Source organism: Cornus florida, unplaced genomic scaffold, assembly GCF_030987335.1.
Source record: "Cornus florida cultivar Cherokee Brave unplaced genomic scaffold, ASM3098733v1 CherokeeBrave_3.0.0_Hap2_Chr04, whole genome shotgun sequence".
NCBI lineage: Eukaryota > Viridiplantae > Streptophyta > Magnoliopsida > Cornales > Cornaceae > Cornus > Cornus florida.
In genome coordinates this window covers 4,064,730-4,136,818 of record NW_026775574.1, presented here as the reverse complement: position 1 = coordinate 4,136,818, position 72,089 = coordinate 4,064,730, and the positions used below count along the sequence as shown (strand labels likewise).

The 72,089-nt window shown below is 36.3% G+C and overlaps 2 protein-coding genes, 1 non-coding gene and 1 pseudogene across 3 annotated transcripts; 2 read left to right on the top strand and 2 right to left on the bottom strand.

Annotated features, from left to right (window-relative positions):
- Positions 1-9,666: 9,666 nt before the first annotated feature.
- On the top strand, positions 9,667-14,232 carry LOC132302544 (phytosulfokine receptor 1-like). The gene has a single exon (XM_059799434.1). It carries the CDS (start codon positions 10,827-10,829, stop codon positions 12,930-12,932), a length of 2,106 nt encoding a protein of 701 aa, XP_059655417.1. The 5' UTR covers positions 9,667-10,826; the 3' UTR covers positions 12,933-14,232.
- A 14,740-nt stretch (positions 14,233-28,972) lies between these two features.
- On the bottom strand, positions 28,973-39,512 carry LOC132302543 (vacuolar-sorting protein BRO1-like; annotated as a pseudogene).
- A 15,735-nt stretch (positions 39,513-55,247) lies between these two features.
- On the top strand, positions 55,248-55,803 carry LOC132304629 (uncharacterized). The gene is made up of 2 exons (XM_059802373.1): positions 55,248-55,640; positions 55,759-55,803. The coding sequence occupies exons 1-2, from the start codon at positions 55,248-55,250 to the stop codon at positions 55,801-55,803; spliced, it is 438 nt and encodes a 145-aa protein (XP_059658356.1).
- Positions 55,804-61,192: 5,389 nt separating this feature from the next.
- LOC132305868 (small nucleolar RNA R71) lies at positions 61,193-61,299 on the bottom strand. Its single transcript, XR_009481725.1, has one exon. It is a non-coding gene; the product is annotated as a small nucleolar RNA R71 (small nucleolar RNA).
- Between the last annotated feature and the right edge of the window lie 10,790 nt (positions 61,300-72,089).

The window sequence follows — 72,089 nt, the reverse complement described above, 5'->3', positions numbered from 1 at the left end:
TGATAATACCTTGTTAATTCTTGCATATTTGAATGATATTCTCAAGAATATCAATTCTATAATCTTTGCATATGAAATGAAAATTTAAGCTATGAATTACAAGGTTACAGACTCAACTAAAGCCGAATCTTGAGGACTTGATCATATTAATCAAACTTTTGTGCGAAGATTGTATTAGGAATGTAATTATGTATTTAGTATAATTCGTATTCAAAATCAATACATAAAGTTATAATATTGTTTCAGTTAGCTCTTTTACCGATTCTACTTTGCATTACACTTACAAAAATAATAGAACTGATCTCTATTGTGTGCCTCTGTCGTCTACTTTTGATATGCATAAATCAATGTTGTTGGTTATTATAAAAAACATAGTAAAATAACATTTTTGCTAATTTTGTCAAGAAAAATCTTCAATTTTTGTTCCGTTTTCTATTTGAGTGAATATAACATAAACCAATTTGAAAGTAGTTTTCTAACAACTAATTTAAATGAAAATTTGTAGTTTCATATTACAATCCCTTTTAAAATTATCTAATAATTTATCTTTTTTTATTTTATTTAAAAAAATTACTATAACGACCCAAATCCACTGAATCTAGATCATTAATCGGGTCCTTACCCGACCCAAAATCATCCAAGGGTAACACGGTCCTTTCACGTTAAATTAATAAATTAAAGTCCAAAAAGGACAAGATGGTAATTTGCCACAATTCAAATGATTTGAGACTCAAAGGGGCATAATAGTCATTTACTCGTATCACATAATAAATAAGATAAAGTCTTTAGTAATATAGTCTTTTCTATGGTTAAATATAATTATTGTATTTTACTGGCCTTATAATGTGTGACAATACATTTGAGTGAGTGGTCAAGGGCAAAATGGAAAAAAATAAGTCACAGACATTTACTACATAGGAATTGGTCGATGTATAGGGAGTTACATGTCAACTGGTTTGAGGCGTGTACAGTGGAAAACTTTCTGCCAAGATATCGGTGGACGTGTGGGAAACTCACGTCGACTGGTTCAGGTCATCCGGTCGACATGTGGAAATTTTACGTCGACCGGTTCTGGGTTATCCAAACTCGTTCACTGTCCAAGATACACCAACATTGATAACCAATCACCCAACACCACCATACCAACTTACATATTTTTATACATCTCAACACCAAATACAAAAGTAACAATAACAATGTTAACATAATTTACAACACGTTATATAAAATACACTAAAGGATTTAGTGTAAATAAACTTAATTACATTACCCCAATGGCCATACACAAAATGAATCTAAATACTTCACATGATGCAAAATGATACACTTTAGGTCAACACTTTACAAAATGAGGCCTAAATACAAAAAATAGCAAAAAGAGACATTCTTCTAATCCAAGCTAAAGTTATAGTGGATTGTCGTCCGCCACTTCTTTTCCCGAACCTGAAAATATTAAAATAATGTGTTGAGCTAGACGCTCAGTAGGAAGTGTCTAAGACACACTTCTTATAATCTCGTGAATCCACGTAAAGAATAGGTAAAAGAAAACGGGATCATAGTATAGGGGTACATGGCAACAACTACAGCGACAAGTATATAACAATTGTCACCCAAACACATACACACCATATATTCTAATGAAGTGCAATGTCGCTTCCCATATCCGAAAAATTTCCGTTTCAACTTCCAAATCGTTAATGTAATTCGACCCAAGGCACCTCCAAGGCGTCACGAAAGGAGGATTGGCTAACTATCCACGACCACAAGGCACCTCCAAGGCGTTGCATCCGGCCTAGTTAGCTTAACCATACTCCCCTCTAGACTACACTAACACGACGGACCACTAGGCGCCTCCTAGGCGTTTGGGTTTTTTTCGAAAACACTTTTAGAAGACTTTTCCCAAAACAGTTTTACTTGTTTTAAAAAAAAAACACTTTTCCCCTTTTTCTTTCCCAATGAATACATGAAATGTTTTATACTTCAATTCATCAATTTCACCATAAAACTTTCACACATGCTATATAAAGTAAATTTCTAAACTACATAACTAAAGTTCTCAATTAACATTAACTTTGCATAATAAGCATATAAGACATGGATTCAACTTCATATAAGCATGTTTAAACATTATAAAACAACTAACAATTAGTCACATATATTCCATACCTATCATTTAAGCAATTTTTACAAAAATTTATACCAATTGAACATACTAGACATCAATTCAAGTTATAAAACTCACAAAAGTATAAGAAACCATGCATTAGAACAACCCTACCTCAATGGAGATGAAAATCCCCAATTCATCCCTATAATTTTCGAAATTGCAAGCTTAGCCAAACAAGAAATTGTTTACATCAACGTAAAGGTCTCGTCGAGCTCTTCGAATTGCCGCAAACGGCTTCCAAAAATTCCAAGTAGTGAAGGAGGAATCAAGATTTGAAGTTTGAAACCCCAAAGAAAAAAAAAAAACTCCAGAAGAATGAGGAGGGGGAGAGAGCTACAGGAGAGTGAGAGAAAATAAGAGGCCTAAATGGCCTTCCAAATAATAAAAGAGGTGGTGGTGGGTCCCACCACCAAAACAATTTCTTTTCTCTTTATTTTTATTTTCTTTTTACACCACACACTTACATATACACATTTAATTCACAATTACTTGAAACACAGTAAATAAAATAGATATGATGCATATTGACCCAATTAAAATCCCCGTGCACGACAATTCTGGTAACGGGTCCCATACGGGACCATTCGGCCCGAAAAATGAAAAAATGCTAAAATGATCACCCTTACGTTTCAAAAAGTCCTAGACTCAATGAAATGCTCAAAACAACTATCAGACACAACCGGAACACTCCACAGTGTCCGGTACGAAAAAGGGCAAAAAATGAAAATGCCCTTGCTGCGACAAAATTTCCGGAAAGATGAAAAATGGCGAAAATTTGGAAACATCACAATATATCCTCCTTAAAGAGATTTCGTTCTCGAAATCTACCCTCCTTATGAAGAAGGCTAACAACCACACACTCTCCTCCAAGAACACCTCACAAAATATCAAGACTATGAACCCATCGACATTATTGCCTTTGACACCGGCGCCAACAGGCAATCACACTCTGCTGCTCGAAAACCCAATGATTACCACCCAATGAGGGTACTCATCACTCACAACATCATACACAAAACCCGCTGAATTCTACACTCGACTTAAAACCAGCACTGGTCCCCGCTACACTACTTCACAAGGCTCGAAAGAAGAATGGTCACAAGACCTCTAAACATGACAACATCCTATCACAATTTATCCCTTTAAAGGACAAACCAGACCCCAAACAAGGAACCCCATCTATCATACAATCAAGCTCAAACATCAAATATACGCGTCCCTGCTAGACCAAGCACTTGTCATCCAACACGCGGTTATACTACTATATAATCATACAACGACCACCAACCACACCAATCGGTAATTATTATACTGATCAACCTCAAGAAAACTAAATAATGAATCTCCCAACCACTATACAATCATGAGTCACCAGACCAATAAAACGTACTATCCTATGCCCAGGACTCAAATCCCCAAAACAAGATCTTTAATAAACGAACGAATTAGACATTTGGTCCCACCTAACATACCTCTTCACCCGAGATAACTTCCTGAATCCACACCATCACACTGACACAACACCCAATACCATACTCTCACTATTTATGACAACTTGAAACAATTATTGACCTTTGACCCGACATCATGCTAAAGAGGGATTGATTTAGGAGAAATGGTTGGCCAGGCCATTCTCATCCTCAATCCGACCTTGACACAGACATTGTTCCTGTCCTCAGGTTCAAATCTCAAGCACAGTCTCACACAGTCCACAAAACAACCATGAGATCCACTCACTATCCATCCATCGCTATACGTAACCTCAACGACTATACAATCGTACACCTTTTTTTTTTATTTTTTATTTTTTTATTTTTTATTTTTTATAAAAAAAATCCGCTCATACAATAATCACACAACCCATAACACGCTGGAAACAACATGGCACCAAACGTCACAATCATCAACCAGCACATAAGATCTCTGACTTCATCATAACACCCATACCACACAAACAACTCCCTAAGATCATTCAATTCAATTCTTACCTCTTCAAAACACATAATATGACCGTCTCATACCTGAAACCTCAAAACCAAAGTCATTCATTTCTATTATTCCTCAATCAAATCACATATTCACTAATTACGAAATTCTAAGGCAACATCGACACTTTTCCTCAAAGCGCCGCTCAAATCAGATATCTATAAAAACACCCTAGCACATAACTCACATCAGATCACTTAATCATCCTCGATCTGTCATTCACGACACATTCTCTAGCCATCACCACCAGTGTCAAACACCGGAAACACAATTCCTATTCGGCAACTCGTGCCTTAACACACCACCTGTCAAGAACGCTCTCAGAACAAGCACCACAAAAACCAAAAACTTCACCTTCCTCCGTAGAAGTGAGCCAACCTATTCAACCAACCTTACCGGTGAACTCTAATAGCGGAACAAACCACACCCAGGTCTGTCCATCTGCGGACGCACATAACACCTAGATGGAGGAGAAGACATACGACAAACGATATCCTTGTCAGGACTAGATCAAATGGAAAGGGCAACGATCCCACTCTCACAAGGGATTGACAATTCGTACCCGAATGCACCCAATACCCTATCACACGCTACTCATCAATCGTCCAACCTTGGACACCCAATCTTACCTGAGATGAAATGAACTCCCAACACACAAAGAGAATAAACAATTGAAAACACATAAAGGACTATAATCTCGATTACAGGCGACCTCACCGCTAACGGACCGTCATACTCTATCAACACAGAAGCCTCGTATATGGTATACCGCGATACCCCTACGAACCAAAACCAACCAGGTAAGAGCACCGACACTCACAGCATACTGACACTAGAAACAATCATAGGCCTTCGGGCATCACGCCCTATTATACCTAGAATCAGTCATTTCCAACTAACCACCTCTACGTCATAAAACGACACTTTACCATCCACTTCATCTATGTCTACCCAAATGACACTGCCTCGATCATCATGCGCATAAGACTCGTGACCTCAGTCACGACAACCTACTGATTCTTCGAAAGAAAAAGATGTATACTTAGCAATACTACTCTCACTGGCTCTAAGGGCTAAATTGTCCACAATCACCTTAACTGGAACACAATCCCAACATATACCTGTCACCACACAACAAACAACTCATAATCTCTAAACCACATCAGGATCATACCTTAAACCGTTCTACTCGTCAGCATTAAACACCACACTATTATACCTTCATTGTCACTCATTCCAACAACGGTTCACACCTATCATTTTACTGGACCATCAAGCCACTACCAAATGATTCTCCCTCCAACATCCTTAAGATAACACCATCATAACAAGAAAATAACCATTACCCTCGATACTCCCCATAGCGACCACTACATACCACTAGAAAAGAACCTCCATATGGCAATGCCATGCCGATAAATCCTCAAAATAAAATGGGCTCAAAACCCATAATGCTCAACACTTAATTGTCTCCTTAAAACCATCAATGATGCAATCAATCCTGAATGCTTATCCAGCTACTTGAATCATTATTCCTAAGGCAATCTACATGCCTAAATAACGAAACTTCACGTACTAGGTTCAATATCATTGCTTCTCATCATTCCCGTTCCTCAGAACACCCTTAGCCTTGACAAAAGTCAAATGGGTTAATCAACTAAGCCTACAGAATCACCCTCGTCCTAAATCATTCTTGTCATCAGTTTTTTTTTTTTTTTTTTTTTTTTTTTTTTTTTTTTTTTTTGGGATCTTCAAACAATAACCACTACCTCCTCATACTCTAGAAGCAACATAAAATCCAACTCCAATCCATAGCTTTCAAATCCTAGAACACAGTCCATTTGATAACACAGTACCTATCATCAATCACCTCATTCACAAACAACCAAACACTTCAATGACCTCATACAACCTACCCTATCGTGCAACCCTGCACTACACAGCTAAAACTAACTAATATACCCCACTTCAAGGTTCTCTCGACAACCGATACAACCTACAACCCTACTCATCCACTAAGCTATGAAATCAACTCATCGAGAGTCAATTACCCATGACGCACTCCTGCAGTTTCCCGGAATAGGAATCACCTCCCAACAGACCATAATTAACACACCTCCCTAGACCGTACCAGAACACCCGCAATACACATCTACAACCCATAGACCACACTCGTGACTCAAACAACCTCTGTCATGCCTACAACGATCAGTTCGAAAAGAACCTCCACACTAAATCGTGACCCAAGTCACAAACACTAACCCCCTAAGGTCATACCCTTCTCCCACATAACTCCCACTCACACACCTGACCCATACGGTCACAAAAACCCATTCGCCGATGCATGAAACTCACACCTAACAAGGCACCATGCCATGAGATACAAACCCATTCTGACGTCGTGCTCTAAGCACCGCACAAATGCAACAAGAAAATCAAAATGATTGTACACCAAATAGTTCAATCCACGAGCTAAAAGACCAAACCATTTATTCGATAAGAACTGGCACCCATTAATTCTGGAGCAATCGAGCTCCTCGTCTACTCAGGTCAAAACTCACACAAACATCCCATACTCAACCGTATATACACATAAGAATATAAGTATATACACAAGGCATACTTATATATATATATACACACACAATAACTGAAGCATAACCCTTGACACAACCTTGTCTTATCACAAAAGTTTAAACAATAAGTCCATTAGATTATTATGTAAAATTAATTATCCCTTCCATCCTCATCATCATTTCATATACTACACACTTGCACAATCCGTGCTCATAACTTGCCATCTTATCACGTATAACATGCTTTCAAATGCATTCCCAATTCATCTTAATAGTTAGATTATATAATTACTTCACATGCATGGCCATGTAACACAAATTTTAACATTTAAGCACATAAGCACTTAGCAAATAGGCATGCCTTCAAATTTGTAAACACGTAAACAAGTAACAAGAAAACATGCTTTTCAAAACATTAAACACTTTAACAGTCAATACTTCCAACTCAACTCAAGTCCCACTTAGGTCAACCATACCCGTCGTCCTTAGGTTTTCGAACCTAAAGCTCTGATACCAAATTTGTAACGACCCAAATCCACTGAATCTAGATCATTAATCGGGTCTTTACCCGATCCAAAATCATCCAAGGGTAACACAGTCTTTTCACGTTAAATTAATAAATTAAAGTCCAAAAAGGACAAGATGGTAATTTGCCACAATTCAAATGATTTGAGACTCAAAGGGGCACAATATTCATTTACTCGTATCACATAATAAATAAGATAAAGTCCGGGGCAATATAGTCTTTTCTATGGTTAAAATATAATTATTGTATTTTACTGGGCCTTATAATGTGTGACAATACATTTGAGTGAGTGGTCAAGGGCAAAATGGAAAAAAATAAGTCACATACATTTACTACACAGGAATCGGTCAATGTATGGGGAGTTACACGTCAACTAGTTTAAGGCGTGTACAGCGGAAAACTCTTTGCCAAGATACTGGTGGACGTGTGGGAAACTCACGTCGACTGGTTCAGGTCATTCGGTCGACGTGTGGAAATTTTACGTCGATCGGTTATAGGTTATCCAAACTAAAAATGGTCATTGTCCGAGATACACCAACATTGATAACCAATCACCCAACACCACCATAACAACATACACATTTTTATACATTTCAACACCTAATACAAAAGTAACAATAACAGTGTGAACATAATTTACAACACGTTACATAAAATACACTAAAGGATTTAGTGTAAATAAACTTAATTACACTACCCCAATGGCCATATACAAAATGAATCTAAATACTTCACATGTTGCAAAATGATACACTTTAGGTCAACACTTTACAAAATGAGGCCTAAATATAAAAAATAGAAAAAAAAGAGACATTCTTCTAATTCAAGCTAAAACTATGGTGGATTGTCGTCTGCGCACTTCTTTTCTTGAACCTGAAAATATTAAAATAATGGGGTGAGCTAAACGCTTAGTAGGAAGTGTCTAAGATACACTTCTTATAACCCCGTGAATCCACGTAAGGAATATGTAAAAGAAAACGAGATCATAGTATAGGGGTACATGGCAACAACTACAGTGACAATTATATAACAATTATCACCCAAACACATACACACCATATATTCTAATGAAGTGCAATGTCGTTCTCCATATCCAAAACATTTCCGTTTCAACTTCTAAACCATTAGTGTAATCCGACCCAAGGCACCTCCAAGACGTCACGAAAGGAGGATTGACTAACTATCCACGACCACAAGGCACCTCCAAGGAATCGCATTCGGCCTAGTTAGCTAACCATACTCCCTCTAGACTACACTAACACCACTGACCACTAGGCGCCAACTAGGCGTTCGAGTTTTTTTCGAAAACACTTTTAGAAGACTTTTCCCAAAATAGTTTCACTTGTTTTAAAAAAAAACACTTTTCCCCTTTTTCTTTCCCAATGGATGCATGAAATGTTTCATACTTCAATTCATCAATTCCACTATAAAACTCTCACACATATAAAGCAAATTTCTAAACTACATAACTAAAGTTCTTAATTAACATTAGTTTTGCATAACAAGCATATAAGACATGGATTCAACTTCATATAAGCATGTTTAAACACTATAAAATAATTAACAATTAGTCACATATATTCCATACCTATTATTTAAGCAATTTTTACAAAAATTTATACTAATTGAACATGTTAGACATCAATTCAAGTTATAAAACTCACAAAAGTATAAGAAATCATGCATTAGAGCACCCTTACCTCAATGGAGATGAAAATCCCCAATTCATACCCTAGAATTTTCGAAATTGCAAGCTTAGCCAAATAAGAAATTATTTACATCAACGTGAAGGTCTCGTTGAGCTCTTCGAATTGCCGCAAACGGCTTCCAAAAATTTCAAGTAGTGAAGGAGGAATCAAGATTTGAAGTTTGAAACCCCAAAGAAAAAAAAAAAAGAAAACTCTAGAAGAATGAGGAGGGGGAGAGAGCTACGGGAGAGTGAGAGAAAATGAGAGGCCTAAATGGCCTTCCAAATAATAAAAGAGGTGGTGGTGGGTCCCACCACCAAAACAATTTCTTTTCCCTTTATTTTTATTTTCTTTTTACACCAAATAATTCACAATCACTTGAAACATAATAAATAAAATAGATATGATGCAAATAGACCCAATTAAAATCCTCGTGCACGACAATTCCAGTAACGGGTCCTACACGGGACCGTCCGGCCCGAAAAATGAAAAAATACGAAAATGGCCACCCTTACATTTCAAAAAGTCCTGAACTCAATGAAATGCCCAAACAACTCTCAGACTCAACACACTCTACACTGTCCGGTACGGCCCTTGCTGCGACAAAATTTCCGAAAAGATGAAAAATGGCAAAATTTTGGAAACGTCACAATTACACTAAATAATACTATACTAAATAAAACCTAAATACAAACATCTATTTTCCAAATAGGAAGTGAGCGTTCAACACAGGCAGAGAACAAACACTTGGGGGAGCATGTGTAAGAATTTATCTAAATGTAAGTATTTATCCTCGTGAATCGAATGACGACATCATTATCTTCAGTAAGTTGACGAGAATTAGTGGTTGGATGTGTTTACCTTTATTTGAAGAATTATGACCACTACGAGTTTTTCTCAACATTGGAGAGGCGAATAGGAAAAAGAGCAACACAGCTTCTCGACGGTGAAGAGAAAGGATCAAACCCTAGAATTTTCAATTTGAAACAGTAGAAGAATTTTTGGGGGAAGTTGAACAGTATTTGGCAAAGGGCTTTTTTAAAATTATCGGGTTTGATCGACCATGCAACGAAACGAGATGAAAGGTTAAGGAATTTTGGGGAAGATAAACAGTGACCAAGGAAACGAAACGACTGTCTCAGTCAATCTGAGGCGATAACGGGAAATTAAACAGTATTTGGCAAAGAGTTTTTTTAAAATTCTCGGATTTGATCGACCATGCAAGGAAACAAGGCGAACGGCAAAGGAATTTTGGTGAAGATGAGCAGTGACCATGCAAGGAAATGAGGCGAAAGGTTAAGGAATTTTGGGGAAGGCGAAAGGTTAAGGACAGTGGCTGAATTATGGGTTACAGGGATTTTGAATTAGGGCTGAAGGTTTGAATTTGGGTTACAGGGATTTTGAGTTAGGGCAGAAGGTTTGACCAGGTTTGAAATTGGTATCAAAATAATTTGGGTCAAAGTTTTTAATATTTGAGTTTAACCATGGATGGGTGAAACAAAACCAAGCTTAAACTTGGGTTAAGTAAGAGGTGACGTGACAAAAATTGGATGAAGAAAAAAATCTACTGCGTTGAATACACCTACGGTGATTGAATCTGTCTCCCTTTCAAATTTTCAACTTGAAGAAAAAGGGGAGCAACCCCATTTAGACGACATTTTGATGCCAGCCCAATGTCTCGCTCTGTGCATCTCTCTCTACATTTTCACGTCTGTCTTTCACTATCCCTTTTCCTTCTATTATTTTATCTTTGTTTCCCTCATTTCTTTTTTTCTATTTCCTTTCCTCAGGGTTTCCTTGTACCCTACCCTGACTTTATCAACACCCCCCTTCTTCTCTCTGTCTAGGGTGTATGGTACTGTTGTTTTTGTTGTGTTGCTGAAATGGTTGTTTTAGAGTACTACTGGGTTATCTTTATTGTTTTAGGGTTTTCTTTACCAGCTGAGGTTATGAATTCTCAGAACCTGACATGCAATTCAAATGATCTCAAGGCATTACAGGGTTTCTTGAAAGGTCTGGAGTCAGAAATTGTTGGGTGGGACATCAATTCATCAGCCCCCAATTGCTGTAATTGGGTAGGCATCACTTGCAATTCCTCGTCATCTCTCCGATTGAATGATGATCCTGTGGACTCCGGTAGGGTAGTGAAGTTGGATCTTGGAAAGCAGAGATTAGCGGGTGAGCTCTCCGAATCATTAGGCCATTTAGACCAGCTCAAAACCCTCAATCTCTCTCACAATTTCCTCCGAGGCTCGCTTCCCGTGTTGCTCTTACATTTGCCAAACTTAGAGGTGCTAGACTTGAACAACAATGAATTTTCCAGCCAGATTCCGACGAATATAAGCCTGCCTTCAATCCAACATCTTGACATGTCGGATAATTCTTTCAGTGGTTCGGTTCCTGTGGGTATCTGTGACAACTCACCCCGAATTCGGGGTATCTATGTTGCTATGAATTATTTCCAAGGTCATTTTCCAGCAGGATTTGGCAATTGTAGTTCATTAGAGCATCTCTTCGTCGGTTCAAATTATCTCACTGGTGGTATACCAGAAGATGTATTTCGGCTACCAAATTTGGCGCGATTGAGTATTCAGGATAACATGCTTTCCGGGGAGCTGAGCACGGGTATTGGTAACCTTTCTCACCTTATAGGCTTGGATATATCATCAAATGGGTTTTCAGGACTTATACCAGATTTTTTTCATAGATTTCTGAAGTTACAGTTTTTCTCAGCTCAATCAAATAATTTCTCTGGTCACATACCCTTTTCATTGGCAAATTCACAGACCCTGGAGTCTCTTAGTTTGAGAAACAATTCTTTGGAGGGTTCATTTGATCTCAACTGTTCGGCTATGACTAATCTGGTGTCTCTTAATATAGCTAATAATCAGTTCTCGGGGCCTATTCCTGGTAATCTTTCGTTGTGTCCACAATTGCAAACTTTAAATCTTGCACAAAATTACTTCACTGGCCAAATACCAGAAAGCTTCAAGAATTTCCCGAGTCTCACATACCTTTCCATCTCTAATTCCACTTCCGAAATTCATAACCTATCAGCTGCCCTTCAAATTCTACAGCATTGTTCGAACCTAACTACTTTGATTCTAACCATGAATTTCCATGGTGAAGAATTGCCCGCTGATCCTGGTCTGCAGTTTATAAAACTGAAAGCTCTCATTATTGCCAACTGTGGACTCACGGGTTTAGTTCCAAAGTGGTTGAGTGGTAGCAAAAACTTGCAATTGTTGGATTTGTCATGGAACCACTTGAGAGCAACTATTCCAGTTTGGTTAGGTGATTTTCAGTTCCTCTTTTACTTGGACTTATCAAACAACTCTTTTACTGGGGAAATTCCAAAAAGCCTAACTGGATTACAGAGCCTCATCTTCCGGAATATCTCGTTGGAAGAGCCTTCACAAGATTTCCCCTTTTTCATGAGACGGAATCTAAGTGCTAGAAGTTTGCAATACAATCAGGTCGACCGCTTTCCACCCACATTGGACCTCAGTAACAACTTTCTTACCGGACCAATCTGGCCGGAGTTCGGGAATCTAAAAAAGGTGCATGTCTTGGATCTGAAATGCAATAATTTATCAGGAACCATCCCTAGTAATTTGTCAGGTATGACAAGCCTAGAGTCACTGGACTTGTCCCATAATAATCTCTCTGGAACTATTCCTCCTTCCTTGGAAAGTCTCAGCTTTCTGTCCAAGTTCAGCATTGCATACAATCAACTCCACGGGGTAATCCCAACGGGAGGTCAGTTTTCAACTTTTCCAAACTCGAGCTACGAGGGGAACTTGGGTCTATGTGGTGAATATGCTTCTCCGTGTCCAACTAGGGATCCACTTCCTGATGAACCACGAAATAACTCCAACAGAGAGAATGACACTATCATTGGTGTGGCTGTTGGGATTGGATTTGGGACAGTTATTCTTCTTGCTAACATCTTGGTTATTGTTTTTCGGGCAAGATGTCGATCGCTGTGAGTTTAATATTCTCTATGTACCAAAATAATTGGGTACTTTGCCAAGGTACCCAATTATTTTGGGATGGAGAGAATAGTTAATCAATTGGTAATTTAATCGGTAACAAAAGTTGAGGAAGAAAACTTATTCACCCACCCGTCTAGGTCCTTAAGAATATGCTTTCATGATATACAGTGTATCAATTTATCTATCGAGTCCCAAAATAGTTTCTTTCCAGTGTTAGCATAACGACAATTATTGTATAAAAGATATGTTCATGTAGGACTATTTTATTAGCTATTAGTTTGTTTCACTCTTCTTATTTCTGTTACTTTTGTCTTTCATATTGTGATCTACTACTATGCGTCTATGCCTACTTTGGTTTTTTTTATTATTTATTTATTTATTTATTTTGGTTAACTTTCACTCCTGCCTATCATTTCTCCATCTTTCTTGCTTTTTCACCTTTTCATTTTGGAAGCAAATTTTTTTTTTTTTTTTTGAATTTTTAATATAAATATTAAAAATTAGTTTTTGTATCCCTTGCACTTGGTTTTTTAAATATTGGATTGCAATGTGATTATCGAAATTTCATAGATTGGGATTGGACTTGTCAATTTTGTTGTTCAATTAGCAAAATAATTTTTTTTATTATATGGGTTTTCACTATGTTTATGAAATTTAATCATATTTATTAGCATCTATGTTTTCTTGATAGAAAAAGAGATTTAAATATGTTTGTTTATAGTGCTCTTTAAGAATCTTCTACAGAAATCTCAACGTATTGTAATGTTTGATTACTAAAATTCCGTCTTTAGTTGAGCCCATTATTTAAAAAAAAAAAAAAAAAAAAAACTATACAGTAAAATCCGATATAAAATTTAGGAAATTAACAAAAGTCAAAAACAAATCTGCAATGATAGTAGAAAAGGATAATTGGTGGGAAATAATGTCGAAATGAATCAGAAGCACTAGGAATCAAATTTTAAGATCCTGTATGCTAATTCAAAACATCTAACAACCCCATTTTTCAATGCTTTCCCGAGTGCTGATTGAAAAGTCTCCCCCATGGGCAAATCCCACTGCAGAGTCATTATCCAAAGGAAAACACTGAATCCCAACTAAAAGCGATAATCTTACTTTTAAATACGAAGGGAGTCTGCTTTCAAATTTAAACTCAAAAGTAAAGTTTTACACAATTTTTGTATGAAATCCAAAGTACTCGGAAAATATTGAAAGACCGTGATGATTTTTTTTTCCCTAACCCTAACTCTTAAACGAATTAAAGAGAATCAACAATTTCAGGTTTTGCTTTTCGGAAAAAAAAAAAAAACAATTTCAGGTTTTGGATATTTTTTTATTTTAATCTTTTATATCATGTTCTTGCCATTAATAGACAACATTATTAGGCTACCTAAAACAAAGCTATAAAAACTTGTGTGGGTAGGCTTCACATGGGGGAATAATTATTAGCGCGACATAAATCTATGAAAAGTATGCATTTAATTTTCTATTTACTTTTCAATTATTGTCTTTAGTAGTTTAAAATTCAATTAGTTTGTTCTTCCAGAAAGGAATTTTTTTTTTTTTTTTTTGGGCGAATTGCAAAAATGCTCCTCGACTATTAGTCCGTTGCGAAAACCCCCTTATGAATATTTTTGACAAAAATCCCCCTCAACTACCCCTTAAAAACAAAGACATATAGTTCTCTCGCCACGTCATCCACGTTAACATAATATTCTTAGATAATTTATTATTATTATTTTTTTCTCTCTCCATCAAGCAAGCCTTCTCATTCAAGATATTAACCCACTTACTATGAACTCATTTATCATTTATCATTACTTAAATTTAAAACCAAACTCCTTCAATCCAACCACCAAGTTATTAATTCATTTTTCTCCGGCAAGCGTGCAACTCTTGAATCACCAAATACTACTCTATTTTTACATTTTCTTGACGTTTAATCCAACAGACATCTAAAATTAATCAATGTTTTTGAAAGTTTAGTACCATCTTAAAGAACTTAGAGAAATGGAATTGTCCAAAATTATACAAAATTCATAGAATGCACATACATATTGAATATGATGGGGCCTTGCCACCATGGCTGCAACTTGAAGCACCAAGAATTTTCAGGAAAACAAGAACATGCACTTCAACGCATAGTTACAGTAGTACTAAAAATAATATATATAAAAACAAGGCATGTAATTATATTATTGTTTCTGTCCAAAAAAAACAAAGGGAGAGTGAGAATTGTAGTGATCAAAGGTCAGGTTAGCTGCAATTGCCGTTAAACCAATCTAACCTTAGGTTTGTGCTTGGTGAAGTCGAACCGTCACAAGGCGGTCGCCGCCGGAGCCTTGGAGGCTCTCATCAACAGATTGGCAGATTTCGAGAAATGCAATGGGGAAAAGACGTTGGTGAAAGAAGTAAATGACAAAACAAAGGTCTTTACTGTTAAGGGGTAATTTCGTTCAAAAAATTGCCTCAAAAGATCACTTAAACGAATATCAGTTAAAAACACTCCATTGGAATAGTTTAGATTTTTTTTGTCAAAAATATTCATAAGAGAAATTTTTCGCAACTGATTAAAAGTCGTGGGGAGTTTTTTGCAATTCTCCCTAAATATAAAAAGTCTGCTGATTCAAGAAATTTGAAAAGATACTACTGTTGAACTGCAATTTGTAGCCAACGGTTGAGAATAACAATTTATGTTAGCAAATAGGAGATTAATTATGGATTAAACTACATCACATCTGATAATAAGAAGATTTACCCCTGCTTTTTTAGAAATTACTTTTCATGCCATTTTAGAATTTTGAGGCATTTTCTTGGAATTTTTTACTTTATGATGACCTCACACTGCTGAAGTGGCATATCTTATCCATTTGTAATTGCGGAAAGTCCCTGCGTAGTGCAGTTTTACCGGTTTTGCCCCTGACAGTGGAGACTAGGTCAAATTGGTCTGGGATTGGAATATGGTCAATATTATAATAGTTTCTAGGGTTTTTGGACCCTCTGAATCCAATGGTGATGTTCATTTGTCCATTTGACATTTTCTTCAAAAAGTAAAACCTTGGGATTGATTGGTTGGTCCCTACCATAGAGACTTGGTCAAAGGTGGGGGCCGGGCTGGAAGGTAGGCAATATTACAGTGTTCTTCTAGGTTTTTGGACCTTATGAGTACAATGGTGAAGTCCGTGGGTGAGTTTGACCATTGACGTGAAAAGTTAAACTCGGGGTTGACCACTCGGGCCCTGCCGAGAGTTTTGGTCAAAGTGTGTGAGGGCGAATCGTAAGGACTTTAAGGAGAAGTGTACCTTAGGGTTTTTGGGTCCTTTGAACTTAATGGTGAAGTCCGTTTGTCGATTTGACAATTAGATCATGGGGCTGTAGTGCAAAATGTCAGTTTTGCCTTTTTCTAGGAAATGGTGATCGGGCGTCAAGAAGTATGTGATGTGGCCGATTGAAGTGTTTCGTGACATTACGTGATGTCATGAGTGCAATGGCGAAGTCCAATGTCCAATCGGACAGGCTGATTGTCTGTTCTTAGTTTTCTACCGTAGTTAGGTCCTATCAGGGAAATGGTCTTGGGAGATGGAAATGTAGTTTCTTCTCGAGATTTGGGAGGTTGATAGGTTGAAAGGGGGTAAAAAATGTAGTGTCTACATTTGAATTAAGCAAAATAATTACACATCCAACGAAAATCATTATTGATATCCAAATTACCCATCAAACTCTTATTTTTAAGTACCAAATTATCCTTCAAAAATCCAAGAGCATTAACGTATTTCTCAACCCAAGAGCATTGTCATATCTTCTCATTCACACACAAGTAGTTACACTACCAAGCACAACAATTTCTCAAATTATTTATGGCGGCAACATAAATCAATCACCCAATTTTTTTTAATTTTGCCAAGGTCTAACACTCGTCTTGATCTCGCCATGGCCTCTTCTTCCAAGTCCCCTACTTAGCAGGCCTGTATCTAATATATTACTCTAGGGTTAACAACTTCTTAAAAGAATATCTTTTAAATGATGAATGATTTTTGTTTAGCCTAAACGAATGACTAGATCATGTTTATTGCTCGTAATTAATATATGAATTTCTCTTGAATTTCTTTTTGTCAACCAGACACTCTTCTGGAGATAACGGTCCAAACCAATGAACGTCACATCAAATATGATGCACTTGCTGCTGCATGCTAAAATGGCTTGATCATATATATATATATATATATATATATATATATATATATATATATTCTAGCTGTTTCTTTTGTTGCTAGCTATGTGCTCACTGTTATGGAGAATTCAATATATATGGATGATGTACGTCAGTTCATGAATAAAAACTAAACGTCTTCTTTTGGTTGCCTTCTCTTGTCTCGAATATTATAATTATGGTATTACAGAATTATTACAATCAAGTGACTACACTAATAAGTACTTGGGGCTTAATCCAAGCCATTTTCATTTTGAAAATATCTTGATGTAAAGCAATTAATTCAAGTACATGATTTGGCTATAAACTTTAGTTTATTTACTTATTTTTTATTATCAAATTTTGAAAAATGAAGCAAGGTAAGAACAAAATAAACTCCATTCTTTTGATAGAGGAGGAAAAAAGAGAAGAAAACAGGATGAATGAGTCATCATTCATCCTTTACAAATTTTTATCCCTTTAAATATAAAAGTTTTATCCCTTCAAGACTCCAAGGCTATTATAAAAGAATTAAAATTACAAAACTTTCTTTATAATTAACACTCTTTCATCCCTTCTCCCTTCACATACAAAATAAGTATTTACCTCATCATTTTCTCTTCAATCCAACCAAACAAAAGGAGGGAAGGACACAATTGGATGTCATATTCATCTCTTCTTCTCCTTTCCATTCAATAATTTCTGCCTTCCTACCAAACAGAGCATTAAATGTTAAACTTTTTTGAATTTCATTTTGTAGCCTCTTCCAGAATTATCTTTGTTGTTATTATTCATTCCAATTTTGCCTTGATTAACAACATTTTGTTTCAAATGATAGTTTTTGACCTGTTATATATTTATAAACATGACAGATGCCTCAATAGCCCAGTGAATCTTGGAGTGCCAGCCTTAGACTCTGTGCATCTATTAATCTAACTTCTAACACTTCTTGCCTTGAATATATATATATATATATATATATATATATATATATATATATGTGTGTGTGTGTGGGGGGGGGGGGGGGGAGGGGGGGTTCTTTTTTTTATTTCAAATATGAAGGAAATTAGAGAAAATACTCGGTAAAGGAAAAGAAAAAGACCAATCTTCAAGATTAAGATGGTGGTAGGGCAGTTAATACAGTATTTATGACAGCTCCTTGTGGTATGTTATTCTTTCATGGGATAGTGCTATTTATAGGTCAGGACAGTTTCTCCCATGTCTGCCTCCTAAGCATGATCACATGGGTAATCTTAATAGGCCTAGGAGTTTGAGAGGTCCAATCCTTTCATCAAGCCATGCACTATGTTGCTTCTCCCTTATTTGGGGCATTACATGCTTTCTGTGCTTGCTTGGCCGCCGGTTGGTTAAGCCTGACACAACATTAAATGTGATTTTAAGGTTTGCTGTCATAATGTATATAATCCCATCATCTTGTTGATCGGGCCTTGCTGGGAGCGAAGGCTTCTCTTTACTTCTCATCCATTAGTCCAAGATCCTTTTAAGTTTCCCAAGTTTAGGTCCCTCACAGCTGTGAATACCCTACCTTCGTTTCGTACTATGACTGGACTTTTGGAGTCCTGCAGGCGAGCTCTCTGGTGCAATGTCAATGGTTCGAGTTGCTTGAAAGTTAATTCTCGAGGCTCGATGGCCTGGGGTGGTGCCCGGGCTAAGGATGTTCGAGGGTTGAGCCCTCGAAGCTTGGTGGGCCTGGCTTGAGGTGCTCAAGGGTTAGGCCTTCGAGGCTTGATGAGCCTAGTGAGATACCAGGGCTTGTGTTACCCGAGGGTTGGACTCTCGAGATTTGATGGGCCTAGGGCGATGCCGGGGCTTAAGGTGCTCGAGGGTCAGGCCTTCGAGGCTTGGTGACCTGGCGCGATGCCAGGGCTTAAGGGGCTCGAATGTTAAGCCCTCGAGGCTTGATGGGCCTGGGGTGATGTCAAGGCTTAAGGTGCTTAAAGGTCAGGCCTTCGAGGTCTGGTGGGCCTAGCGCGGTGCTAGGGCTTGAGGTGTTCGAGGGTTAAGCCCTTGAGGCTTGATGGACCTGGTGTGATGTCATGGCTTGGGGTGCTCGAGGGTTAAACTCTTGAGGTTTGATGGGCCTGGTGAGATGTCAGAACTTTGGGTGCTTGAGGATTAAGCCCTCGAAGGTTGATGGTTCTTTGACTTTTCAACTTGCCACGAGGTTCCAGTTGAGGTTTATGTTGACTTGTTAACATGCCATGTCATCATTTGATAAGTGGCACCCACAATATATGTATATATATATAAACATGTCAATTAAGAGCTTATGGTTCCTAAAATGATCTTACTCCTGTGTAAAAGCTCAAAATGATGAATTTGCTGCTGCATCCAAGCTTTATTGGTATATTATAGCTACAATACAATGACATATTGGTTTTAGGGCTTTGGCTTTTTTGTGTGTATTTTGAATGTATTGTGTTCTCTTCCTTCTAGTAATTGTTAATTTTGCTCCTTTGTTATGCCTTAAATATTTTAAGAATGTGGTGGACGGGGACCTCATTTCCAAGGTTTTTGATTTTGTATTGTGATGAATACTATTCTGACACCCCAATATAAAAATTCACAAACATAGTCCACTTCAATTCAAGATGTAATAGACTTTAAAATATATATATGTATTCTAGTTGTAATAAGTCCAGCACTCAATTGGAATAAAAGAAGAACAATGCACAAGAAGAGTGAGGATTTGATTAAGTACTTTTTTTAAAAATTCTTTTTTTAATCATTGAATGACTTAATGTCTTATGTTATTGCAAATGCGTTCTTTCAAATTAGCTGTTTTAAAATTAATGTGCTGGTAAATTTTTTAAATTATCATTATCAACTATCTAATTCGTATTTGTAAGTTTAAACTGTAAATTTACAACTGTATCTATTTTAATTATTTGAAATTATAAATTTTAAGAAGGATATTTTGATAGTTTGAAATAAGAGTTTGGAGTTCATTTTGAAAATATCTTAAAGTTTTATTAAGAATTAATGCACTATTCTAAAAAAAATTGGAATTAGTATAATTTGTCATACTACATAAAACTAGTAAAATTTAGATCTTTCTAAATACAATATAAAGTAAAATTTAGATAGATCTCTTTAGAAAAATGTGTACCTAGAAAGGAGAAAATCAGTGTGTAAATAGGGGTGGGAGTGGACTATAAATACTCCAAGTTGCTCAGGGAAGTCAAGCATGAAAAAGTGTCTTCCAACAATAAAACAAACTACATTCATGCAAAATAAAAATGTAAAAATATAGAAATAAGTAGTATCTTTTAGAATTAAGGTAGTGTTTTATTTTAAGGTGTCATATCTAGAAATAACGGGATCCATGTCAGCTTGCGATAATTGAACTCAGCGACATTCTGCCTTATTGTTTTCCATCTAACAAATTTTTCGGATCCATTGTCTTCCATTAAAAGAAAAGTAAAAAAGAATATAAATAAATCAAAGAGTAATATGTCCCCACACCCTAAATCTCAAACAACTATATTCTGGCACAGACCCCATCTCATATGAACAATTTATATTATAATAATAAAATGTAATAACGATCTTATTGGAAGTTTCTAGGAACTTAATTAGGCACCCCACTTTGCATAAATTGCACGTTCTCCCAACCCATCTCTCTCTAAATTCTTTGACCATCCATAATATTTGAACTGAACCCTATTCTTTTCTACCCATTTTGTATTTGAAAATGGACACTTTTATATATAAAAATACAAATATGTCAAACAACTTACCATTGTAAATAGATCCCGAACAAAACCGTAATTTCCAGCTCTCCCTTTCAATAGTGTTACCATAGAATGCGACGAAAATAGCCAAATATAGATATTGTGTGTATATATAATTATATATATAGAAAATGTAGTATCTATTAATAAAACAACCCCTACTTAGTTTCTACCCAAACACGTCGGTGTTTAATTGTAGGAAACCCTAACAAGATTTTAGGGTGCGAAGTTTTTGTGAGAGACTTCAATTATGTGAGAGTGAGAAAACAAATATACGTATATATAATTAAAATCAATTCACAAAAAAGTACTGAATAAGTACTGAATAGAACGCTATGACACAGAGTTGCCTTCAAAGGTGTTTGAGAGATTGCAGATGACTTAAGAGTGTTTTGCAAGTCGCCAAAATTGTACGGACGATCATGAATGGAAGCCATTTTGAGCGCTGGCAGATTAAGCCCACTCAAAAAAAAAAAAAAAAAAATTTACTATACCTAAATTTAGTCCAACCCAAAAAATAAAAAAATTATTACTAACATTAGTCCACCTAAATAAATATTAGCCCACATTATTGTATTTCAGTAAGAAATAGTTCTAAAAACATGTTACATATTTAGAAACATGTCAATTAAGAGCTTATGGTTCCTAAAATGATCTTACTCCTTTTTTAAGGCTCAAAATGATGAATTTGCTGATGTGTTATTGTTTGATTATAGCTACAATACATTGACAAATTGGTTTTAGGGCTTCAGCATTTTTTTTTTTTTTTGATATATTGTGTCCTCTTCCTTCTAGTAATTGTTAATTTTGCCCTTTGTTATTGCTTAAATATTTTAGAAATGAATGGTAATTAAGAGTTACAGAATAGCATCTATGGCATTACTGAATCATTACCTCTCGCTCTCCTTCCACACACACAGACACACATACATATGTATATATTTGTTTTCATGCCCCTATTGGTCTACATTGAAATAAAACATACTAGGAGTTAAGCTAGACTTGGTATCTGTTTTCATTACATGGAACTTAAATTTAAAAGATAGTTAATCCAAAGTGTTCGGCTCGCGGAAAAGCGCTAGTTCCACTTTCCAGCTGAGTGGAAAGTAGGAGTGGATGTCGGGCGTACCAGGAACTGCTATCGTTTCAAAGTAAGTATCCGAACAACTATCCAGTAGGAAATTGCAGGGATCAGGCGATTGAATGAAGGACTGGAATTACCACCTTCAGGGGTTCTTTTTGCCTTGAAAAAGGATTTTCGGACTGAACTATGGCTAGTGGAAAGGAAAACGGTATTGAAAGTGCAGGACTTCAAAATAAAGTGCTGGAAAGTAGGAATAATAAGTGGAAGACTTGAATTAAATATATTGAAATTGCATTACATGAATGTAAAGATACATGAATGTAAGGAATTGAAGTGCTGTTTTGCTGTGTGATTTGAACAGGGTTTGCAAACTAGCTCTAAGTGCTCTATTTATAGAGTTTTCCATGCATGCAGCAGCTTGATATGGTAACTTCAGCAGCTTCCACGTGGACTGACTTCGGACTGCCATGTGTCCCATGATCTTCTAACCTTCTCTAAATGTTGCCAAGTGTAAAACCATATTCCCTCATGATTTATAACTGAAAATAGTGGTCTTGGTGGTTGAATGCATGATTGCAAACCTTCTCCCACGTTCTGGAACTGCCAAGATGGAAAGTCGACAGTTCCAGCAGTAGTTGTAGCAGCAGTTGAGAACTTCCACCTGGAAGGTCCGGATCTTGCCACGTGTCCCATGTCTTCCTTATTCTTCTCATAATGTTGACACGTGTAAGAACATGATGTCCCATGAATTTCAGTTTTGAAGGAGTGGTTTTGGTGGTTCAGTTCCAATTAAAATCTTTTAGTCACGTTCTGGAACTGCCAAATGGAATGGGCCACGATCTTCTAACCGCCCCTAATTTGTAAGTAAGCTTGCCACGTGTTCACTTGGAAAGTCATGTCTTTCCAACTGCATGTAACTGCCTCCTTCTCTGCCTGCCACGTGTCCACTTGGAAATTCATGTTTTTCCAATTGCATGTAATTGCTTACTTCTTTGGCTGACACGTGTCCTACGTTTTCCTCATTTTTCTCTGGCAAATGCATCATGTTTTCAACCCACTTTGCTGATTTTTAGCAACCTCCTTACTTAAATAAGGCAAATGGTTGCCTTATTCTTGGAGTGACTCCTACAAACTAGGAGATATTATAGGAGTGGGGAAGTTGTCATTCTTGATGACTAGGTTAAAGGTACACATGGCTTTTTATAAGTTTGCCACATGTCCACTTGGAAAGTCTACGTCTTTCCAACTGCATATCTTGTACCAAATGGCTTCATTTGATGAAGCATCGTGTTACTTCATGATTACGCTTTTGCATACCACCTTTCCAATTGGAATTGGCTACGACAACCTTTCCAACTGAAAAATATTTATGGTGTAATCATATGCCCCCCAAATTCCATGCCTTGTGGAATAATTTGATGATAAGGCATATGATTTGAATTCCGCCATCATGAAGAAGAAGAAAAAGAAATTGAAAAGGAAGTACTGGACCATGTAATATAGTCTCTTCTCAATGAAATGTTCTATACTTAGGAAATCAGCTGATCTTGGAAATTCAGCTAAGTCTGCTTCATAACTTTAGCCAATGTACTTTTCCAAGTACTTAGCTTTTCCTTCTTGGAATGGCCGAAGTATGGACATTACGCTTCCTTTCCAGCTTTCCGGTTTACTTGTAAAGGAAGATACCAGCCATTCTATATGGCTGGTTGAACGATTGTGGATTTTTAATTTTCATAGATGGAAGGGTGATACTCTTTCGAGTATACCCCATTCACAGTATGCTTGTGAGATCCTCCATCAATCAAAATGTAATGTAGCGCCAAAAGCTGAACCCTCTTGTCCACATTGGTACTAAGCTCTTGCAAGAATTGGATAATTGGTGTTCTCCAATCTTCCAAGTCTAATCCATCTATATCAACATTGAAAATCCCCCATGTCTTCTTGGCAGGTTTGATTATTTCTGGCTCGTCAGCTTGGAAATGGCGTGCCATCTCATGCCATGACTCTATAAAAGGAAGAGTCCTTCTTTTGATTGTGATCATGGTCTCTTCTACTCCCGGTGGGACTTTCACTCGAGAGGCTAATTGTGTTAGATCATCAGCCTCTGTATTTAAATGTCTTGGCCAATATTTGAGTTGAAAATCATCAAACTGGCCAAGTAATTCCAAGGCCAAAGAATGGAAAGGCCTTAAATGCCAGTTGCAAGTAAATTCACCCGGAAGGCTCCCAAAATAGATCTTCTTGCTGCTGCTGGAACTATTGGAAGTTTCCATGTTTGTTTCATCTTTTATAGGAAGGACGTCTGCTAGCAAGGAGTTTCCAACTTCTAAATCAGGATCTAGCAAGTCATCTAAATCTCTAACTCCTCCTTTAGCTGGAAGTTTCGAGAAGTCTGATGGTTTGGCTATCTTCTTTGGAGAGTTAGACCAACTGTAGTCTTTCTCCCATGATTTCTTTTTATCTGCCCTCTTCCTTTGCTGCCTTTGCTTTTGTGTGCGAGTCATATAGGAATCATCATGGATAAGGAACTTGAGATGATCAAGCCTCTTCCACCTATTATTTTGCAAAGTAGGTGGCTTAACCGTTCTTGGACGAATATGTTCACTACCCTTTTTGACCCATACTTCCGAGGCCAATTTTGGTCTGAAACCTTTGTCACCTTCAAAGGTTCTACCATGCCAATTGTTGCTTTCATAACTCCTGCTAGGACGAAGCCTTGTCTCATAAGAGACCCTATTTCTTTTCACACCCCTTGGAAGGAATTCTGGTTTCCTCACCGTTGACCTTCTTTCTGTATGAACACGACTTTCCTTCTTTGGAATGGTCACATTGACTGAGCTTTCCACATTTTGGAGAGTTCGCCGGTAGTGAACCTTCCGTTTCTGTCCTCTGTCACTGTTAGAAAACCTTTCTTTCTGCTCCTCTTTTGGAAAGTCCCTATGACGTCCTTCTTTCTGAACTTTACACTTAGGACAACAACCTTGCTGGATTAAGGCTATCTGAACCTCACGGAGTTGCCTTTCCAACTCGGCCACTGTTTTCTCCATGGATGTTGCAGCTTCAGGAACTTCCAGATTTTCACTGGCTCTCAGCGCTGCCAAGTCCATCTTTTTCCTTGGATGCTCTGAGGCAAGAGAAGTAACATTTGTTGAACAACATTGGGGAATGGATCTCCATCCACACCCATGACTTCCGTTTTTTTTTGGAAACATCAACCTGCCATCTTCGATTGTTTTTTGCACAATATTGCGGAAGATTACACAATTGTTAGTGGAATGCTTCCACGAATTGTGAAATTTGCAATACTGCTTTCTGGCCATTTCGGAGGCCGTTGGCATCTTGTGGCCTGCTGTGAAAATCGGTTGCTTGTCAGCCATGAGCAAATCAAAGATTTGCTCGGCCTTAGAAATGTCAAAAGAGTAACTTCTGGAAGGGTCTGCCCCCTTCCACTTGGAACCAAAGGCGGCTTGTAAGTTGGCCGTGGCTGATTTCGGTTTTGTCAAGGCCTCACAAGTGTAAGCCTTCTTTATGTTGAGCTCGGCTACGTTGATTTCAAACTCCTCTTCAGTTCAGTGGTATACACCTCATAGTTAGGATCACGATAGTAGATGCCCTTGGAAGAATTCTTCCTATCTTGTTCCTTCGTTTTCGATTGCTTTTTGCACAATATTGCGGAAGATTACACAATTGTTGATTGAATGCTTCCACGAATTATGAAATTTGTAATACTCCTTTCCGGCCATTTCGGAGGCCGTTGGCATCTTGTGGCCTGTTGTGAAAATCAGTTGCTTGTCAGCCATGAGCAAATTAAAGATTTGTTCGGCCTTATAAATGTCAAAAGAGTAACCTCTGGAAGGGTTTGCCCCCTTCCACTTGGAACCAGAGGCGGCTTACAAGTTGGCTGTGGCTGATTTCAGTTTTGTCAAGGCCTCACAAGTGTAAGCCTTCTTTATGTTAAGCTCGGCTACGTTGACTTCAAACTCCCCTTCAGTTTCAGTGGTATACACCTCATAGTTAGGATCACGATAATAGGTGCCCTTGAAAGAATTCTTCCTATCTTACTCCTCACGAAAGAGCTCTTCATACTTAGCCACTTTGCCTGCCAAGTCAAACAAGTCATGAAATTGTACGCCTTCAAACTTCTTGCGAAGTTCAAATTCTAGGCCGTTCACAGCCATCTTTACATATTCTTCCGGCGGCAAAGACAAATTACATTTGAACTTGGCTCGCCTGAATCTGGAAAGGAAGCTCATCACAGACTCTCCAAGTAGTTGATGAAGTCTGGAAAGGTCTGCCATGGACACTTCAAGCTCAGCTCTATAGAACTGAGTATGGAATAAATCCTCAAATTGCTGCCAACTTTGAATGGAGTTGGCTGGCAAGTTGGAATACCACCTGAAAGCATACCCAGTCAGTGTATTTGGAAACAAGTGTACCTTCAGCCATGGATTGGCTGCTGCTTCTCCATACTGAACAGTGAACCGAATGATATGTTCCAAGGTAGACTGTTCGCCCTCTCCATTGAACATTGCAAACTCTGGAATTCTGAAATTCCTTGGAAATTCAACTTCATCAATAAACTCTGGATAGGGCTTTCTATAAGTTGGCCTTCCACCCCTTCGAGTTAGGCCAAATTCTTGTTGAAGGAATTCTACAAATTGGCCTCTATCAAGTGCCATAGGTTGTGGAGGCTTGTTATCTGGCCAACCTTGAGGTTGATTAGCCACTTGATGCCCCCCGCCCGCCATAAGCAAGGGGTTGGCATCTGTATAGTTGTTCCTGCCACGGTTCCTTCCTCCTTGGTCAAGAAGTGACTCCCTTAGAAAAGGTTGCCCCCCAACCGCCATTGGAATGGCCATAGGTGGCCTTGCTGGAACAGGTGCGGCTGGCTGAATGTTCACAAGTGGAACATTCTGTTGTGCTTGAGGATTGTGGTATGGGCGCAGCTTGTGGAACAGTCATCTGTGCCACTGGAGTCGTCACTGGCGCAATTGGAATATAAGTTTGTGCTATTGGAAGGGACTGCACCTGTTGCTGAGTTAGAGGAAGTGGCCCTGCATGTTGCTGAGAGGAACTTCCTTCAACAAACATGGCCGGCCTACTAACTTGGAAGGCCAACTATTGGGACCCTTCAAAGTTGTATGGCCGAAGGGCCAACCCTTAGTTTGAGCTTCAAAGGGTCCGTTCCAACATAGACTCGAACCTTTGAAAGACTCGGTCTACTATCTCTTCTAACTTCCGCTCATTAGCAAGAGCGGCTTTTGCATGGTCTTGACTAGCTTTGGATTGATCTTGCGCAACTCTGGCTAAGTCTTGGGCGACTCTAGCTTGGTCTTGCACAAACCTATCTTGTTGCATTGCCATCATGCGGATGTTGTCCATGATGGGTCCATTTGCCATTGTTTGAGCAAATTTTTCCACCGTATCATTTTCATCAGGTGCGAATCGTGAACTTTCCACTGGAAGTTCACTGACTTACATCTCTTTTAGTTCGGCAGGGTATTGGACAGACTTGCCTTGCCTTCTTCCACCGGCCATTGAACAATCTGTCTAGATGTCCCGCCGGGCGTGCCAAGAATGTTCGGCTCGCGAAAAAGCGCTAGTTCCACTTTCCAGGAGAGTGGAAAGTAGGAGTGGATATCCGGCGTGCCAGGAACTGCTGTCGTTCCAAAGTGAGTATCCGAACAACTATCTAGTAGGAAATTGCAGGGATCAGGCGATTGAATGAAGGACTGGAATTACCACCTTCAGGGGTTCTTTTTGCCTTGAAAAAGGGCTTTCGGACTGAACTATGGCTAGTGGAAAGGAAAACGGTATTGAAAGTGCAGGACTTCAAAATAAAGTGCTGGAAAGTAGGAATAATAAGTGAAAGACTTGAATTAAACATATTGAAATTGAATTACATGAATGTAAAGATACATGAATGTAAGGAATTGAAGTGCTGTTTTGTTGTGTGATTTGAACAGGGTTTGCAAACTAGCTCTAAGTGCTCTATTTATAGAGTTTTCCATGCATGCAGTAGCTTGATATGGCAACTTCAGCAGCTTCCACGTGGACTGACTTCGGACTGCCACGTGTCCCATGATCTTCTAACCTTCTCTAAATGTTGCCAAGTGTAAAACTATATTCCCTCATGATTATAACTGATAAATAGTGATCTTGGTGGTTGAATGCATGATTGCAAACCTTCTCCCACGTTCTGGAATTGCCAAGATGATGAAAAGTCGACAATTCCAGCAGCAGTTGTAGCAGCAGTTGAGAACTTCCACTTGGAAGGTCCGGATCTTGCCACGTGTCCCATGTCTTCCTTATTCTTCTCATAATATTGACACGTGTAAGAACATGATGTCCCATGAATTTCAATTTTGAAGGAGTGGTTTTGGTGGTTCAGTTCCAATTAAAATCTTCTAGCCACGTTCTAGAACTGCCAAATGGAATGGGCCACGATCTCCTAACTGCCCCTAATTTGTAGGTAAGCTTGCCACGTGTCCACTTGGAAAGTCATGTCTTTCCAACTGCATGTAACTGCCTCCTTCTCTGCCTGCCACGTGTCCACTTGGAAATTTATTTCTTTCCAATTGCATGTAATTGCTTACCTCTTTGGTTGACACGTGTCCCACATTTTCCTCATTTTTCTCTGGCAAATGCATCATGTTTTCAACCCACTTTGCTGATTTTTAGCAACCTCCTCACTTAAATAAGGCAAATGGTTGCCTTATTCTTGGAGTGACTCCTACAAACTATGAGATATTATAGGAGTGGAGAAATTGTCATTCTTGATGACTAAGTCAAAAGTACACATGGCTTTCTATATGTTTGCCACGTGTCCACTTGGAAAGTCTACGTCTTTCCAACTGCATATCTTGTACCAAATGGCTTCATCAAATGAAGCCACATGTTACTTCATGATTACGCTTTTGCATACCACCTTTCTAATTGGAATTGGCTACGACAACCTTTTCCAACTGAAAAATATTTATGGTGTAATCACAAAGTACTGAGACACTCCTGAGAATGAAGCAATCAAGCAAGATTTTATATAGAATTTGAGCAGGCAATCTAAAATGGTGGCCTTGCTCCTTTAATTTACCTTGTATAAGTAATGTTTTACTATCTACAAACTGCTTTTGTTTGTTGGATATTTTACATCAACCCATTTTTACATCACCGCACAAGCATTGGGATTCTTGTCACTGAGCAACTGCGGAGGATGGATAGGAATGGGATTCTCGTCGTTGAACAAGTGCCGAGTATGGATTGGATAGTTTCTGATTGGGTAATGTGGTGCACTATCTGATTTTGTAGTGCGTTGGGCGGGGGAACTCAATTTCTTCCTCTCGACCACCTTCCACTGCTGACGCCGCTGGTTGTGGCGTCATTTCCCGGCCGTCCTTCTCTTTGCTCTCCTCCTCTTGTCTGGGCTTCTTGTTTCTCTGAACCATAAAATCAAGAATATATATATATACCCATTAAACAAGAAATGAATAACTGAACAAATATGAAAAGGTAACAGCACTCAATCTACAATTAATAAGACCTATTTTTATAATCTTCAAGATTGAACATAGCAGCAAAGTCATCATTTTGAGCCTGTAAACAGGAATTAAGATCATTTTAGGAACATAAAGTTCTTAACAGGCATTTTTTTAAATATATAACAGATCAAAAACTACCATTTGAAACCAAATTCTGTTGATCAAGGCAGAAAATGAATGAATAACGGCAACAAAGACAATTCTTGAAGAGTCAATAGAATCAAATTGGGAAAAATAGCTCTTCCTTTCAACACTAAGGATCAATTCGTACAAGAGATAGGTGAGCTGTTTATCCAACCAAGTTCTCAGAAGATGGAACCCCATACTCTGTAAAAGAGGCAAAAAAACATAGTGCAACTCTTCTTATGCCAAGCACAATAGAAGAAAAGGCGAAATTTAAAAACCATGCAAGGCAAAAAAAAAAAACACATAAACCTGAATTTGCATTAACAATTGTTCATGTGCCTCAATATTCTGTGCAATTTCTTCACAAATGTGGTCCAACTTTGCTATCACCTCTCTGCAGAGATCCTCATAAGAGCCGTGGAAGTCATCGACTTAGGAGAGATATCACCCTGAAACCAAATATACGATAAGCCTAACCAACTGCATGCTAAAAGAAAGGCAGCACGTACAATAACCGGAATGAAATAATGCACGACGCTTTATAGTTTATATGCATGATGATTTTATTCCATCCATTGTAAAAGTGATGCAGAAAGGCAGGAAATGCATGATGATCCGCAAATACAACCTCAAAAGTTTATTTAGGAAAAAGAATCTTGACACAATAAGACGAGGAACCCCCTAAAATTGTATCACATAACCAGATGCCATTTCATTCCGCCTCTTGTTTGGATAGTCATGATGTTTAAGAAGATGTAGAAGCTCAGGAAGAGGCTTCACTCGCTCACAATTTGTCCCACGTTAATAATAAATAATCATTAAATGAGATTCTGTTAAGAATCTTTTGACCAATAATTATTTGCTGGCCCCAACAATAATGAAGTGATTCAAACCAATTCCAGTGAATCTGGATCAAATCCAAAATTATTTTGTAAATTTGGTATCAAAAAAATTTTCACACCAACTGACTAAGAATCTGGATCCTTGCTTGTATTCACTCAGCAATTTTCTATCCAAAATTATGAATTTGGATGCATAGTTCATAGAAACCCAAGGCCGTTTTACGACATTATATCCCAACTTAAACACTGTTAATATCCATAGAAGCTGAAAGAACAATAGATCTACCCATAAAATAGACGTGGATTATCAACTGGCTAAAATGCAACATATAGCATATATATTTGGCCAATAAGTCTCTTATTCAGTATTCGATTAATTGGACAAATATATTGACACCCTATGCTTCTTGATGGATTCTAATCATCAAAGATCATGAAGAATATTTTATTACCAAGAAACGAGACATTTTATAAAACAAAATTATATATGTGCAAGAGTGGACAAGATGCCCAACCAATAAAGCAAGACAAACTAGTCAAAAGAATAACCCAAAAACTCCATAATCAAGGGAGCCATTTGATGTCCTCCAGCAAATCCAAGGGATGCAAATACGTAAACCCCCTCTAAGCCAAGAAATCCATCATGCCAAAGCCCAAACTATAGAGGCATAGGGGAAGAAATCCACTGCGGCCAATGCATCCCATTACAATTTCTTCTGTGTCATAATCAAATGCCTTAAATGATGATATAAATTACAAATTAATAAAAAATATAGAAAAGAAAAATGTTGCCTCAAACAATCAACATGTATCAATCACTTCCATTGTTGGATAAAAGTAAATGATTTATAGGCACCGAGGGGGCACATCCTATGCACATTAGAATTAGGGATGCAATGTGACTCGACATATGAAACAAACTGCCCCGCACAAGGCCTGAAGTTGGGTAGCGGATAATATGGAGGAATAATTCAAACTCTACTCAAGTTTGTGGTGGGGTTCTATATTTGATCGAACCTAACCCAATCTGCATGAATGTTCTCAAATACAAAAACATTTCGGTTAACATCGATTCAGAGTGAAAAGTATGGCACATAATTCCTCTGCAAAAAGCTTCATCTCTTGCCAAGTAAAAATACTAATTCAAATGAGCATGTCTTTCTCCCACATGATAAAATCATATGTTTAATTTGGTTCACATTCATGCATGCTCATACACGTTGGCATCTTGCCAATATTTTTTTGCCATCTCATCATCTTATTCAGAATTCTAAATATCATATGCATCAATAAAAACCCACCTCTTCGTGAGTAAAATTCTGCGCTATCCATCTCTCTCACAACTCCAAATTAAGGTTTAGGACAGATTTGGTAGCTATTTTTAATCTAGAACAAGTTCAAGGAAGGCAGCCGGAGATGGTATTGCAGTGATGGATATGAGGATTTAGCAGTTTAATGGAATGATGACTGAGATGGTGGTTTCTCAGTGTGCTCTCTCTCTATACACACACCTCTATTTGAAAAAAGTGCAGATATAAATCTCATGGAATTGGAGTCCCTTCTTCTTCTTCCTTTTTTTTTTTTTTTTGTGGCCTTGTACCCATGCTACAACAATAAAATTATAAATAAACTATACACACCTTCCTCTTCATCTCTTTAAGCATATCTTCGAAACGTACCTGTTGAGCACAAAGAGTCTCTATCTGCCTCTGCAAATATAACAAAGCAAGATTGAAGGAACTATCTGTGCAAGGTACTTAATCACATGAAATAATGTAACTTTGCTGACAATGAAAGTAAGAATAACCTTTCCAAATAATAATAATGATGATGATAGCAATTAACAAAAATGAAGTGAAGAAAAGGATCATACATTTCATCCATTTTCTCATTTATTCACTAATTTGTAAGAACTATTACCCAGTATATCCTCCTATGAACATTTTTATTTATTTATTTTTTTTCCCTGAATTTAACAATTTTATTTAGTTCATTCAACTAATAACATAGCAACTCAGAAGAACAACTGAACAAATACTGAAAACTCTAAGCAGTAAGACCTACTAACGATGTAGCAACACTCACGGTATGTATAATAGACAAAGACAACCACAGCTTTTTTGGTATCTACTCTACTTTCCAGATGGAAGGTCGAGGGTTCGGGTTGGAAATTGTGGTGCATGAATCTTTTACTTACCAAAAAAAAAGGTGATGAAATGGACAGTAAAGTCAAAACTAGTTAATTATAACATCAAAAACTTTTTGACATGTGACATGTTCAAATTGCTTTTAGTAACATAATAAATTTAGTTACGCATTCCTCAACTAGCTTAGGGAAGTTTCTGTTCAATGTTGAAAAATATTGGAAGCTAGTTCTAACACAAATTTTCATACTTAATCGAGCGCAAAGGGGCATGCCATGTGCATGAAACACTTCATTAGTAACAGGCATCTGTGCACATACGCAAGTTTTCTTTACAGTTAATAACTTGGTCTTCCAAATGTTGTTAAGCCATACCAATCCACCAGTCAACAAGCAAACTTATTGCAACAAAACTTTGTAGCGGTGTTTCCAAGTTGGGTAAAGTTTTGACACATGAGCATATAACAATAAATTTCTTTTTTATTTCATATTTGAATACATTACCGTATTTGATTTTTGTAAAGAGTTAGCAAAATGCACAAGGCTCCTGCCATTGTAGGGTATAGGAAGGATCGGATGCACCCAAACCTTATCTGTACATAGAGGTTGTTTCCTGACCATATTTGGTTTTTGTACAAGACAATATCCGACAATTGTCATTAAGAAAATTTGTCCCAACAGTATTGTGAGTAACACACTTGGTTATATTTTCAAACAAGTAGTGATGCCCTTCTAACATGCCTATATTCAGTCCAATAGAATTTCCACATTTCATAGTAAACATTTGTTATCTAAAATTCAAATCTCTAGCATTGATGCAAAATTTACAAAATAGTCCTTTAGTTTCAAAATCCATACTTTCAACCTCAAGATAACGATCATTGCTCGGTACAATGGTAAAACTCAAGATGACAAGCATGAAGATGCAAATCCCAGTCTTAGAAGAGCAACTTTATGTGAAATAATGAGAAAGGTTGATCTAGTTTGAATCTTTTTCTCCCATCATCCCACGTAGGATAACGAACATGTTACATTGAAATAAGACTATGTCCATTATCACTCTTATTATACAATTTCTACATTCAATGCATAACAATAAAGAATCTAACATACACATATTAATTTCTTAAGTGTAATTATTAATAAGATCAATAGATCATGTGAGTCTAGCCATTACGAAAACAGCCAAGCAATGTAATTCAAGGCATCCTTCAACAAAAACAGAGAGAAGGAACTGCCATTCATGTGCATTGAAGTTTAATTACAAAGAATTATGCCACCATCACGACCAGTGATTTAGATTTTAAAAAACACCCATATTAAAATATATGTCATGTAGGCTGGTTATTTTAAATCCATTTGTTAATTCAACGAAAGCAGAGAGAAGGAACTGCCATTCATATATATTGAAGTTTAATTACAAATAATCAAGCCACCATCATGTTCAGTGTTTTAGATTAAAAAAAAAAAAAAAAAAATTAAAATATGTCATGTAGGCTGGTTATTTTAAGTCCATTTGTTAATTCAATAAAAGCAGAGAAAAGGAACTGCCATTCATATACATTGAAGTTTAATTACAAATAATCATGCCACCATCATGTCCAGTGTTTTAGATTAAAAAAAAAATTAATTAATTAAAATATATGTCATGTAGGCTGGTTATTGCAAGTCCATTTGTTAATGTGTGTGAAAGCCAATTGTCATTTTGGATTGCGAAATTATCTTTAAGAAAATATTATGAAACCTGTCCATCTTTTCATTTTATTAGAGCATGGTACAAAGAAATACAAAAATAAGAATAGTTTAGATACACGTGTTAGGTCAATGTGAAACATAGGAAATGAAAGGTATAGAAGTATTATCATTATGTAAAAGATACTGCTGCAGGAAAAAAGTAACACGAGTTTAATACATAGACACAGAGGGCATATCACAGCATTAATTTATCAAAACAAAATAAAAGGAGTATGTCAGTGTAACTCGTAAGATATATCAACTTTGAAAGAGTAAAAACCATTACTAATACACCAACAGTTAGCATGCCCATGATGGCAGAGCAAAGAATACTTTAACAATCGGGAAAATAAAACAACTGAATTTATACTATGAAAGATATATATATATATCCTGACAATGTGATGCAAGTAAACAAAAAACTGTAGCATTGAAATTGGAAAGGGGCTTTACATGCAGAAAAAGAATATAGAAAGAGCAAAAAGCTAATTATTTTACTCATAAAACAAATTCGCAAGAACAGAGAGATGAACTTACCAAACTCTGCTTCAGGGCCCCCATTTTAGCATCTTCATTGGCATCCAAAGACATTATAGGCCTTGCCAATGTCGGTAGGGCAGCTTCCATCTGGTAAAGAACACAAAACAATGCATCTTATAAAGTTAAATTACTAATCCTCCTATAGAAAGTAATTTTGAAAACACTTAATCGATTGACAATTTAACGCGGGGAAAAGGGAAAGCTTAATGAAGCAGTCCACATCTAAACAAGCTAATGTTGGAACGCAGGAGAAAAAATCACTGAATCAAATAACTTATTGCCAAGACTGAAAAAAAATAATAATAATAATAAAATAAAATAAAATCCTAACAACCTGTTGAATGACTCTCATTGACAATGATACAAATAATTTCCCAAAAGAACATAGTGCAAAACGAGTCCCTCAACTCCATAGGTCTCCCATCATAGCAAAACGAGTCCCTCAACTCCATAGTTCTCCCATCATATAAAGAAGTAGAAAAAAATAAAAATCAACACTAATAACAATGCTAATAACATGTCCATTGATATCCTGTAAATATATAAAACAAAAACCAGAGAGGGTAATGTTATTCACACCCTACGTTGCTTCATTCAAAAAGAAAACGACATAATTACCCATCAAAAAAACCATTCACTCCACAATTATTAGAAAAAATATTTTGAGGGGCAATTTTGTCATTTCATTTATTAATCAAGTGGAGGAAAATCGAGTGTTAATATATTTCCCAACCAGAAAATCTAAATTTGAAAAAAAGAAAACAAATATATATATATATATATATATATATATATATATATATATATATATATATTACCATGCATTTCATACGAGCTTTTTGTGGTTCTGTCAGGAACAAGACTTGAAAACATCTCCATGCTTGCATCCAGCACATCATTCATCGGCAGAGACTTTACTACTGAAAGTGCTGGAAGAGGTGCTAAAGAGCTGACTGCAGGAATCCTCTTTCCGTAAACTCTATAATTATCCTTCGCAGCCCTCCCCAGGATTCAATTTAGAATGGTTTCCAACTTATTCATTGTGTCCAAAGGCTGCAGGTTTCGATTTAGAGTGGCTTCCAACTTATTCATTGCATCCAAAAGCTGTTGTGCAGCCCCCTTTGAGGATGACTTCTTTGCCTCAGATAAAGCATGAATTCCACACTTTAACCGTGCAATTTCCTCAGCAATCTCTTCTTTCTCATGCAGCTTTAAACTACATCTATGGCATGCCTCAGCAAAATACAATGCTGCCTTAAGTTGGACGTGTGTTATCCACCTCTTGTCAAAAAGCTAGATGAGGGGTGCAACATTCAACGCTGCCAAAGCTTCCTCATAATAGAGCCCAACCTGTGATCACACCATTTTTAAAGTATTTTGGATATAATTTAAATTTTAAATTGTAACCAAACAAAAATCATATAAACGAATGAAATCAGAACGGGAGCAGAATCACTTGTGCCATAAACTTATCATTTAGGAATCATTTTGCATTTCTTATAGGAGTTGTTCTTGGTGTTCTATGAAAAAAAGAATCTCTATTAAACAAAATTTGCTATATTATTATTTTCACCACAACCAATTTTATACAATCCAGACCTTCAAAGGCAAGGTTTGGGTCCCTAAAGCTTAGAGGCAAACAGAGGAAAATCCATCTATTAACTCCTGCTTCACCTCTATCTCATACTCAAGATCAAGCTGGTCCCACTTTTCCTAGTGCAAATCCATCTATTTACTGTGATTCTACTACCATCCCTACCCTCCAAACTATAGCAAAAATTTGTTATAAACAACTTTATAAATAAATAAATAAATAATAGTATTCCAAAACAACAATACCACCTAACCTGCCTACAGATTTTGGCAGAGAAACCATAAGTGCTCCCCTTGGCAATCACATACTCAAACATACACTCCTGTGCTTGCGCCAGCATAAGCCTCTCCAACATCCCCGCACACTCAACCGAAACATCCACGGTGGCCGAACTCCCCATCGACGCATTGTCCCTCAAGAACGCAAACGCCCCGGCCGCCACCATAAACAAGTGCACGGCCTGCCGGCTCCCCTCAGTGGACGACTTGTCAAAGGACAACGCAATCTCGCCGTGCACCACGCCAATATTGAAAAGAACCGCAGCTTTTTCTATGTTTATATTCTGCTGCGAGGCCTTGTGATTTTCATTGAAGGCGTCATGCCAAGTGAACGTGATGGCATTCAGGTGTTGCTCATCTGGTGAGATCGGGAATCGAGACTCAACCGCGGAGAGGGCTTTGTAGTAATTTTGCAGCAGGTCGCGGCAGCCTTTGAGAGAGTCGGCGGTGGCGCTTTCGATATCGGAGCGCATTTGCTTTAGGGTTCCGAGCTCTTCTTCAAGTTTTTGTGCCATGCTTTCGGAATAATTGAATACAATATAGATGCGGAGCGGACGGTAGAGATCCACGGACACCTTCTTCTTCTTGGAGATAGCAAGCATGGTATTCTTGGCAGCCAACAGCCTCGGAACCGTCATGATCGGAGATTTGGTGGATCACAGTACTGAAAACGTGAAACAACTTTTCTTTACAGTTGATAACAGAACACCACCATATTAAAATATGTTATGTCATGTAGGCTGATTATTATAAGTCCATTTGTTAATGTGTGTGAAAGCCAATCATCATTTTTTATTGCAAAATCATATTTAAGAAAAGATTACGAAACTTGTCCATCTTCTCATTTTATTATAACATGGTACAAAGAAATACAAAAAATGCGAATAGTTTAGATACAAGTCATAGATTAATGTAGAACATAGGAAATGAAAGGTATAGAAGTATTAACATCATATAAAACACAATGTTACAGGAAAAAAGTAACACGGGTTTAATACGTAGACACATAGGACATATCACAGCTGGGCAGAAGAGATGAATTTATTAAAACAAAATTAAAGGAGTATGTCATCGTAGCTCGTAAGATATATCAACTTCGAAAGAGTAAGAACCATCACTAATACACCAACAGCTAGGTAGCCCTTGCCCCCCAAGTTATATTAAAATTTTAAATTTAAGCATGTCTATGATGGCAGAGAAAAGAATGTACTTTAACAATCCTAAAAATAAAATTGTTGAATTTTTACAATGAAAGATATATACATATATATTCTGACAATGTGATGCAAGTAAACAAGAAACAGTAGCATTGAAATTGGAAAGGGACTTTACATGCAGAAAAAAAATAAAAATAAAAATAAAAATAGGAAGAGCAAAAAGCTAATTATTATACTCGGAAAACAAATTTGCAAAATAATGTTGCAGTTTATAGTCTCAAAGGATGAAGTTACCACTCTCTGCTTCATGGCCCCCACTATAGCATCTTCATTGGCATCCAATGTCAGTAGGGCAGCTTCTATCTGGTAAATAACATATCACAATGCATATTGTAAAGTAACAGAGTAGAGAGAAGATTCAATGGAGGCTATATTATTTCACCATATTCAAACCTAACGAAATAGGGACAACATACACAAACACAAACTTAAGAAAGGGCTAATTACAGAATGGCCACTAACTATACATAATTACAATTTGGCCCAACATAAATATATATATATATATATATACATAATTGTTCTAATACATATAAAAAAGTTAAATTACTAATCCTCACACAGAAAGTAATTTTGAAAAAAATTAATCGATTAACAATTTAACACGGGGAAAAGGGAAACTTAATAAAGCAGTCCACATCTAAACAAGCTAATGTTGTAGGACAGGAGAATAAATTACTGAATCAAGTAGCTTGTTGCCAAGACCCAGGAATAAAAAATAATAATCAAACAATCTGTTGAACGACCATGTCTGATTGACAATAATACAAATAATTTCTCAAAAGAAGATAGTTAAAAGCAAGGAGCGACCAAAATGAGTCCCTTAACTCCATAGGTCTCCCATGATCCCAACATATAAAGAAGTAGAAAAACCAAGTGATGAAACAAAAATCAACACTCGTAACAATGCTAATAACATGTTAATTGATATTCTGTAAGTATATATTTTTTTTGATAAGTAATATCCTGTAAATATATAAAACAAAAACCATAGAGGGTAATGTTATTCACTCCTTACATTGCTTCATTCGGACTGCACTTACTTGTTTTAGAAAAGAAAACGACTTAATTACCTCTTTTGCACTGTTGTCACGAACAAGACTTGAAAACATCTTCTCTGTGCTCACATCAAAGACATTGTTCATTGGCAGAGACTTAACAACAGAAAAGGCTGGAAGAGGCGCTAAAGAGCTGGCTGCAGGAACCCTCTTTAGGTAAACTCTATTATTCTCCTTCACAGCCCTCTCCAGGTTTCGATTTAGAGCGGCTTCCAACTTAATCATTGCATCCAAAAGCTGCTGTGCAGTCCCCTTTGAGGATGACTTCTTTGCCTTGGATAAAGCAGTAATTCCACACTTCAACCGTGCAATTTCCTCAGCAATCTCTTCTTTCTCATGCAGCTCTAAACTATATATCTATAGCATGCCTTGGCATAAAACAAGGCCACCTTCAACTTGACGTGAGTTATCCACATCTTGTCAAAATGTTGGTTGAGAGGTGCAACATTCAGCGCTGCCAAAGCTTCCTCATAATAGAGCCCAACCTGTGATCACAACCATTTTAAAGCATTTTGGATATAATTTGAAAGGATAATATTTAAAAGAAAAAACATCAAAAAGAGTGAATGATGCAGCACCTCCCTGATCCAATAATGCCTTAAAAGTGTATCAGCATAGCACCAAGTGACCATAGCCAACCCAAATGAGCAGCAGCCCATATATCTGAACTACCAAAATGAAGGCTTGGCTCCATCTTCTGTATTTTTTCTTTTTTCTCATTCCAATTAAAACAAGTACATACTAGCCTTGAGCTGTGTTAATCCTTTTTCAACATCAAGACAAACCTCCAAAATATTTTCTCATTGCATTATAGTAAATACATCCAAACTCTATCTGAGAGCAAGTATACAAAGCATGTGTATAATACTAAACTTGTCCGTCTGTTATTTCAAATCCGCTATGACTGTAGTTTTTTATTTCGAAACAATCTTTATACATTAGCAACGAGCTTCATCTTGGTAGAACCCACAACACCAAACATATTGATTTTAGAAATGGGGTAAAATAACGTCATATGACAATGATATAATTGACAGATTCAACGAAAAATTCATGTGTATAATCATATTTCATATAAAAGCATAAAACTAATCACACAGTTTGCTTGTATATTAATGTTTCCTGTAAAACCCACAACACCATGTCCATAACTCCCGTCCCTCTCATAAAAAATCCCCAATTCATTGGCATGACTGAACCTTAGGGTTTCAAATTCCAAACCAAACATATTGATTTTAGAATCTTAGTGCCTATGTAGTTAGAATGCCATACCTAGCCCAAATTTACGAGTACATAATCGGGAAAAACACACAAATATTAAATGCAAAATTTTAAGTAGTGGTTGCGTTATTTATTTTAATTAATTCTAAGTAGAATCAAACAGTAGTAAGGAGTCGTCGAACCCCCCATTGACGCCTTCATTGATGCATTGTCCCTCAAGAACGCAAACGCCCCAGCCGCCACCATATACGAGTGAAAAGCCTGGCGCCTCCCCACGATCAACGACCGGTCGAAAGACAACCCAATCTGACTTTGTACAGCGCCGAGATTGAACAGCACAGCAGCTTTCTCTAGATGAAAGCTTTGCTGCAACGCCTTCTGCTTGTTCTTGAAGGCGTCGTGCCAAGTGAACGTGATGGCGTCGACGGGATTGTTATGTGGTGAGTTCGGGAACCTACACTCGACGGTGACAAGGGCTTTGTAGTAATTTTGCACTAAACATTGGGCAATTACTAGTAACCCGAAGTTCAAAACAATCTAGCATAATATCATAACATCATGAACTAATTAAGCTTCCATCAAAACATTATTTTCTAATATCTAAATCGTGATCGATATTACGTCTTTTTTAGTATAAAAAAACATTTCTCCTGTTGGATAAAAAAATGGACCCTTTGAGATCGATTCAGAAAATCTGTCAACAGACTTAGCATGCTCCATTGAAGGTCCGAACGGCCATACAGGCTTCCATTATCAATTTTACCTTAGACTACAATTAATTCTTGATATTTTTCTATTTCGAAATTTTTTTAGATGGACATAAGGATAAACGTAATAAATTAACAAATAAGGTGGATGAGGTAGGCAGGATGGGTCAACGTGAGTGAAACAGAATGTAATGACTAATGAGTTCTTATCCTACGTCGAATTCGGAATATTTTTAGTGCCTAGTCCGTGACACTATCTTACATGTGAATCTTTCTCACTTTAACTGTTAAGACACTATGCCAAATAATGCCGTAATCGCTATATTTTTAGTCCCGTGCAGAAAAATAAAAAGTTATTTTGGCACGATTTATCTTAGCCAAATAGCGCTTTAACGACTCTTATTTTAGTCTTGTGCAGGAAAAAATAAAACAATAAAAAGGCAAGAAAAATAATTTTAATATTAACTACCATCACACCTGTATTTTGCTTCATGCATGCTACAACCATTGTTGTATAAATCTCTGGAATGAAATGATCATACAAAATTTAAAGTAATTAAAAGAAATTTCTCAATTTAAAATTAGCGTTACAATATGTCAGATCTTGCAAGCATTCTCTACATCTATACAAACTGTGAAATTTTTTGGCCACTTGGAATTTGCATGTTGTCGAAGTACAAATAATAATAATATTTATAAAATACTATTTAAAAAATGGTAAACTATCAGTACATGGACTTAGTGTGTATATATTACATGTTCATGAGGTCAAGGTCACGAAGTTTCAATAATTGGATGGACCACTAAACTATTTCTATAAAATGAACTCTACTTTTTGTTTTGTACAACACAACAAACTATATTATTATTATTGACCCAAAACAATACTTTTATTTTATAAAAACCTTAGCGTTTGTAATAAACTTACAAAAAGATCCCTGAACAAACTATTTGATATTAAATATTTTTAATTTTTTCACAATAAATTAAAATTTCACAGTAGATTAATGTGGACTTATATACTTCTTTAAACAAAAGATCTTATATATAAATTAAATTTAACGAAACATTATAGGTTCTGATACCAAAATTAAATTCAATCGAACCAAGATAGAAGCATGTAATATCATAGAGATAACATAAAGATAAAATTAACAATTAAATCACAGAAATGATTGCCGAACCTGATAATGCCCTGTAAAAACGCCTGAACACCGGTAAGAACGGGCCAACAAGCCAATAGTTCGAGTCAATTCACAGAAGAAATTGCTAAATTAAAACTAAGGCTGCTTGTACTGGTTGGATTCAAGAAAATTCTAGGATCTACACTGTCTGGCTAAATAAAATCTATATATTTGATCTTTTTGTCAACCGAAATCTTTTACCCAAAAGTATTGAAAAATACTAAAAAATGAATGGAATTTTTGAATAAGAGCAAACTGGATGATTTATTTAATGGAAAAAATATACATGGATACACACTGTTTATACATGGATATACTCTCACACAATATTTTACAAAAGGAAACACACTAAAAGAAATCACAAAAGAAAACACACTAGGAAGCTATAGTAGAAGGCTGAAATGCTTGATGGCTCTAAACTTGATTGCTCTAAACTCGATGATCTTTACTTGAACTAAAAGCTTCCTTTTATAGAGTAATCTGAGAGATGGATCAACGCTTGAGATTGCAGATGCGGCATAGATGGCTGAGATACAAGATGCTTTAGAGATAAGGTTCATTGAATTATTGCGGGGCACCTTTATCTTTAAACTGTTCTTGACTTTTGTCTTTGGGATCTACTTTCGGTGGATCTTGGTTGCTTTTAGCTACTGTGGCGAATATGCTTTTGGACTTACTTTTTGTCTTGATACTATTGGAGAGTCTGTACACTGATGGGGAATTTGCTTTTTCTTTGGATGCTCTTTAGACTTCTGACATATTAGACAAATTTCTGTCAGTGTCGCTATCTAGTGAGATGTCTAGTGAGCTGGTTCCTTCATTTCTGTAAACTATCTCGTACTTCTCAAGCAACACCTTTTCTTCATTTATTATTTTTTCAGTCTCTGGAGATATCTCAGTCTTTGGAAGAGATCAAATGACATTGGGGATTCTGGATTTGATGAAAATTTTCATATTTATATTATGGTTGAAAAGTCTGAAACCAGGGTTATAACTTAGGTTAAGTTGTCGATAAGCTTTATAATACATCAAATGGTCAAAGGTGGTTGGTTCAATATCATTATGAAAGTTGTTTACAAAATCGATATGTCTTGTTAGGGTTAGGACTTCTGTAGGATCGGAATGAATGTAAACTTGATGTTGTCCGAGAATTATAGTTCCATTTTTTACTCATTCTGGAGGAATGTTGTGGATTTAAAGAAGAATTGGACTTTCGGGCATGAAATTTTGAGTTTGTTTTTGTTCTAAAATAATGGCTTGGTTTAATCGATTGGGAAGGTTACCTAAAGTGTCTAAATATTCTAATGGCGTGTCTTTTGGTATAAAAATGCTATTGACCATTCCTAATTCTAAGAGCTTGCTTACGAAATATCTGGTTGTTCTTGGGGAAAAACAGGTTTTCCTGGTTGTATCAATAAGGTAGTAAAAAACAAGGTCTATGTCTAATAAATTATGGTAGGTATGAATTTTTTTGTATAAATCATAAGAAATAATAATTGTATCGGGCTCCTTTGGGTGGACTGTTGTTTTTTAGGTAGTTTTGGATATCAACTCATTCTCTAAATCCATCAGACTTTGCTTCTTCAAGAATTAGTTCTTTTATGTCATCAGGAAAGAGCTTGACTTGCTGTAAGGATTTCTCTGTAAGTTGGAGAGAAGATGGGTAATAGATTGGCATACTTAGTTTATACTTGTAAAAATTGAACTTTCTGAAAATTTTTATCTTCATTAGTCCTTTGTTCAAAGAAGGTTAGATTTGCTGTAGGTTTTGCTGTCGCATTTTGATGAGCTAAATTCAATTTTTTAAAATGAGATATAAAAATTTGGTGTTCTTTTTGGAGATTCTGATGGGCTTGATTAGATGTTACAAAATATTCACTTAAAGTATTTAAATTTCTAACAAGGGTTCTATTGGGATTATTGCGAAAAAACCAAATATTATCTAAAATAAGTTTTTGGTCAAGAAAAAGATTATGTCTAGCGCATAATTATTGAGTTGGGTTTTGGATGATTAAAAGAGGATTAGAAGTGTCTGGTATAAGGCTATAGCTGTTGTTGCTACTCTTTTCCATTCCTGTAAAAATTTAACAATAAATTAGTAAACGAGATAGAATATCTGTTATATAATTGTTTTTTCTTTTGACATATTCAAATATGGGTTTAAAACCTCGTCCAGTAATACAGTCAATAAAGGAAATCCATCTTTTTGCAGACATTCGTTGTTGTTTTGCTTTGTTTAACTATATTATCACAATCTGTTCCTATAAAAAATTCTTTATTGAGGAATATCTGAAATTTTTCAATAGAGTTAGTGACTCCAAAAATTTCTGGATATGTTGATGGCAAAGTAAATTGTGCTTTATTAAAAGTTTCACTAGCGTGGCGACAAATTTGATCTTCTTCTCGAGAAGATTTTTTTGTAGGTCTTTAAAGAAGTAAACTTGTCCATCCTTGTACTGATGCATCTGTTTGAATTATTTTATAACTATTTTCAAGTGGGAGGTGTAAGGATTCTAACTGAGTGACTAAAGATTTAATTTTCTTAACTAGTTCTATGTCTTTTCTTTTAAAATATTTTTGACCATTTTTTTTTTATAATTTAGAGTATAATGGTCTCACTAATTGTCCTAATTTTGGAATAAAGTTGCGACCGTAATTTAATAATCCTAAGAATGCTTGTAATAATTTGGTTTCTTCTAATTTGTCAGGAAAATCTAAAATATTTTGAACAATATGTGATTGTAATTCTATTTTTCCTTCTTTTATGAATAAACCTAAGAATTCGATTTCTTGTTTTTCTAATATCATATTTTTACTACTTATAATGAGTCATTGTGTTATAAATTTGTTTAGTACAATTTTAAGATGTTTTCTATGTTCTTCCTTAGTTTGGCTGAAGGCTAGAATATCATCTATGTGAACACAACAGAATTTTGAATGTTTATTGAATATGGTATCCATTTTTCGTTGGAACTCTTGTGGAGCGTTTCTTAAATCCAAACGGCATAACAAACCATTCATAATGTCCTTCAGGACATGTGAATGCTGTCCATTCAATGGATTCATCAGCCATACGGATTTGCTAAAATCCTGATTTGTAGTCAAATTTAGAAAACCATTTTTTATCTTGTATTCGATTTATTAAAACATCTTTATTAGGAATTTTATAACTGTCATCATAAGTATTATTATTTAATCTTTTATAATTTATAACCATATGAGTTTTTCCTCTTTTTATTTCAGCATGATTTCTAACCATAAAAGCTGGACTCCAATGTCTACTATTACTTTTTCGTATTACCCTGAGTAATAAAAGTTCTCTGATCTGTTTTTGAAATTCTTCTTGATCATCTAGGGTATGAGGATTATCTTGAGTTTTTATAATTATGAAAAAATTTATTATATTCAATTTTGCTTCAATTTTATTCATATACCAGTGTTTCTGGGGGTCTTTTCCTAAAATTTCAGTGGTTTCAGGTAGTCTTAAAAGATTATATATGTTTAATTTAGGATTTTTAATTAGTATAGCTTTATTATTACAGAAAATATTTGGTTCATCTAGATGACTGAGAAGCATTAATGCTTCAAAAATATCTTCTAAGAATTCGATTACATCAAATAAGTTTTCTGTAGTTTCTTCTGTTATGGTAAAGTATTGACATACGTAATAGCTCCTTTTTTTTTTCTGAGGAATATAAGGAGGGTTAGAAGGAATAAAGGTTCCTTTTTAAAAAAATTGTAAACCCGTAGGGGTATACATGAATCATCCGGTGAGTGAATTTATGAAATTTAATTTTAAAATAAAATCATAAGTACTAGGAATATTATTAACCACATAGGTTTGTGGTAAAATAAATTTTTCATTACTAATTAATATAGCAATATTCTGAACACAATGAGTTATTGAGAGTTTTTTATTATTATATTGACTTATATTAACATTATAATTTAACTTTATTAGGGATTCTTCAAGTACTAAATGCTTTTGAATTATACTCTTAGATGTTCTTGTATCTAGCATAGTTGAGGTTTGAACTAGTTTTTTTTTTAAATTCTAATGTTACCGGGAATTGGATTAGACTAGATGGTTTATATATTGAATTTATAGATTCGACTAGAGTATCTTTTTACTTATCTTCATATTTTGAGTAACAGTCTTGACATAATAAAGTTTTACAGTGGTCTTTACTGTAATGACCTTCTTTAATAGATGTATTACATTGTTTACAATTGTAAGATGAAAAATGAAAATTAACAAAAGTATATTGACATGATGGATTGCTTATAGTGTAAACGAAATCTTCCATTAAATGAAATCCTTGCTCAAAGTCCTCATCATTATTGAATTTGCTATCTATACTTTCGAAACTATATATACTTTCATTATCATCTTCGGAATCATAAATACTTTCTAGTTCATTTAATTCTTCAATCTGTTCTTCAATATCTTGAAGTATATTGATTTTTTCCTGTATCCTTTTGATAGAATTTTGTTTGTATCTATAAGGACAATTTTGGTCTTATATGTCCTAGATCTCCACAAATAAAACATTTACAATTTCTTTCTTTTGTGGGTAATGTGTTTACTTTATTGTCCTTGTTTTCTTTATTATTTTTATTGTTATCTTTATTTATTCTTTTTCTTTTATACCAAGGCCGCTTTCTAAATTGTTTAGGGTTATTTTTGAAATAAGGTTTTTTATTACAATAATTCTTGTAGGTCTTACTTTTACATAGATTATATTTTTTAGATTTATTACGCTTATAATTGAAAATTTTCTGAGGCATACAACCATACTGTGGTAGAAAATATATTTGCCTACATGTATAATAAAATTATTTTTTGATTTGTTTGGATTCCTTACATTGTCTGCATTCTACTTTTAACATATTATAAACATGATTTACCCTATCTCCTATGGTTAATCTATCTCTTCTGGGATTTTTTAAACATTTTTCCCATATCTTAGTTCCTACACTTCCGGGTAATTTCTGAAGATACCTATCTATTAGAGTTATATCTCCTGTTTTGCCTATGGCTGCGAAGTACTCAAAAAACATATTAGTATAATCCCTTATTTATCAAAAATCACAAATTTGTAGTAATTCTAAATTACGTAAAACTTTGTTTTGCTTTATTAAGGTCTCATTTAACAATATATCTTCGCCAACTAACACCTTTTTTATTAGGCTAGTAAAACCTTGAATCGTAAAATTATCACGTAAAAGGGCATAATCATTAGGATAAGTTACTTTGTAAGATTGTCACTATTCATGGATTGTTCCACTTAATAAGGTTTCACAATAGGTTAGTGCTTGTGTTTTATTATCAAAATTGGTTAAAACAGATTGCTTAATACAATCTTGTTCGCAATTTTCGATTACTTTTGCCCAATCTTGGGGATCGTGTCGTGCTATGTCTAATATTGTTCCTGCTTGCTGTGTTGGTATATTATAGTAATGTCTACGGTTTTGGGTCCATGTGTACATGTCTGGGATATTCCTATTTTCTACATAGGTTTCTCGTGTTGGATTTAACCTTTGTCCAGTGGTATAATCGTTATTTATAGTATTAGTGCTACATGTGGCATTAGTTTTTCCTTGTGGCATTAGTCTTTCCTTGGTTAGTCATTTCTTGGTCAACTGACTGAGAAACTGATCCATCTGGTTCTTTTCTCTCTTTATGTTATATTACATTTAATTCTTAATGTATTCAAATCCTATTTTTAGAATATTCTTCTTAATATCATCGTTATTTCCTTGTCTTAAGTAAATGTTTTTTATAAGTTTGTATTTAGGTTCTGGATATTTATCTTGTAAATCATCTTCTTTTAAATGGTCAAAATCGTACATTATTTTTTCTAGAATTTCATCTTCTAATTTATCATATATGACATTTATTTCTTCGGGAGATTCTATCTCTACTAAAGTAGTTAAGAATTCTTCTTCGATATCATCTGTTAAATTATCTTGTCTTTTATAGTTGCTAAACCTTATACTAGCTTCTCCACTATGTTTTACATATATCATATTATTTTGGGGAATCTTTTTAATTGTTTTAGTAAGATTTGACAATTCCCATTCCGTTCCTTCATAGGTTACATTGCTCACTTTTCTAGCTTCTATCATCTGAACATATTTACTACTGAAAGGTTTAACTATTTCACTGAATTAAGCTTTGAACTTTAAATTATATTGATTAACTGTCTTTCCCATGAATAAAGTATTTATTAATAAGTTTTCATATTGTCCGGTCATATTATATCTCTTTGTGGATATGACTATTTTTCTATGTTTACTAAATTCTCAAGTAGTCATAGTGAAATTAGGAATACATCCTATAATGGTTGCGTTGGCTGCTAGATCTATTTCAGCGCTAGCTATCTGTGCCTATTGATGGTTATTCCATCGACCATCATAAATATATGCGAGTGCTCTGGTTCCTACTTCTGATATATTTAATCATACTATTCCGATCATTATTACGCCTAAATGCATGAGTTCTAATTTACTTTTTTTTAGCTCTTGACAAGCTTCTGGTGTTATGAGATCTAAAATTACCTAGTTGTTTACTACACTTATCCGTCTTTGGCTAAGATGATTGTATATCTTGCTTTGGAAATTTAATAAATTATTAGAATAAAGATTAACTTTATTAGATTCTTTCTTCATTCCTTTTTCTATATAATTTTGAGCATCGTGCTCATTATCATATAGATCTTCTACCCTCATTATTTCTTTGGCCTTTCTAAGGACAATGGTCATTCTCTATGTGGTTATAAAAGATTTACATGCTTGGTGGTTTTAGTTGAGAAAGAATTAGTTGATAACTTTAAATCTTCTATTTTATCTGATAGTTCAGATAATTCTTTAGAAGATTCTCTAGGAATACTTTCTTGTATTACTTCTAGTTTTTCTTCGAGTTTATTAACTTTTTCAAATAACTGGAGTAATAACAGGATTATAAAGTTGTTTTGTCTAATATTTATATTGGATGATTGTACGTCTGTCTTAAAATTTGTAAATCCTACAGGGTCTTTGTCAATTTTATAAATTTCGGCTAATGCTGCTAGATAATTAGGATTACTAGTGCTCATAAAATTATTGTAATACTCTTTGGATTTCTGTTTTCAAAGATTTTAAATAATCTATAATTATCTTTTGATTTTCTAAAATATTTTTTATATCACTGTTTATGTCTTTAGTAGCAACTAATATAATTTAATTGTCTAGATTATTTGGACTATAATTCCAGTCTATTTGGGTTTTAATATAATCTAGATTTTCTCTTAGTTGTTTTATAGTTATCTAAGTTATTAAATTATATTCTACTCATAAACTTAATTAAAATCTTTGTTGTCTAGCTTATAGGATATTCTGTATAAGAATAATTCTAGATCTATGTTCTTCTATTCTTCGACGAAGGCTATGTGTTGTATTACCGGTTTCTAGTGAAGTATAACAGTTTCTTAATGCTATTTGGCAAAATTCTAGAATTTCTAAAAGTTGTTCTTTGGGTAAGTTACGCATAAAATAAACCTAAGGAGTAGAAATATAAATTCAGCTTACAAGAGAGGTTTAAATAGAAATTGGTTCATGTATTTGTAAATATTAAAACTACGCTCACCTAATGGTAATATACTTTAGTTATACTCACTTATATGTAAAAATCCTTTTTAAAAAAATTAAAATATAGAACTTACGTATACGTATTTATTACACTAGTCTCGCGTACTAAAAAGTCTAAAATTCAACCTTAAAAATGCGTCAGATGCATTTTGATCTCTTTCCCAAAAAAAAAAAAAAAAAAGGGGTATTATTGCACACTTTCTTTGTTTTACCCACATAGTCATGTAAGAGCAACTCCAATGGGCTGCCAAATGGACTGTTAATCTCAAAACATAGCAGGTGAATTTAAAATGGGGTCTCCAATCGACTGTCAAAATATAATTTTACCAAATCTTATGCCAAATATAGCACAACATATAGCAACTATTATTGCTTTTTACGGCGACAAAAAGAGAACGATGACAGAAAGACAAGAAAAGTTGAAGCAGTGCAAACTTGATGCTCGTTGTGAGCAGTGGCTTTCGCAAGGTATGTGAAACATCCTTCCACTCTGTTGCTTTGATTTTTCATTTTGATAGTGTTTGTTTATGTACAAGTAAGGTTGAACTTTCTGCAAATTTGATGGAAAAAACTATTTTTGGTGGAGAAGAGATTGAGGTGGTGATGGTGGGGTTGTGACACTCTTGTGATTGAAGAATATTAAGGACATTAAACTTATAATGGCCACTAATTGGAAATATTTTTTTAAGATGTGCCAATATGGGTCTTAAACTTTTGATTCTTGTAGACAGATAGATAAACTGAAATATATGGGTTTGGAACTTCTGATTCTTGTAGATTTTGTAGTTTGCAATTGCAGAGAGAAAGAGAGGGCAAGTTTAGAGTCGAGAATGAGAATAGAGATGGAGGCGATTGGGGAGGCTGAAATGATTTGCCCTAAAAATATTTTGTCGTTTATTTATTTATTTATTTATTTTTTTTCTTTTGTGCGAGACAGAATGCAATGAATGATAAAGATGGGAAGGTAATTTCAAAACAACGGTACTCAAGAGTCAGAGTTAAAGTAGGATTGGGGAAGCTAGAAGTGGGTTGGGCTTAGTTCAATGGAGGCTGAAAATTACTAAAATGTAGCATTTTGGATGAAATATACCATTGGAGCAAAATTGCTAAAATATAGCATATTAACACTGTAACTCCTCTCAAAATATAAAGTTAACATGTAAAAATGACATTTTGCATTAAATATGGTCTAATGCACTTTTACATTTGACTTCTATTCTTTTTATTTTATTTATTGTATTTTTTTACGAAATTGACTTTGCTGCTTTACTTTGACGCACATTGCCCATTCCGTACGGTCAACTAAACATACATATTTCACTTTTGTCTTTTTTTTTTTTTTTTTTTTTCTTTTATTATTATTATTATTTTTTTGCGTGGATTTTACCATTTCATCCTACCAAGATATATATATATATAAATATATATTTTTTTTTCTCGAAAAGTTAAGCTACCGACATTGAAATTATAAAACTACAAACGGCCTTTGGCCAAAACCAGAAGGACGGACAAGTCCTAAAGGACACGACTAAAGCCCAACAAAGAGCATTAATATTGACAAATAAATGTACTTAACAAGCCTGTAAAAGAGTTATATGAGATTAATTAGAACACATTAATATTGAGTGTCATGTGTAGATGGACATGAGGATAATGTAATAAATTAACAAATAAGGGTGGATGGGGTAGGTAGGATGGGCCAACTTGGGTGAAAGAGAATGTAATGACTAATGAGTCCTTATCTTACGTCGGATTTTGAATATTTTTAGTGCCTAGTCCGTGACACCATCTTACTTGTGGATCTCTCTCATTTTAGCTATTAAGACACTGTGCCAAACAATGCCATAATTGCTATATTTTTAGTCGCGTGCAGAAAAATAAAAAGTAATTTTGGCACCGCGCTTTAACGACTCTTATTTTAGACTTGTGCAGGAAAAAATAAAACAATAAAAAGGTAAAAAAATTAATTTTCTTTTCATTTTTTATTTCTTTTCTTTTTTTGCTATTTCTATCCAACCAAACAGAACCTATGACAAATATGTCATGTTATAATTTATCAGGCCATGAGAGTCGTTCATTAGTAGTCTCATGGAAGTAATCTCCTTCAATCGGGTCTCATACTAACCAGGATAATCAACATATTGTGTACCGCAAAACTCACTTTGTTCTAATTCTTTAACACTTTCCACTTTCTTCGTTGCTGTCTTCGATTGCTTCTTCTTCTCATCATCATTTCCTTTTACCTACTTTCCTTCATCAGTTGATGAATTAGGACTAGTAGAAGAAATCTCTGGTTTTTCAGTCTTTTGGCCTCCACTTTCTTCTGCAGACTTGGTGTTCTTCTCTTTGGAATCACTTCCTTTCGAATTTTTCTTTCCTGAAAAGTCCTGTGTTATTAGAAAAAATAATGCTTGCCATTACAAACAAATGATGATTACATAAATATATTTTAAAAGCATATACATGCATGTGTACCAGGATTGATAGTGGTGCGGATGGGAGGTTATACCAATAGGCCAATGATCCTTTGATAAAACAATCACACTCTTTCGTCCATAACTCAGCTCGAATCCCATCCTCTCCTCATTGAGGACAAGAGGTTATACCGTTATATCATAATATATTTTTACATAAAAAAAGTAGTTGCATAAGCAATGTAAAATTATTATATATTAGAGACATGAAACAAAATGACAAAGAAAAGAATAGAAGATCCAAATTCATAAAGAAATTAGTTCTCCAATAGAAGTAGAGTGTAGAACCCCAAGGGACTAGAAATTTCTGGTTTCTCAGTCTTCTGTTCTCCACTTTCATCTTGTGTTCTTCTCTTTGGAATCAGCTCCATTTATTTTTTTCTTTCCTGAAAAGTATGTTATTAGAAAAACAAATGTTGAACATATATATATATAATATATACATATATTTTATAAGTACACATGTATATATGTGTATATAATTGTGATCCGGAGTTTGTGACAGTATCGTACCAAAGATCTTCTTCACCTTCTTGAAATTTAATGGCCAGAGCCCTTGTTTATAAAGAAACACACATGGTAGGTAGCCTTTGTGACACTCATGAAGACTAATATAATTGAGTTAATTAAGAAAGATTAATTTGTTTTGGCACCATTTTTATTGAAAATAAAATCTACTTCACTCTAAAGGATTGGAGTAAATTAATTGGAGAATAACTATTAGATTTTTGAGGACACCAAAATGACCCGGGTTTGGTGTGATCCACATTGCACAGGACGGGTCGGATGTGGACAAACGGGATGGAGCAAGTTCGCGCTGGATGGGCCCAGGTCCATAAAGTCATTTCAGAAGCCCATGTTAAAATGAGGGAAGTTGAGTCCAGGCAAAGGGAAGCAGATAAGGCCCAGGCCAAAGGAGGTTGTAACCGTCTATAAATAAGGGAAATCGAGAGGGAAAAAGGCAATTGGAGTGAAGAATTTCTCAGCTCTCTCTCTGTAAGAAGGGGAAATTCTTTGTACTTTCAATTGGCGCCGTCTGTGGGAAGAACATGAAGGATTGATTGATATCATTCCAGATCGGATCGATTCAACGCATTCTGCGAGGAAGACGATTAATCTGCGAAAGCTAAATCAACATTGGTAATAATACGATCTGTCTTGACGAGTCCAGGCTCCGGTTGATTTCGGAAAATTGGCGTCCGATCCAAGCAGATCAGATCCTTGCTTGATCCGGCGAACTGCGCGATTGCGATCTGTTGTGATTACTGAATCCGGCCAGTAGTGGACTGAATTCAGCAAGTGTAAGTTCAGATCTGGTGTGCGCGCGTTAGCGGAACTCCGATTTGGTCAAGAAGTCTACAGTTGATGACTTTACTCCGATCTGGAATGATGATCGGAGAGGCGAACTCGAATCCTTTGGAGAACGGCCAGCAGACAAAGCTCGATGAGCTAATGAACATGATCGATGCTTTGAGGAAAGAAAATGCAGAGCTACGAACTGGAATGGAGAGGGAGCTTTACCGTCCGAAGGTGATCGTCAAGGTGATCCAGAAGATGTCAATCGTGGTGGTCCACGTCGTGATGAAGGTATAATCAGTAATCTGCCTCCGAATGTCGGCCGAGTAGAGGATCGAGAAGGATCTGTTCGTCTGGAACCGCATCACAAACGGATTATGAGGGAGGAAGCACCGGCATATGAACATAGGATTGCGTCACCATGGCGGAGTGAATTTGCGGAGGACAGGTCGTTCGATCCGCCATACCGACCTTCATTAGCGACAGTTGATTACCATAGCTCAGAAAGGAGATCTGCCGATCGGGGATTTTTGTCACGGTTTTCAAGAGAAAATGAAGCATTGCGTTCATCAACAAGGACGGTCGCATCGCCGTTCACTGATGAAATTATGAATGCGCCGAATCTGAAGAAGTTTTCCATGCCGATCTTCATTCTGTTTGATGGAACAACCGATCCGGTCGATCACATATACCATATTCAGTTGAAAATGGCTTTGAATACTAATAATGATCATTTGATGTGCAAATGTTTCCCTACGAGCTTGGCTGGACCAGCTCTCAATTGGTTCAAGAATCTAGCTCAAGGCTCAATCGCCAATTTCCAGGACTTATGCGATAAGTTCATAAGCCAGTACTACGGGAATAAACGTCCGGCTAAGGATGTATCAAGCCTTTTCACAATGAAGCAGCATGAGGATGAGCGGCTCCAAGCTTTTCTTACCCGGTTCAACCTCGTTAAAAGCATGGTAATGGAGTGTCACCCGTCAGCAGCAGTCCAAGCATTTAAACTCACAATGAACCGGGGGACGCCGTTCCACACCAGCTTAGTGGTTAATACGCCAAAGACAATGGACGAGCTGAACGAGAGAGCTGACGGTTTTGTTCGTCTTGAGGAGGAAGAAGCAGCTAATTCAAGGAAGACGTCAATTATTTCGACGGAGGAGAAGTCCAAAGCCAAGATCCGGCAAAAGCAAGCTCAACCGCAGCGTCACCCCTCATGGAAGGCGGAGAAGAGGCCTAGGGAGGAGGAATCAGTCACTCCACTCAGAGTCACCTTAGCAAGGCTATATCAGGAGAACAAAGATAAGTTTCGTCCTCCTCTGCCAATCAGGCAACCTCTTGAACAGAGGGATCAGACTAAACATTGTGCTTTCCATAGTGATTTTGGGCATCAGACTAACGAATGCAGGAACCTAAGGAGGCAGGTAGAGATGCTAATCGCAAAGGGGGAATTTGCAACCTATGTTTAAGGTCCGGCGTAAGAGCATAACCGCCCGACTGAGCAAATCAAGCGGAACCAGAGGCCGAACCAACACAACTCTCAGCCCATCCGGATTATAAACGCAATTCATGGCTGGCCTGAATAAACGACGGAGTCAGAAGAGTTGCTCAGAACAAGGTTACGCCAGGCCCAGCTGAAAAGAAGAATTGGCAGTGTGCATGCTTTGCACCAGTAGAACGCGTCCACATCGATAAAGTTTGATAAAATGGACCTGCTACGTGTTCAGATTCCTTATGAAGATCCACTAGTCGTCAGTCTGACGGTTGCAGAATGCCTGGTTCGGAGAGTCCTGATTGATCCAGGAAGTAGTGTGAATGTCATGCCCAGGGTGACGTTCGACCGACTGGAGATCGAACCCGAAAAACTTAAACCCACAGGAAATCCGTTGCTTGGATTTGATGGGAAGCGAGTGGAACCCATTGGAATGGTGGAATTGACAGTACAAGCCGCTGAGCGGGTTTTGACTGAAAGTTTTGTGGTAGTAGAAATTCATCCATCCTACAACCTCTTGATGGGCAGAGGATGGATTCACAGAATTCAGGGCGTCCCGTCAACCTTGCATCAAGTGATTCGATGTTTGGGTCCGGATGGGACCAAGGTAATAGATATACACGGGGACCAGGTTGCGGCTAAAGAATGTTATTCAGTAACTTTGAAATCTGCTGGAAAAGGAAAAAAATCCCATCCGTTCAGCCAGTCCAAAATAACAATTACAGAACCCTCCTCCCAGCAAGGATGGGGAGGAGGAGCCACCAATCTGACCACAGAACCCCTTCATGAAGTGAAGATTGACCATGAGAAACCAGACCGAACATGTAACGACCCAAATGGATACCAAAATAATAATAAAAATCTATAAAAATTTCGGCATGACCTCCGCAGAAAATGTCTCTAAACAACCTGTTGAAATACAAAAAAATAAATACAATGGCCTCACTGGGCCTTAAATCTAACATATCCTGTCCCAACGCAATATACATATATTATATCACATCTCCAAAGTGACTACATACATACAAAATCCCATTCCTCCATCTTATCCAACAAGGAACATACTTTGGTTACATCAAGTTACAGTCCAAAAAGCGTAGTTAGAATTTAAAAGTCCATGGCTTACAACAGTATACTAATTAAACTAAAGTTTTACGAGTTAGTTAATATTACATTTACAAAATATTAGAGAGTTTTAATACAAAAGATAGCAAAAATAAAATAAAATAGGTCTCCGTGCTCGTCTAAAATCGTGGTGGATCGTCGTCCGCCACCTCTTTTCCATGTCCTGAAAAATATTAGAAATAATGGGGTGAGCATAAGCTCAGTAGGAAGTGTTTAAGACACACTTCTTATATCCCCGTGAATCCATACAATGAATAGATAAAAAAGTGAAAGGGATCATGCTATAAGGAAACACACACCCTCAAATACAATAATAAGTATGTAACAAATACCACCTAATCACAAGTTTACCACAATGTCATGAAGTGCAATATGCAAATGTTACTCCCCATTTTCCGAAACATTTCCGTTTCAACTTCCAAAACCGTTAGTGTAATCCGACCCAAGGCACCTCCAAGGCGTCACGAATGGAGGGTTGACTAACTATCCACGACCACAAGGCACCTCCAAGGCGTCGCATCCGGCCTAGTTAGCTCAACCATGATCCCTTCTAGACTACACTAACACCACGGACCACTAGGCGCCTCCTAGGCGTCCGGTTTTCGCAAACTCTTTTAAAAAAAATATTTTCCCTAAAATAATTTCGTTTGTTCAAAAAAAAAACATTTTTTTTCCCCTTTCTCTCTCCCAATGAATGCATGAATGCGCATGCTTCAATTTATCAATTCAACCATAGGCTTTCATACATTCCATTTACATCATCATCACAATTTAATAGAAATTTATAAGCATTCATTTCTTTTATTTATTTATTGACCATAGCATCATTTTATTTCAAAGCAATAAATAAATAAATAAATACATAATCTTAGGACATACAACATGTCAACACCAAACATGCTCAATCACCGTAATAAATCTAGTCATATATATGAATTCAAATAATACATGGAACACATTTAGCATTTTAGTTAAACATGCTTCAACCACAAACTAGATAATCAAAATTAGCATGCTTAGGATCAAATTTAAGGGGCAAAATTCACAAAAAGAGCTAAGAAGTTGTAGATTAGAACACCCCTACCTCAAATTGATGAAAACCCCCAATTTGAGCCCAAGAACCCTAGAATTTTGAACTCCCTAGAGTGCACCAAATGATGATTGGCTCCTATCAAATTAACGGGCTCGACGAGTTCAACAACTTTGCTTCACAATGTTCTACCAAAATCCAATTGGTGAAGATGAGATCAAAGCTTAAAATTACAAAAAGAGAAAAAGAAAAGAGATGCCGAGAGAAGGCCGGAAGCAGAGAGAGAGAGAGAAATATATGTCTGCATAATGACCTTATGGCCTTTAGTCATGTTTTTAAGTTATTGGTGGGGCCCACCTACTTTTGAAAAAAATCTTAACTTTAATATATATACATATACATATATATAATCATAACTATTACATTCTCCCTAACTTTAAAAGATTTCGTCCCCGAAATCAAGTCATACCTGAGGAAGAAAACAACTCTGGATACTTGGAGCGAACCTCCTGTTCAAGCTCCCAAGTAGCCTCCTCAACTCCATGATGCCTCCAAAAAACCTTTACCAATGGTTTCATCTTTTTCCTCAACACTTTCTGCTGTGTGTCAAGGATCTGAACTGGTCCCTCCTCGTAAGAAACATCCTCATCAATGTCTACATCAACCCAACTCAAAATGTGAGACGGATCCGGCTCGTACTTCCGTAGCATTGATACATGAAAGATATTATGAACTTTGTCCATCTGCGGTGGCAAAGTAAGTCTGTAGGCAACCTCTCCTACACGGTCTAAGATCTCAAAAGGCCCAATGAATCGTGGCGACAACTTGCCACTCTTTCCGAACCTCATCAACCCTTTCCGTGGAGAAATCCGAAAAAAACGTGATCTCCCACCTCAAAGGATAACGGTCGCCTCCGCCTATCTGTATAGCTCTTCTGTCGGCTCTAAGCCGTGAGCAGCCTCTGTCTAATCAACTTAATTTTCTCGGTAGTCTCGAGTACAATGTCGGGTCCTAAGGCGGCTGTCTCGCCCATCTCCGTCCAACAGACAGGAGACCTACAAGGTCTACTGATAAGTGCTTAAATGTTGCACATTTTAGCACCTAAGTTAGGGTATTTCAGTCGTTGTAGCTATCTTAATTTCATGTTTTAGTCCTAATTTATGTTTATGTGTATTTCAGGGCAATAAAGTTAAACTGAGCTAAGAACGGTCCATTAAAGTCTTTTTAGAGTCAAGCAAAGATATTCAGAAAAAGCTCAGAAAATGGCAAAAAGGAGGTCGCAGCCCATTGCTCGTATAGTGTGTTTATTCTTCAAAAGCGGTCAATCTCAGGCTTTTGATGATGTTCCCAAAGATGAAGAAGCAAACTAATGAGTTCGGGGCTAAAATGGAGCTAAATAGGGCTTAAAGGAAATTTTCAACTCTGGGGGGATCGATTCCCAGGGTGGGGGATCGATCCCCCAGGACTTAGCAACATTACAGTTTTTATTTAATTTTTGGGCTCATTTTGGGAACTGTTGGGCTTTAATGAGATTGTTACTTAAGGCCCAGTGAACCATTAGATTAGGGTTAGTTTTAGTTTTTATTTAGGTAAAGATTATTAGAGAAAAAAAAAAAAGTTTTAATTTATTTATTTTTCTGTATCGTAGTATCGTATTTTCTCTCTGGAAAAACACGCGAAGAAAGGGAAAAAGGAAGAACAGGCTAGGGTTTGGAAGAAAAGTTCAGAGAAGATGAAGCAGATGATGGGGATTGTCCTGTCTTCGACTCTATCAACCATGAGTGGCTGATTCTTCTACTTAGGGTTGGATAAACCCTAAGCATGTAACCTATTCTCTCTCTCTTTTCATACTTTTTGGGGATTAATTTATGTAATTAGTGTATAGTCTTGAATATTATGAATTAAATTCTTCCAATTGATTATCTGTATTAATCTCATATTGTCTTATGTGTGGTTGATTGATAAACAAATTTTACACATGAATTCTTTGTTAATTGATTCTTGTGATGGCTATGCATGGTATTGCTTAGTTGTAATTGTGTTTCAAATTGATGAAAAATGCTTCCATTTGATGGATGGTACTACATGTTTAGGTTAAATTGTTGTCTAATTAGTTTTAAATTCATGTTTAATTAGTTTAATTTAAGTTTAATTAATTTAATTGCAATTCAATTATTAGGTAAGTAGACCATCCATACTTATGTTTGAATTCCATACTTTTTGTCACAATTGCATTATCTTTTAGATTAATGTGTGTTAAATTTGTAACTTGGATTGATAAATCATGCTTTGAATGGGTGAATTGCACTACACTTAGTTTAATTGTCATTAGGTAGTTGATTCATGCTTGAAATTGATGGTTTACACTTTTCATTGCACTTGTTAGCCACATATAGATTACATAGTATTATTTCCCCAATTAGTTGAAAGTGAGTGAGTTAGGGAATGTGCTTAGTGGTGAATCCTACACCCTAAGTCTTTTTCCAATCTCTTAAACTCTATTTCTTTATTGCAATCATTTAGTTTAAAATTAGTTTTAATCACAAACAAAACTCTTTTGGCAATCACATAAGCACTAAAGTAGAATTCAATTCTGGAAAACCTATAATTGTTTAGATCTCTTGGGACGATCCCTACTCACTTCATACTCCATAGTATAAGTGTTTAGTGGTTTTATAAATTTTAAAATATGGTGCCCACTTGACATTATTTCTAAACCTAAAGTGTTGTGCATTATTTTGTGCACACGCTTGGTCGCACCATAGTTTTGGCGCCGTTACCGGGGATCTAACGGTTTTGAAGAATTGAATTAAACATTAGTTTTTTGTTGATTGTCTACTTTTAAGTCATTTTAATTTTTAATTTTTTTTTATTATTTGATTTGTCAATTAGGTACTTGAAGCAAAGTGGAGCAAATGCTGGACTTAGAAGCAATTAAAAAATTTTGAAGTTGCTTAAGGACCATCTGTAAGTTCTCTTTAATTTTAGTACTTTAATTGTATACCAATTTGCATGCTGTGGACAGCCCAAGTGGAGGCTTAAATTGAATTGTTTTATTTTTAAGTCCAAGCATACCTTCTTGTAGAAGGCATCGGCCCGTGTGGAGGCATTTATTTGTTTTAAGTGCATTGATATTATTGAGGAGTTTGGGAACATCGTATGTGGAGGTTGAAATTTTGAAATGTTGGTGTGTTGACTTGTTCTAGTGCATGCATGGTTGTAGATCACTTAATCGTCCTCTTGCTCCTGTAAATCAAAATCTCGAAATTTTTCTTCGGCGTTTAAGAAGTTGTACTAGGGATAGTCATTTTAATCTTTCAAATTTTGATCTTCCATCACCTTTAATGGAAGATCCAATTGAAGATCCCATTGTAGATCTTGGTCATGTGGATCATAATGGTGTGCACCACCCACCACAAGTTCATATTGTGGATCCTCAAGGTGTGCATCCACCCTTGGGAATGCCACAACCAGTTAATCATGCGGTGCAACAACCTAATCTAGGGATGCCAAGGCTAAATGTTGTTCCCCCAATTGGTGAGCAACAACAACAATATGTTCAAATGGCATACCCTCAACAAGGTCAAATGGCATATCATCAACAAGGTCAAATGCCATATCCTCCTCTCAATCCTCTCAATCCTCCAATGGTCCTTAGGGATCGTTACACTCCAAATCAATATAATGCACCCACTTGCATTCAATTGCCAAATTTCCGTGCTCATCATTATGAGATTAAGGCTTCCACCATTAACATGTGCCCCCTTTTCTATGGGTTGAGCAATGAAGAACCTTATAAACATTTAGATGAGTTTTTGGAAGTCTGCTCTACCGTGAAAATCAAGGATGTTCCGGAAGAAGTCCTAAAAATGAAGCTTTTCCCTTTCACTCTTTGGGATAAAGCTAAATATTGGTTCAATAACTTGCGGCCGAATACAATCACCTCTTAGGCACAATTGCAACAAGAGTTCTTAAAAAAGTATTACCCCGCAAGTCGAACTGATGCCATGAGAACTTCCATTCGTGAATTTAAACAACAAGAAGGAGAACCCCTTCATAAAGCATGGGAACGTTTGAATGACTTGCTACGGAAGTGTCCACATCATGACATTCCTAAGTGGCAATTAGTTCAATGTTTCTTTTCAAGTTTATCCGATGCCAATAAGGGCATTGTTGATGCTTCTTGTGGCGGAAGCTACATTGAAAGAAATGAAGATGAAATTTGGCAACTTTTCGAAAAAATGAGTGAAAACTCAATGCATAGATCTTCATCTTCTAGGGGTAGTCACCTAGCACATATGGGAGGAAAGAAAGCTATAAATCAAATAGACTCTTCCATGGAAATTGCCGCTGAGGTCAAAAATCTTACTCAAAGGTTTGATACATTCCTTTTGAATCAAGGTCCGGCAACTCAATCATATCCTCACCATTCCAATGAAATGTGCATGACTTGTTCTAGTTACACTCACCATACTTCAAATTGCCCTCTTGGACAAATTATACCAAGTGAGTCTCAAGAACAAGCAAATGCTGCTTTCATTCATCAAGGGAACAACCCTTATTCCAATACTTACAATCCGGGGTGGAAAAATCATCCAAACTTTGCATGGAGAAATCAAGGAGACGGTGCAAACCCTCCTCAAAATCAAGGTTACCAAGCAAAGTATGTTCCCCCACATCTCCAAAATCAAAATCAGAATTCTCAAGGTTACCGTCCTTCATTCTATCCTCAGAATGTGAATCAATACTCTCAACCTCAAGCATCAAATCCTCAGTCCTACTCTCATCCTCAAGCATCAAATTCTCAATCTTGCTCTAATCCAAATCAAGCGCCTCCTAAAAGTTCAGCTTTTGAGGACAAAGTCTTGCAGGCTTTAGGTAATCTTCAAAAAGATAATCAACTGTTTCATTCTCACTCTCAATCAATTGCAAACCTTGAAGCTCAAATTGGGCAATTAGCTAATTCTTTAAATGTGAGAGAGAAAGGTAAGTTGCCTAGTCAAACTGAGACCAATCCTAAAGGGCAATTTATGGCGCAAGCAAGTCCTTCATCAGAATTTTCTGGAAATGAGCAAGTTCAAGCAATTACTACCTTGAGGAGTGGTAGGAAAGTGGATAATAAGGTAGAGGTACCTAAGGAGGATAATGAATTGGCACAACCAAGTGGTTGCATCCATCCCATTCCAAATTCTATTCCAATTTCCTTGGATACTAGTGGTTCCAAAAAGGACATTCCATTATCTTCATCATCATCTCCCCAATTAGAGAAGCCTTATGAGCCAAAAGCTCCATTTCCTCAAGATTTGAGAGAGACTTCATCATTTGGGAGACAAGAAGGAAAAATTCATGATATGATGGAAGTGTTTAAACAAGTGAAAATCAATCTTCCTATTCTAGATGCAATTAGGCAAATTCCACCATATGCAAAGTTCTTGAAGGACTTGTGCACACAAAAGAGGAAGAGTAAGGGAAGGGACCTTAAGAAAGTGCTTTTAACAGAACAAGTGAGTTCCATCATTCTTTCTAACACTCCTCCTAAGTTCAAGGATCCGGGTGCTCCGACTATTTCTTGTGTTATTGGAAACCAAGAAGTTCGTAGAGCTCTCCTTGATTTAGGTGCAAGTATCAATCTCATTCCATACTCTGTTTACTTGCAGTTAGGGTTAGGGGACTTGAAGCCAACATCGGTAGTAATCCAACTAGCCGATAGATCAATTAAGAAACCAAGGGGGATTGTTGAGGATATTCTAATTAAGGTTGATAAATTTTATTTCCCGGTTGATTTTGTGGTACTAGATACTGAGCCAGTCCCTAATCTCACCAATCACATTCCAGTCATCCTAGGAAGGCCATTCCTTGCCACTGCCAATGCCACCATTAATTGTAGATCCGGCATTATGGACATCTCTTTTGGCAACATGATGGTTAAGCTTAATGTATTCAATGCAAGTCAACATCCCACAGATGAAGACGAGTGTTTCCTAGTAGATGTCTTGAATGAAACCATAGAGGAGACTCTTCCCTCTATTTTATCTAAGGACCCTCTTGAGGCGTGCCTTTGCGAAATGTTTGAAAGTTGTGGTTTTGACACAGAAGGATCCATAAGTGAGGTGAATGCTTTAATGGACTCTGTGGCCACTTTGGATTACCCACCTTGGAAAAGCAAGAAAGAACCTCTTCCTTCACTCTCTAGTACTCCACCAGTTCCATCTCTCATCTCTCCTCCTATTCTTGAGCTTAAGCCCCTTCCATCAAATCTGAAATACGCCTTCTTAGGCCCAAAAGAGACTCTTCCGGTCATCATTGCTTCCAATCTTGAAAATGACCAAGAGAATGATCTTTTGGAAGTACTTAAAGCTAACAAAGAAGCCATTGGATGGAGTGTGGTTGACTTAAAAGGCATTGACCCTTCTATTTGTATGCATCGCATACACATGGAAGAGGATGAAAAGCCACTTAGGGATGCTCAAAGGAGATTGAACCCAAATATGAAGGAAGTGGTCATGAAGGAGGTTGTGAAATTTCTAGATGCGGGAATCATTTATCCTATCTCTAATTCCAAGTGGGTCAGTCCAACTCAAGTGGTTCCTAAAAAGTCAGGAATCACAGTTGTTAAAAATGCTAAGGGTGATCTTATTTCGAAACGCACCGCCACTTCATGGCGTGTTTGTATAGATTACCGAAAGCTGAATTCTGCCACTAGGAAGGACCATTTTCCATTGCCTTTCATTGACCAAATCTTGGAAAGATTGGCTGGGCAACAATACTATTGCTTCCTAGATGGTTACTCGGGGTACAATCAAGTGGCCTTAGATCCATTGGATCAAGAAAAGACCACATTCACATGTCCTTTCAGTACATTTGCTTATCGACGGATGCCTTTCGGATTGTGCAATGCTCCTGCCACTTTCCAAAGGTGTATGATGTCAATTTTTTCGGACATGGTGGAGAAGTATTTAGAAGTCTTCATGGATGACTTCTCGATTTTTGGGTCCTCATTTGATTCGTGTCTCCAAAATCTCAAAAAAGTGCTTCAAAGATGTCGTGAGACTAATCTTGTGTTAAGTTGGGAAAAGAGCCATTTCATGGTTCAAGAAGGAATCGTGCTTGGACATGTCATCTCTAAAAGAGGAATAGAAGTAGATAGAGCGAAAGTTGAGCTAATTTTTATATTGTCTCCACCTACTACGGTGAGAGAAATCCGCTCCTTTCTAGGACATGCCGGTTTTTATCGCCGATTCATCAAAGACTTTAGCAAAATTGCTAGACCCTTGTGTAACCTTCTTGCCAAGGAGACTCCATTTGTCTTTGATGAAGCATGCCTAAATGCTTTTCATCAACTTCGCACTGTTCTATCATCCGCTCCTATCATGCAACCTCCAAATTGGTCCTTACCATTTGAGATTATGTGTGATGCTTCCGACTTCGCAATGGGTGCTGTTTTGGAGCAAAGGGTAGGTAAACTACCATATGCTATATACTATGCGAGTAAGACTTTCTCAGGTGCCCAATTGAACTATTCTACCACCGAGAAAGAGTTACTTGCCGTAGTATATGCCCTTGATAAATTTCGGTCATATCTCTTAGGATCCAAGGTAATTGTGTTTTCCGATCATGCCGCTCTTAGGCATCTTTTAATGAAAAAGGAAACCAAACCTCGCTTGATAAGATGGATTCTACTTCTTCAAGAATTTGACTTTGAAATCAAGGATAAAAAGGGCTCCGACAATGTCATTGCCGATCATCTGTCTAGATTAATGGTTGAATCTTCTCCAAATCTTGAAATTCATGAATCATTTCCGGATGAACAACTCTTTCAAATCTCAAATGGGATGTTGCCTTGGTTCGCTGACATTGTTAACTATCTTGCAACCAGCAAACTTCCCATTAATTGGTCAAAACAAGAAAATGACCGATTCTTTGCTAACATCCAGAAATACTATTGGGAAGATCCCATTCTGTTTCGTTATTGCCCGGATCAAATCATCAGGAGATGTGTGCCGGAAAGTGAAGTTCCGAGCGTCCTTGCGTTTTGTCACACATTTGCTTGTGGTGGGCATTTTAGTGGAAAAAAGACCGCTTTGAAGGTTCTTCAAAGTGGGCTCTTCTGGCCCACTATCCACCGAGATGCCTATAACTTTTGTAAGGTGTGTGTTCGGTGTCAAAAGTTGGGATCAATGTCAAAGAGAGACATGATGCCCTTAACTTCAATCTTTGTAGTTGAAATCTTCGATGTATGGGGCATAGACTTTATGGGACCATTCCCAATATCTTATGGCTTTCAATATATCCTCGTTGCCGTTGATTATGTTTCAAAGTGGGTTGAGGCTTGTGCTACCAAAACGAATGACCACTCCGTGGTAATTGCATTCGTTAAATCAAATATCTTTGCTCGTTTTGGTATGCCAAGGGCTATGATAAGTGATTGAGGAAAACATTTCTGTAATCAATTCTTGAAGCAACTTTTCTTGAAATACTCCGTCACACATAAAGTGGCCACTCCCTACCATCCCCAAACAAGTGGGCAAGTTGAGGTGTCAAATAGGAAAATCAAGCATATTCTTGAGAAAACTGTCAATCCGACCCGAAAAGATTGGTCAAGAAAATTGAACGATGCTTTGTGGGCTTACCGGACAGCTTACAAGACTCCAATAGGCATGTCTCCATATAGACTTGTTTATGGGAAGCCTTGTCATCTTCCGGTTGAGCTAGAACACAAAGCACTTTGGGCAATAAAAAGGCTCAACTTTGATCTTGATAAGGCTGGAAAGGACCGTTTACTCCAACTCAATGAGCTAGAGGAATTGAGAAATGATGCCTATGATAGTTCAAAAATTTACAAGGCAAGGACAAAAGTATTTCATGATAAACATATTGTGAAAAAGTCCTTTGAAGCCGGTCAAAAGGCTTGGTTATTCAACTCTAGGCTCAAATTTTTCCCTGGAAAGCTTCGAACCAAATGGGAAGGCCCTTATCAAATTATCTCCGTTTCACCTCATGGGGCTGTTGAACTTAAAAATCTAAAAGATGAAGGGACCTTCAAAGTTAATGGTCAAAGGCTTAAACCATACATTGATGGACAAAATTTTCAAAGAAATGTGAAATCTGCCATCTTGGTAGATCCTATTTATTTTGAAGATTGAGAACATCTCACGTCTTTCTAGCGACGTTAAACATTAGTTGTATCGAGTTTCTCCTTCGTTGCATTTTAATTTTCATTTTATTATTATTTTATTTCTATTTTTCCTTTTGTACATTTATGCATTTTTAAATTTAAAAAAAATTAAAAAAAAAAAATTGTAAATGAGTAATGTAGGTTGGTGTTTGATTTTATTTCTATTTTATTATTATTATTTTTATTATTTTTGTATATATTTCATGTTAATTTTGATTTATTCAAAAACATAAATTTTTTTTTTAAAAAAAAGTATTAATTAGTATAGATTGATAAGTGATTTTATTTCAATTTTATTTATTATTATTTTTATTTTATTTTTTATCTATTTTTTATTTTAGTGTATATATTCTTTTTAGTTTTGTTTTGTTTTATTTTTTTTTGTTTATTATTATTATTATTATTATTTAAAAAAAAATGAAAAATTGAAAAAAAAGGATAAAAGAAAGATCGATCCCCAAAATGGGTAGGAGATCGATCCCATTTTCTTGGCAGAAAGTAACAAAAAAATAGGCCAAGTGGATTGACCCCCCGTCCAAAGGGATCGATCCCATTTTACTTATGTTTCTCCCCTCTTATTAAACAGTGAAGGGGACATTTTTTGCCTAAAATTGTCGATCCCCCATCAAAGCATATCGATCGCACCTTAGCCCTTGAAACCACGAATACATTCCTTTCTGTTGCTTAAAATTCTGCTTCTTCCCCCAAAAATCTCTAAACCCAATTTCATTGTCCAACCCTCACGATTCGCTCTTCTCTTCTCGCGGCTGTTCGTAGTTCTTCTCCGGCGTCGTGGCTTTTTTTTTTTTTTATTTTTTTTTTAATTTTTTTTTTATTTTCAGCGATCAAGGTTGGTTCTTCAACGGTGATCGCTGTTGGGTTGTGGGTCATTTCCCGGCGATTTTGATTTCGCCGTTCTCTATCGCATCTGGGTTGAGGGTCAAACGGCGTCGGATCTGGGACATTGTTTTTCAAGCTTCGCATCTGTTCGCAGTTCTCCAGCGATCTCGGCGTTGCATCTGTTCACATCTGTCTCGTTCTCCGGCGATCAAGGCTGTTTCGGCCTTTATTTTTCCGGCGCCATGGGTCTGAGCTATTTTTCCGGCGTCGCAACTGGGTTCATTTTTCTGGCGTTGCGGGTTTGTTTCTCTCTGGCGATCTAAGCTTGGATTCGCCGGCGAACAAGGCTGGTTCTTCTCCGGCCGCGATTTCCGGCGGCTGGTCCTTCTCCGGCCACGATTTCCGGCGGTTGGTTCTTCCAACAGCGGTCGCGGCTGTTCATCTTCTCCGGCGAGCTTTTGGCTTCGCCGTTCCAATTGATACATAAATAAAAAAAAAAAATTTAAAAAATAAAAAAAAAAAAGAAAAAGAAAAAGAAAAGAAAAAAATTAAAATAATAAAATAATAAAAAAAACATAAAAATAAAAACATAACATAAAAATTTTAATAATTAAAAAGTATATATATATATATATTTTTTTTTTTTTTGAATTGATTTATTATAAAAAAAAAATAGATAAAAAAAAAAGAGTAGCATTGATGTTTAAAAAAAAAAAAGGCTAAGTAGAATTTGTAGTAGTGTTTTTAGTTATTTATTTGTTTATTTAGTTTTGATAAAAATAAAAAAAATATTAAAATAAAATAAAATTTCAGTAACATTCCGTCTTACTAGAGACGTTAAACTTAGCCCATTTTTCTTATTTTATTTTGTTGGTTGTATATACATGTTCTTTTCCTTTGTAAAAAAAAAAACAAAAAAAAATTTGAATTGATTTATTTTAGTATATATTTATTTCTTTTTAGTTTAGTATATATTTTTTCTTTTTAGTTTAGAATATTTTTCTTTGTGTTAAAAAAAAAAAAAAAAAAAACTGGGAGATCAATCCCATTCTTGAAATTAAAAAAAAAAAAAAAAAAACATATCACCAAAATTTCAAAAATATGTTTCCCCGTTATGCCCTTCTGCTTAGTTATGCATGTTTTCATCTTTTACAAAGGGCTTGATATTATATCTCTTTACATCTTATTCTATATTGTTTTGGAATGTATGCTTTACTTATTCCATTTGATATTTGATGTGAGTTGCTAGTGTGGCTTTTCTAGTAGGTTTTTGCATCCAAGTTTGGGGAAGACCTCTTTCGTCATGGATCATTGCCGGACGTCATTAACTTTTGCCATCACGGTATACTCTTTCCATTTCTTTCATTGTTCTCATTGCACATTGAGGACAATGTGCAGTTTAAGTTTGGGGGTAAAGTAGCCTTGTTACATTCTACTTTAAGTTGAGTTTTAAATGCATGATTGAGATTTGAGATATATTTGGCAATGATTTTGAACTTTTGAAGCATAGTGCCTTTCAAAAACAAGTTGTTAGAGTCTAATACTTCTTGTATGCTCTAGGATGCCATTTAGGGGTAAATTTTAATTTTTGACATCATGTTTGCTTTTGTGGTACACATCATCTTGTTGGTTGAAAATTCTTTGAGAGTTGATTCTAGAATTCTACATTTGCACTTGCGCACACTAGCATTCAATTTGTGGGGTACATGCTTAGTTGATTATTGTTTTGGTTTGTTCCAATTGAGCTAGTATGCTTTGAAAGCTTTCATTCTTGATAAAATGACCTTGCAAAGGAAAGAAAAGAAATAAATTAAAAAAAAAAAAAAACTGCATTCTTTCAACATGTCAACTGATTAAAAAGGAAGACAAGGGAAGAATGGAAGATGTATGATTAGTTTGAGTTCGTAGCCTAGCCATTCCGAGTCATTACGCCCTTAGGAGTGTCTTTACACTTAACGCCCTAAGACCATCTGGTTTGGGAGTCGTTGGCTCAACGCTTGTTACATGGGGTGATTAGAGAGCTTAAGGAACTTGGACATTGCACATGGTCATACATAAAAATAAAAAATGAAATCAATAAAAAAAAAAAAAAAGAATGTTTGATTAAATAACAAGGTTCATTCAATGTCTTGATGTCTGGTACTATATCTACATGTTAGTTTGAGGGTAAGGCTATGCCATTACTTTGATTTGCTAGGATATCAACACATTTTGATGCCGGTTCACTTAAAAGGATGATATAATTGATCCAATTTGCATGATTAATTGATTGATGTGTGAAGGACCGTTTTTGCTTACATGATGTTGAAACATTGATAATAGCTTAGAAATGGCAGAAATTTGCATACTTGAGGTAGTCTACTTTCAACACTTGTTTAATATGTGTCGTTACTTCTCAAGTAAGAAAGAGCTGTTGATGTTTGTGGGTACCATTTCTGTAAACCCTCACGAGACTTCACTCGTCCACTAGGGGTAACCTAGGGGTTTAAAAGGCTTGTTGCATATGCTAAATGCAACCGTGATCCCTACGAAAGTGGTGTTATCTTTATTTGTTTTATTAGTTCATAGTTGTATATATGTTTATTTCATTTCCATGCTGTAGTTCATTGCTAGGGACTAGCAATATCTAAGTTTGGGGGCGTGATAAGTGCTTAAATGTTGCACATTTTAGCACCTAAGTTAGGGTATTTCAGTCGTTGTAGCTATCTTAATTTCATGTTTTAGTCCTAATTTATGTTTATGTGTATTTCAGGGCAATAAAGTTAAACTGAGCTAAGAACGGTCCATTAAAGTCTTTTTAGAGTCAAGCAAAGATATTCAGAAAAAGCTCAGAAAATGGCAAAAAGGAGGTCGCAGCCCATTGCTCGTATAGTGTGTTTATTCTTCAAAAGCGGTCAATCTCAGGCTTTTGATGATGTTCCCAAAGATGAAGAAGCAAACTAATGAGTTCGGGGCTAAAATGGAGCTAAATAGGGCTTAAAGGAAATTTTCAACTCTGGGGGGATCGATCCCCAGGGTGGGGGATTGATCCCCCAGGACTTAGCAACATTACAGTTTTTATTTAATTTTTGGGCTCATTTTGGGAACTGTTGGGCTTTAATGAGATTGTTACTTAAGGCCCAGTGAACCATTAGATTAGGGTTAGTTTTAGTTTTTATTTAGGTAAAGATTATTAGAGAAAAAAAAAAAAGTTTTAATTTATTTATTTTTCTGTATCGTAGTATCGTATTTTCTCTCTGGAAAAACACGCGAAGAAAGGGAAAAAGGAAGAACAGGCTAGGGTTTGGAAGAAAAGTTCAGAGAAGATGAAGCAGATGATGGGGATTGTCCTGTCTTCGACTCCATCAACCATGAGTGGCTGATTCTTCTACTTAGGGTTGGATAAACCCTAAGCATGTAACCTATTCTCTCTCTCTCTTTTCATACTTTTTGGGGATTAATTTATGTAATTAGTGTATAGTCTTGAATATTATGAATTAAATTCTTCCAATTGATTATCTGTATTAATCTCAAATTGTCTTATGTGTGGTTGATTGATAAACAAATTTTACACATGAATTCTTTGTTAATTGATTCTTGTGATGGCTATGCATGGTATTGCTTAGTTGTAATTGTGTTTCAAATTGATGAAAAATGCTTCCATTTGATGGATGGTACTACATGTTTAGGTTAAATTGTTGTCTAATTAGTTTTAAATTCATGTCTAATTAGTTTAATTTAAGTTTAATTAATTTAATTACAATTCAATTATTAGGTAAGTAGACCATCCATACTTATGTTTGAATTCCGTACTTTTTGTCACAATTGCATTATCTTCTAGATTAATGTGTGTTAAATTTGTAACTTGGATTGATAAATCATGCTTTGAATGGGTGAATTGCACTACACTTAGTTTAATTGTCATTAGGTAGTTGATTCATGCTTGAAATTGATGGTTTACACTTTTCATTGCACTTGTTAGCCACATATAGATTACATAGTATTATTTCCCCAATTAGTTGAAAGTGAGTGAGTTAGGGAATGTGCTTAGTGGTGAATCCTACACCCTAAGTCTTTTTCCAATCTCTTAAACTCTATTTCTTTATTACAATCATTTAGTTTAAAATTAGTTTTAATCACAAACAAAACCCTTTTGGCAATCACATAAGCACTAAAGTAGAATTCAATTCTGGAAAACCTATAATTGTTTAGATCTCTTGGGACGATCCCTACTCACTTCATACTCCATAGTATAAGTGTTTAGTGGTTTTATAAATTTTAAAATATGGTGCCCACTTGACATTATTTCTAAACCTAAAGTGTTGTGCATTATTTTGTGCACACGCTCGGTCGCACCATCTACCATACAACGCCTCAAATGAAGCCATGTGAATACTTGCCTGATAACTGTTGTTGTAGGCAAACTCAATAAGTGGAAGGTGATCCTCCCAACTACCACCCAAGTCAAGTACACAGGCCCGAAGCATATCCTCCAAGATCTAGATAGTACGCTCCGACTGGCCGTCCGTCTGTGGATGGAATGCCGTGCTAAGGTGCAACGCTGAGCCAAACGCTGCTTGAAGTCCTTCCCAGAACTTCGAGGTGAACTTGGCATCTCTATCCGACACAATAGTCACTAGAACTCCGTGCAATCTCACAATCTCCTTCACATAAAGTACACCAAGTGCCTCTGCATCATTTGTTGCCTTAATAGGCAAAAAGTGAGCAGTCTTGGTCAACCTATCAATAATGACCCATACGGCTTCATTTCCCCTCCGTGACCTAGGAAGACCTGTCACAAAATCCATGGCAATCTCCTCCCATTTCCACTGCACTACCGGCAATGGTTACAATAAACCAGCTGGTCTCTGGTGCTCGGCCTTCACCTGCTGACAGGTAAGGCACTT

Bases quoted from the DNA above. Each gene is read 5' to 3' on its own strand.
- LOC132302544 (XM_059799434.1), top strand. From the start codon at position 10,827: ATGGTTGTTTTAGAGTACTACTGGGTTATCTTTATTGTTTTAGGGTTT.
- LOC132304629 (XM_059802373.1), top strand. From the start codon at position 55,248: ATGGACCTGCTACGTGTTCAGATTCCTTATGAAGATCCACTAGTCGTC. The intron at 55,641-55,758 runs GTAATAGATATA...TAACAATTACAG, and splicing joins TGGGTCCGGATGGGACCAAG to AACCCTCCTCCCAGCAAGGA.